We start from the raw sequence: 61,253 nt of genomic DNA on the forward strand, positions 1-61,253 counted from the left end.
GAGTAACAGGTCAGTGTAAACACAAGCTTCTGTCAATTATGGATCATTCAAACTATTTATATAAAAATATGTAATAAAGTTCTAAAACAAGTATTCGGTATATTCCTTGATAGCTTTTGGAGAAGGTTGTTTTTAAGTTTACTAAAATCTATCGTTTCAACTGTTTCACTTTATAAAAAGGGAACAGGTGAGTAGAGCATCATTGAGTTTCTTATTCTGTCAGTAAATTATCCAAATGAATGTTTTTCATTATTTTAGTCAACCCTAAACAAATTGATTGTACCTACCTTTTAATGATGACCTTACATGGTCGGCAAAGTTAAATTAACTTCAGAAAATCAAATCTGTTCTGAGAAAAAACTAATAAATGTTTAAAGATAGGAACTTGCCATCCCACTGAAAAACAGTCCGTAGAGAATTAAAGGCGTAGTTGTAGTTCAGTCCAACGTTTCATTTGGATTCATTTGACAACAGTCAACTATTTTCATAAAGAATATATATATTTTTCAAAGTCAACTTTATTGTCAATCTTACTCAGTTTGAGAGATCAAAAAGACGTTTAAATAAAATAATACAATTTACAGATATGTATACGAATATATATATCCTATATACACCATCATGTATAATGATGGTGTATGATGTAGAAGGAAGTGTGGTAGATAACAAGTAAATATAGAGTTACATACAGATCCATGTTACAGCAAAAGATGGAATAACTCAGAAGCACGCAGTATAATAATAATTACATGCAACAATTAAATAACTGCTCAGCATCTCCACCACAATCCCAATCTGCTGTGTCCCGTTTTCCTCCCCCCTTCATAACACCTGTTATGGAAATCTTTAGACCTAGTCAATACTGTGGAGATACACAAGTCAGAAATATCAAACAATAAATGGTGAAACAGACAGAGTTGTCTTTCGGGTTATTTATTTGAGGCCTCAAAGACACAGGTCTCACAGAACACAGAGTATCCTTAGAGAGTGCGCGCAGAGTAGAAAATGCATACAGGTTATATAGGATTTTGGTCAGTTCAACAACATCCCGTCACTCATTAGGAGGGGCCCTGGCAGGAGAGATAAGCTTTCCAAAGGAACTGAAACTGTCAATCACTAATAGATTGAACCAGGGGCCTGTTCAGCAAGAGGGAAGTGAGGAAACTTGTCAGCAACAGATGGAGGGCTAAGAAATGGGGAACTTGATTATAAGACAGGGAAACTAAACAGGAACTTGCCCATTGCCCTGCGCTTGGTACCCAGCCCCCTCATCAAGTTCAGACCTCAGGCGACCTTAAATGTCACTTTCCAGGGAGACAGAGGACATGAACTAAAACACATCACCCAGACCTTACTTCGACATTTTTAAAGGTCATGAGTGTCAATACATCATTACAGACACACTTGCAAAATGCTGACAGAGGTCCTAAGCAGAAATATATTATTATAGAAATTGCTGAAAGTGCTAGTAAAGGTTACAAGCAGAACACATCATTCTAGGAACTGCAGTGGATGTGTCCATGTATGGTCTTAGGGAAAGTCTGCACTATAAGAAACCTTAAACTACATATATACAAAGTTTGCCATTACATTCCCCCCTTTTGATCATACTTTGATCACTCAATAAAAATGATAGGATAGACTGATATAACACATCAATGAATACACCCCATTCCTGGTTTAAGTAAACACATCACAAACATATCATAGAAAACTGGCTGTTTTTGTGGAGGACAGACTCCGATATATTTTTAAGCATAAGAGGAGGGCACATTTTACTTCGCATGGATTATATTGTAGCCTCGTACTCGGACTCTTCTGATTCATTCTCATAGTCGGGAGTGTGACGGAAAGGAGTGCAAGGTATGAGATTCTCGTAGCTGTGGCGTGGATTCTCGTTTAGCGGGATTGCAGCATACTGAACAAAAGCTGAGGATATCATGCTGGACACGCATTCCTTCAGTACTGGGATAATCAAACAGGTACACATGATTATCAGGCCAAAAATGATCACCAGGGCAAATATGCAGAGGAACCGTTCTATGATTGTCCAGGCTCTCCAGTAGTATCCACATTGCTCACGGTTGCGTTGTCGTCTTTCCAGGCGAGTCCTCATCACGAGGTGGGGATGCTCTATCTGGTGTGTGTATGTATTCGCTCGGATTCTGTGACACGGACAAGTAGACCCCGCACACCGAAAGCACGACACACGAGGAACCAGGGGCATATGGAACCGCTCAGCTGGCACTCGCTTGTGGCACTTCGTGTGGGTCGTGTGAGGTTTGGTGTATGTAATGCAAGTGTGGTGCTGTTGGTGACTAGGACACGCCACTTGTTGCCGTCTGCTTCTACTCGTTGGTGACTAGGACACGCCACTTGTTGCTACTCGTTGGTGACTAGGACACGTCACTTTGTCGTCTCTTCCTACCGTCTCTCCTGGCCTGTGACTACGACCTTGCAGTGGCTGGCATGGACCCACGTAGCTCTCTCGGCGACCTTGACCGCTGTCTGGGTGACGAGAAGCACCTGGTAGGGACCTTGCCAACGATTGGATTTCCAGCTCTTTCTCCGGAAATCCTTGACCAGCACGAAGTCGCCGGGTTGGAGATGGTGAAGTGGACCAGTGGCAGGGGTAGGTAACGCTGCGGCTACTTGACGTCGGATATCTGCTAAAGTGGATGACAGGTTAACACAATATGACAACATAGCATCCTCACACAACGTTGTGGAGGGAAGAGGACATCCTGGAGCCTTGAGTCCTATCTGTGGAGGAGCACCTAAAAGGATTTCAAAAGGGCTGAGTTGGCTCCGTGTTCGTTTCCGCATCCGCATGTACATCAGCACAATGGGCAGAGCTTGTGTCCATGACAGACCTGTGTCTGCACAGCATTTTGCAAGTTTGTTTTTGATTGTGCCGTTCTCTCTTTCCACCGCACCCCGACTCTGTGGATGATAAGCACAATGCTTCCTGATGTCCATGCCTAGGTATTCTCCTATCTGTGTAATGGCCTCATTAGCAAAATGTGAACCGTTGTCGCTAGAAATTTTGTCTGGTAGTCCCCATCTAGGGATGATTTCCCTAAGTAGTGCTTTTGCCACAGCATTTGCTGTCTGTGCTTTTACTGGAAAAGCTTCAACCCATTTGGACCACATGTCAACCACCACCAGACAGTGCTTCTTACCCTCTGATGGCCTAAGCTCAATGAAGTCCAGCATTAGGTGCTCAAATGGCCTAGTGGGAGGTGGATGTGCTCCGGGTCCTGTAACCTTTACTGGTCTACCAGAATTCTGCGTAATGCAAATCAGGCATGCTCCACAGTGCTTCTGAGCTGTCACTGTGAACCCCCTTGTGAACCACTCTTGATTGATAGCTTCTAACATCCCTCCTTTTGACACATGGTCTAACCCATGTGTCAATTTAGCAAAATGAGGGAAGAAATGTCTTGGAAGACATGGATTGGAATTTGGACCAAACCAGATGCTGGCGGTTGGGTCAAATACAGCTCCAGCCGCCTTCCATTGAGCTTTCTCAGTCTTTTCAGCTAACTGCTGCATGGACGTCAGTGATGACATCTTGTCAGTGTAGGAGGTGACAGGGATTTTAACAAATGAGTGTGAGTGAGGTGTGAGAGGAATCAGAGCAGCTGCCTTTGTACTATACTGCTTGTGTGTGCGGCACATTTGCAGACTGCAACTTCAGATGGGAGTAGAATGGCATCTAATAAGCCTGCAACCAGTACATGGTTAAGCACTGGTTTGCCATCCGATTTCAGAAATTGTCTGCACTTCCAAATAGCCCCAAAATCGTATACTACCCCGAAAGCATATCGTGAGTCAGTGTAAATAGTCACGGTTTTGCCTTCTGCAAACGTGCAGGCTTCAGTTAGTGCGATGAGCTCTGCTGCCTGTGCCGACAGGTGACATGGGAGCGGGCCGGAACGGAGCACAGCTGAATCTGAAACAACAGAAAATCCCACCCGATTAGTGCCCCCCTGGTCGCGAGAGGCAGACCCATCAACATACAAAATTAGGTCAGAGTTGGTCAGAGGAACGTCTTTTAAGTCCGGTCTAGGTGTGCACACAATCAGAAGTTCGGCGACACAGTCGTGTTCGTCACCGTCCTCAGGTAAAGGCATAAGAGATGCTGGGTTGAGAGTGTTACATCACTTGACATAAACATTAGGCATGTCTAACAGACATGTGTGATACCTAAGGTATCGTGCAGCAGAGAGGTGTGATGTTCTTTGTTCACAGAGGATGAGAGAAACAACATGTGGCACTAACAGGGTCAAAGGTGCATATCCCACAATGTTACGTGAGGAGTTCAGCGCTTTCTCAGCTGCAGCCACTGCACGGAGACATTTAGGCAGACCAGCAGCTACTGAATCCAGTTTGGAGGAGAAATAGGCCACAGGCCTTTGTTTTCCCCCATGATCTTGAAGGAGAACTGAGGTCATACACCCATGTCGTTCATCCACTGCCTGAGTGAAAGGTTTAGTGTGATCAGGTAGGCCTAGCGTTGGTGGGGATTGAAGAGCCAGCTTCATATTAATGAAGGCTTCATCGGCCTCAGTTGTCCATGTGAGGTGATCTGTAGGTCTCAACCCACTGACATGCGTAATTGTACGCAGTGGCAACTCAATAGGAGAATAGTTTGGAATGAAAGACCTGCAGTATGAGCACATTCCCAAAAATGACATCATCTGTCGCTTAGTGACAGGTTTTGGCAGAGCTGCCAATGACGCAATACGCTTATCTGAAAGCGTTTTCCCCTCTCCTGAAATGACATGACCCAAAAATGTAACTGTTCTTTTTACATATTGGAGTTTCAACAAACTTGCCTTGTGGCCTTCGGCTGCGAGATGCATTAACAATGCAATAGTATCTGCCTCACACTGCTCTTCTGTGGGGGCGCAAATCATAAGATCATCAACATACTGTATGAGTGCAGTGCCTTTAGATACTTGGAGAGAGGCTAAACTTGTACACAATGCCTGGTTGTACACGGTAGGTGATTCACAATAGCCTTGGCACAAACGCGTAAATGTATATGGTTTACCATCATATTCAAACGCAAACCAGAATTGACTATCTTTGTGTACCGGAACACTGAAAAATGCATTTGAGAGGTCGATGACAGTAAAAAAATGCTGCAGATGCTGGAACTTGGGAAAGAATCAGATAAGGATTTGGCACCAGCGGCGCACGAGCGTGCACTGCAGCATTCACAGCTCGTAAATCCTGGACAAATCTCCATTCGTCAGGAGGTTTGTCTCTGATCTTTTTGACAGGAAACACTGGAGTGCGCACCGGGGAATCATTACACGGAATAATGACCCCTTGTTTAAGCAGAGAGGTAAACACTGGCCGAATGCCATCAACAGCTTCACGTTTCAATGGGTACGGGGGTTGATTTGGACGGAACGTGGACATTAAACCTACGTCATATCTGTGAGCTGCCCAGAGTGAGTATGGCACATCTGAAAGCGCGGCAGGAAGCTCAGAGATATGGGAATTACCTCATCATCCTCAACCAACAGCAATGTGCGCAGAACGGCTACGTTCGTGCACATTTCCATTTGATACACGTCACGTGACATAGAGTACATGACATATTCTGTGTGTGTAGGTGCCCAATCAGTGACTGACTCCCAATCTTTAACGATTGGACCCAAATCCCTCTATCTATCAGTGGGGCCCCTGGCTAGTGAAATGTGTGGACCGCCCCTGGGATTTGACACAGTTTGTGTTGTGTGGGTGTGAGTGCAACAGGAACCAGCGCTGCGCAGCAAACTCCAATAGTTTTAAGCATGAGCTCATCATTCACACATTCTATCAGAAAACTCTCATCATAATATTTACACGGATCATCAATAACGTTAGCAGTACAATGCAAATGAGAAGCCTCCATGAACACAGCAGGTGGAAAAACACGTCGATCAGTCAAACGCAACAATTCCTGAGAATCAGGACATGTCAGCAGCCATTTGATACACATTCACCAGTTCTTTATCATCAAATGCCAGTTTTTTAACCATCGTAGGAGATGGCTGCTGGACTTTTAAAACCCTCATTTGTGGAGCAATGAGGTCTAAGCCGAACTGGAGAATCAGATCTCTGCCCAGTAAATTTATTGGGCAGACAGATGATAAAAGGAAACTGTTTTTGACTGATGTGGCAAATGGATGACTATCATCACCGTTATTTTTACCCTGAAGTGATACAAAAACTTCTCCTTTACAGTTACCCCAGCCGCTCCTATTGAGTGAATAAATCTACCACTAAATTTGCAATCAGGCAAATCTGCCCTTTTTACCACAGAATGTGTAGCCCCAGAATCAACCAAACAATTTTAACATCAACACCCATGACAGCCAAAGTCAGTGTGGGACATTTCTCAAATGCTGTTTCACTGTCATATTTCAAATATATATACCCTCTTTAACCACAGACATATCTTCTACATTTTCCAATTACTCAATAGCATGATGTGTTTGTGTGTGTGTCACTTCCCTGGTGCTGCTGGCTGAATTTCCGTCTCGCTCAATCGGGCCCCCCTCCTCCCCATCTGGTGTAGGTCAGTCTTTGTGAATGGTGGCCCCGTCCTTGTTGTCCCCCTCTACCTCCACCGCCAGTGTTCTGTGAGCAGTTCCATAATCCAATGTTCAACACTGCCACACTTGAAACATCTTTCGTCAAATGAAGGTCTTGCTTCTCGTCTTCTGCCTCGGAAAACCTCTTCTGCCTCTCCCTCGGTATTGTGAGCGGCCAGCATTCTGCGTAGCTTGCGCTGTGTCTGTGAGTCCGTTGAGAAAGGCATTATCTGAGGTGTGTCTCCCAAACACCTGCTTGGGCATCGGGTTTGTTTATCCCGCTGTTGTCCCCCTCTACTTGGGGCTGATGGGGGTGGCGAGCTTGGAGTTGACGGACTGCATGGCTGGGGCTTGTAGTGGAGGTGGTTGAGGTGGGCCAGCCGGAATGCCAGGGTTGTACCCCGGGGGAGGGAAAGGATACCCAGTCGAGGAGAGGTCATTCAGACCTGCAATGGAAGGACACAGAGATGTCTGGGGTTTACATGGTTTTGGAAATAATTTATTTTCCTTCTTTTCTTCACATTCATCTTCAACCTTAATATTTCTTTAATGCCCAAGGCCAACTGCCTTCTTTTACGGCATTCTGCTTCATCCTCCCAGTATTATAAACACTTTCTGTGAGTGTCCAGCTTCCTATAAGTCTTTTACTTTAACTTTATTTGTATCCTTCATTCCATCTTCATGTTCTTGTAATTTATTCTTTAGGTTCTTGATTTTTAATTTACTCAAAAAAAACCTCCCTTTGGAAATCCGAACATTTCCGTCCAGATATTTAATTTAGACAGACTGTTTCACCATGTTTTGCCCGCATGACATCTATAATCGGACCCTCGGGAGGGTGTACCAGCCCCCCACTCTGCTTTGATCCCATGGCAAAGCTACTTAAGTGTTTACTCTAAACACCCCGTGTTATAAAAACACTACTTTTTTCACCCGTCGGTGATTGTGATTTTCTTCTTCAGTGAATCACAAAAACTGATCGTAAACCCAGGCTACGACGGATAATCCCTGATATCCTTACTTTGAGCAATCCTTCTTATAAATGTCATGGGGTTTTTAATTTACGTTTTAACTTTAAACAATTTAGACACTGTACATCTCACAGAGTATTTGAAAGGCCGTCTGAGTTCGTTTGGATTTCGTGAAGTCAATCGGTTTCACCCCGGCGCTGGTCCTCTCGTCCCGTACGTTTTCTGTCGAGGTAGAGGAGAATCCGAGGATCCCGGTGCGACCACCAGCGACCGCAGGTGTCCCCAATCGACAAATCAGAAATCCTGTTCGTGACGCCAATTGTTATGGAAATCTTTAGACCTAGTCAATACTGTGGAGATACACAAGTCAGAAATATCAAACAATAAATGGTGAAACAGACAGAGTTGTCTTTCGGGTTATTTATTTGAGGCCTCAAAGACACAGGTCTCACAGAACACAGAGTATCCTTAGAGAGTGCGCGCAGAGTAGAAAATGCATACAGGTTATATAGGATTTTGGTCAGTTCAACAACATCCCGTCACTCATTAGGAGGGGCCCTGGCAGGAGAGATAAGCTTTCCAAAGGAACTGAAACTGTCAATCACTAATAGATTGAACCAGGGGCCTGTTCAGCAAGAGGGAAGTGAGGAAACTTGTCAGCAACAGATGGAGGGCTAAGAAATGGGGAACTTGATTATAAGACAGGGAAACTAAACAGGAACTTGCCCATTGCCCTGCGCTTGGTACCCAGCCCCCTCATCAAGTTCAGACCTCAGGCGACCTTAAATGTCACTTTCCAGGGAGACAGAGGACATGAACTAAAACACATCACCCAGACCTTACTTCGACATTTTTAAAGGTCATGAGTGTCAATACATCATTACAGACACACTTGCAAAATGCTGACAGAGGTCCTAAGCAGAAATATATTATTATAGAAATTGCTGAAAGTGCTAGTAAAGGTTACAAGCAGAACACATCATTCTAGGAACTGCAGTGGATGTGTCCATGTATGGTCTTAGGGAAAGTCTGCACTATAAGAAACCTTAAACTACATATATACAAAGTTTGCCATTACACACCCCATCACACATACGAAACACAACGCAGAGTCCGAGGGTGTTAAGAGTATGTTTATTGAAATGTCCTCCTCTCTACTGGCCAACACAGGGAGCATATGCTGGGTGTAGAATTTTTCCAGGAGGAGGAGATTTCCATGCCATGCAGGGTCTTTGGGGATGGGGATGATGATCGCCTCCTTCGTGGTCCACACAAAAAAGTAGCAGAGACTCCGGTCTGTGATATGCAGCTGCCCTTGGACTGGTGCCAGTATGGGTGATTCTCCTTGAGAATATATGACCCACCCTCCTCACGAAGACAGAAGGATGGTAACTGGACTGCCTCCGCGATGGTCATGTTCCTCTGGCTGTGTGGACACTTCACCTCCAGCAGGGCAGATGGCTGCAGAAGTCCATCGGGTGATGCTCCCAACACACCCGACTCACTCACAAAGAGACCAGACTCGAACACTGTCACCCGATAGGCCTGCACAAAAGCCTTCACCCCTTCGGCCTCGTTTACAACCCCCCAGTTGACAGTTGGCGATGTCTCTGGCCAGTGGGTTGTATGTCTCCTCTCGCTGTTGGTAAAGTTGAGACACCGGCTGGACTACTTTTTAAGTGCCAGGCTTCCTCCACTGGCACTCAACATCTGTGGAGCTGATCTGCCACATGGAAAATATTGCCAATGCTGCAGCGTGGCTGCATTTGTACATCTCCTGTGCACAATCACAGACAGCGCTCTGCATCGCGCCATCGTCTCCCATGCAGATCTGTAAAAATAAAGTAAGTACCATTTGTTAGCATGCTATAATAGATTGAATGAGCAATAATACAAGGATGGTCCGGATCTGGGGGTGGGAGGGTTTATTTTTCCATAGTTTTGTCCTCTTGTCTGTTGTTATTGTTTGTTTTTTCTGTATTTTTTGTAATTTGTGTTGTATTGGTTGTGATTGTACATTGTATTTTTCTAAATGTGTATGAATACATTTTTGAAAAACATTTGATCAACAATAAAAAAGGATTTGGTCAGGATCTAGACTCAGTGTGTAGTTTATTAATTAATCAATGCTCTCTACATTAGGAAAACACATACCGGTGTACCAGAGGGAGTCACACACAGCTGTGCCTAGATAACCAAAATCCTTGAATCTACACACAGCAAATAAACTCAAATGACACAACGAGAAAAAGGAGATCACACATACAGTATAGTCGATATACAACTGGCCGCTTCAATCTGAAGAGCAACTAAAACAAAACACGGGAGTGTACCTTGTTCTTGTGAACACTAATGTTATCCACAGCATACACAGAGACCACGAATTTCTTAAGGAGAAAACTAGTTACTAAAACAAAACACGTTAGTGTACCTTGTTAGCTAATGTTAGCTAGCTGACATTAACGTTACACATTGCACTCATATTACTCACCGAAACCTTGTAAAGCCGGTCCCGCTGCTCTTACAGAACCGACTAACTCCCCTTTCGTGTATGTACAGCTCTCAACATGCCCAGACTTGTAGTGATGTTCACCTTGTTTTATACTTTTCACCTCATTCTGAAAGAAACAGGTGAAATTTGCTAACGTGACGGCCGTCTTTGTGATGGTGACGCGTATTGTGCGAGACCAGAGACCTGTAGTTCACTGAGCGGTGTCACACAAAAAAATGTGTAACTTCACAGTTTTACGACACATTTTTATTTTTTTGACTTGCAAAATGTTCTTTTAAATTGACAAACATCATATGTGTCATTCGTGGCACAATTCAAACGGGATCAAAAGATAACCTTTCTCTCTCCATTGACTTCAATGTATAATTTTCCGCCTCCGGGGTCCCATGGAGGCTTTCGGAAGGGGAGGGACCTCGCCTCTCTAGGCGAAGTCACGCCCATCTACTTCCGGTCCATGGGACCCCGGAAGCGAAAAATTATACATTGAATTCAATGGAGAGAGAAAACGTATCTTTTGATCCCGTTTGAATTGTGCCACGAACTACACATATGATGTTTGTCAATCTTAAACAATCATTTCCATGTAAAAAAAGTCACATTTTGTCGTAAAACTGTTGAAATATAAGACTATGAAAAATACGCGACTACAAAGACTACAAATCCCAAATCCCATTCTGGGTCGCGTAAGTGATGTCACAGGCAATAATGCTCCAAGTGGTTGGTTCACTTTTACAAGATGCCTGTGTGCTTTGTACCAGGTTGTAATCACAAAAGTGATCATACCACTTGCTCGTTCTATCGATTCCTGTCTGATGAAAGGACCAGGAGTCGCTGGATCAGACATATCAGGTAATATCATAATATACATGTTGTGCATGGAACATAGTCAAGTTAGCTACCTAGCTAGTAGCGACGAGTAGCGAGCACGTTAGTTAGCATCACATTACTTAGCCTTGTCACTTTTAGTAGCCTTACCATGAAGTTATTATTTTATTACATGAAGTAAACCAAAATGTTAAACAGTAACCAAACATGATGGTAAGTATTTCGTGAAACTTTTGAAGAGTAGCCTACTGCGCCCTCCACCGGGTGCTAAGGAAGCAGTTCAGGGAGAGTCGAAGGCAGGCAGGGAGCTTTGCATGACATTCTTCTGGACGTGTTTCATTGTGATGACAATCTGTTTGTTGGAAAGACAGTCGTTGTGTGCTTATTGAGAGAAAATTGTTAGAAGAGATAATTATTCAAAGTGTTGTTACTTTCAAGTGTTGTTACTGACCTTTTTCTCTTTTATTTTCTTTACCTCACCTGTAACTGCTGAGATGTTGAGGAACATGCACACTGACCTGCTCTGGCAACCTGATTTCCACTGTACGTAATAGTATTTGGTTATGGTATATTATTTATATACATCAAAGGCACAATGCACCCCCCAGAGACACACATGTATTGAGTGTGATATGTTGCATAGGTCATGTGAAATCATCTTTACATACTAGAAAACTGTAGGAGCGGCAACTTGTTTTGAAATTGAATTTTTAATATCCGATAATAAAGTTGATCTGTTTTCGTTATTCTTCTCTCTTCCCAGCTCCATCCATCACCGTTCTCTGTTCCTGCAGGTCCTGCTTGCTAATCAATGCTCATATTTTTTTACACAATTACAAATAAAGTCATTGTATTGTATGACATGAAGTTGTGCTTCATTCGGAGTCAATAATAAATTCATTCTGCCTTCAACTGCGCAATGATTGTGGACTGCACCGACATCCATGTAGCTGCCCCCCAGTAAGATGAACCAAGCAAAGAGGGTCACCATCATGCCCAAGGACATCCAGCTGGCCCGCCGCATCCGCGGAGAGAGGGCTTAGACTGACCTGAGACCAGCACACCCAAACACACGGCTCTTTTAAGAGCCACCTACATTTTCAAAGAGTTGCAATCCTACGTTATTATAATGATTAAACTGGTTCATGTATCACTTAGTTTACTGAACCGTGATGAATGAAAGAAATTAGTGAGGTAGTGGTTTACTGAAGTTACAAAGACATTAATATATGAGTAACAGGTCAGTGTAAACACAAGCTTCTGTCAATTATGGATCATTCAAACTATTTATATAAAAATATGTAATAAAGTTCTAAAACAAGTATTCGGTATATTCCTTGATAGCTTTTGGAGAAGGTTGTTTTTAAGTTTACTAAAATCTATCGTTTCAACTGTTTAACTTTATAAAAAGGGAACAGGTGAGTAGAGCATCATTGAGTTTCTTATTCGGTCAGTAAATTATCCAAATGAATGTTTTTCATTATTTTAGTCAACCCTAAACAAATTGATTGTACCTACCTTTTAATGATGACCTTACATGGTCGGCAAAGTTAAATTAACTTCAGAAAATCAAATCTGTTCTGAGAAAAAACTAATAAATGTTTAAAGATAGGAACTTGCCATCCCACTGAAAAACAGTCCGTAGAGAATTAAAGGCGTAGTTGTAGTTCAGTCCAACGTTTCATTTGGATTCATTTGACAACAGTCAACTATTTTCATAAAGAATATATATATTTTTCAAAGTCAACTTTATTGTCAATCTTACTCAGTTTGAGAGATCAAAAAGACGTTTAAATAAAATTATACAATTTACAGATATGTATACGAATATATATATCCTATATACACCATCATGTATAATGATGGTGTATGATGTAGAAGGAAGTGTGGTAGATAACAAGTAAATATAGAGTTACATACAGATCCATGTTACAGCAAAAGATGGAATAACTCAGAAGCACGCAGTATAATAATAATTACATGCAACAATTAAATAACTGCTCAGCATCTCCACCACAATCCCAATCTGCTGTGTCCCGTTTTCCTCCCCCCTTCATAACACCCCATCACACATACGAAACACAACGCAGAGTCCGAGGGTGTTAAGAGTATGTTTATTGAAATGTCCTCCTCTCTACTGGCCAACACAGGGAGCATATGCTGGGTGTAGAATTTTTCCAGGAGGAGGAGATTTCCATGCCATGCAGGGTCTTTGGGGATGGGGATGATGATCGCCTCCTTCGTGGTCCACACAACAAAGTAGCAGAGACTCCGGTCTGTGATATGCAGCTGCCCTTGGACTGGTGCCAGTATGGGTGATTCTCCTTGAGAATATATGACCCACCCTCCTCACGAAGACAGAAGGATGGTAACTGGACTGCCTCCGCGATGGTCATGTTCCTCTGGCTGTGTGGACACTTCACCTCCAGCAGGGCAGATGGCTGCAGAAGTCCATCGGGTGATGCTCCCAACACACCCGACTCACTCACAAAGAGACCAGACTCGAACACTGTCACCCGATAGGCCTGCACAAAAGCCTTCACCCCTTCGGCCTCGTTTACAACCCCCCAGTTGACAGTTGGCGATGTCTCTGGCCAGTGGGTTGTATGTCTCCTCTCGCTGTTGGTAAAGTTGAGACACCGGCTGGACTACTTTTTAAGTGCCAGGCTTCCTCCACTGGCACTCAACATCTGTGGAGCTGATCTGCCACATGGAAAATATTGCCAATGCTGCAGCGTGGCTGCATTTGTACATCTCCTGTGCACAATCACAGACAGCGCTCTGCATCGCGCCATCGTCTCCCATGCAGATCTGTAAAAATAAAGTAAGTACCATTTGTTAGCATGCTATAATAGATTGAATGAGCAATAATACAAGGATGGTCCGGATCTGGGGGTGGGAGGGTTTATTTTTCCATAGTTTTGTCCTCTTGTCTGTTGTTATTGTTTGTTTTTTCTGTATTTTTTGTAATTTGTGTTGTATTGGTTGTGATTGTACATTGTATTTTTCTAAATGTGTATGAATACATTTTTGAAAAACATTTGATCAACAATAAAAAAGGATTTGGTCAGGATCTAGACTCAGTGTGTAGTTTATTAATTAATCAATGCTCTCTACATTAGGAAAACACATACCGGTGTACCAGAGGGAGTCACACACAGCTGTGCCTAGATAACCAAAATCCTTGAATCTACACACAGCAAATAAACTCAAATGACACAACGAGAAAAAGGAGATCACACATACAGTATAGTCGATATACAACTGGCCGCTTCAATCTGAAGAGCAACTAAAACAAAACACGGGAGTGTACCTTGTTCTTGTGAACACTAATGTTATCCACAGCATACACAGAGACCACGAATTTCTTAAGGAGAAAACTAGTTACTAAAACAAAACATGTTAGTGTACCTTGTTAGCTAATGTTAGCTAGCTGACATTAACGTTACACATTGCACTCATATTACTCACCGAAACCTTGTAAAGCCGGTCCCGCTGCTCTTACAGAACCGACTAACTCCCCTTTCGTGTATGTACAGCTCTCAACATGCCCAGACTTGTAGTGATGTTCACCTTGTTTTATACTTTTCACCTCATTCTGAAAGAAACAGGTGAAATTTGCTAACGTGACGGCCGTCTTTGTGATGGTGACGCGTATTGTGCGAGACCAGAGACCTGTAGTTCACTGAGCGGTGTCACACAAAAAAATGTGTAACTTCACAGTTTTACGACACATTTTTATTTTTTTGACTTGCAAAATGTTCTTTTAAATTGACAAACATCATATGTGTCATTCGTGGCACAATTCAAACGGGATCAAAAGATAACCTTTCTCTCTCCATTGACTTCAATGTATAATTTTCCGCTTCCGGGGTCCCATGGAGGCTTTCGGAAGGGGAGGGACCTCGCCTCTCTAGGCGAAGTCACGCCCATCTACTTCCGGTCCATGGGACCCCGGAAGCGAAAAATTATACATTGAATTCAATGGAGAGAGAAAACGTATCTTTTGATCCCGTTTGAATTGTGCCACGAACTACACATATGATGTTTGTCAATCTTAAACAATCATTTCCATGTAAAAAAAGTCACATTTTGTCGTAAAACTGTTGAAATATAAGACTATGAAAAATACGCGACTACAAAGACTACAAATCCCAAATCCCATTCTGGGTCGCGTAAGTGATGTCACAGGCAATAATGCTCCAAGTGGTTGGTTCACTTTTACAAGATGCCTGTGTGCTTTGTACCAGGTTGTAATCACAAAAGTGATCATACCACTTGCTCGTTCTATCGATTCCTGTCTGATGAAAGGACCAGGAGTCGCTGGATCAGACATATCAGGTAATATCATAATATACATGTTGTGCATGGAACATAGTCAAGTTAGCTACCTAGCTAGTAGCGACGAGTAGCGAGCACGTTAGTTAGCATCACATTACTTAGCCTTGTCACTTTTAGTAGCCTTACCATGAAGTTATTATTTTATTACATGAAGTAAACCAAAATGTTAAACAGTAACCAAACATGATGGTAAGTATTTCGTGAAACTTTTGAAGAGTAGCCTACTGCGCCCTCCACCGGGTGCTAAGGAAGCAGTTCAGGGAGAGTCGAAGGCAGGCAGGGAGCTTTGCATGACATTCTTCTGGACGTGTTTCATTGTGATGACAATCTGTTTGTTGGAAAGACAGTCGTTGTGTGCTTATTGAGAGAAAATTGTTAGAAGAGATAATTATTCAAAGTGTTGTTACTTTCAAGTGTTGTTACTGACCTTTTTCTCTTTTATTTTCTTTACCTCACCTGTAACTGCTGAGATGTTGAGGAACATGCACACTGACCTGCTCTGGCAACCTGATTTCCACTGTACGTAATAGTATTTGGTTATGGTATATTATTTATATACATCAAAGGCACAATGCACCCCCCAGAGACACACATGTATTGAGTGTGATATGTTGCATAGGTCATGTGAAATCATCTTTACATACTAGAAAACTGTAGGAGCGGCAACTTGTTTTGAAATTGAATTTTTAATATCCGATAATAAAGTTGATCTGTTTTCGTTATTCTTCTCTCTTCCCAGCTCCATCCATCACCGTTCTCTGTTCCTGCAGGTCCTGCTTGCTAATCAATGCTCATATTTTTTTACACAATTACAAATAAAGTCATTGTATTGTATGACATGAAGTTGTGCTTCATTCGGAGTCAATAATAAATTCATTCTGCCTTCAACTGCGCAATGATTGTGGACTGCACCGACATCCATGTAGCTGCCCCCCAGTAAGATGAACCAAGCAAAGAGGGTCACCATCATGCCCAAGGACATCCAGCTGGCCCGCCGCATCCGCGGAGAGAGGGCTTAGACTGACCTGAGACCAGCACACCCAAACACACGGCTCTTTTAAGAGCCACCTACATTTTCAAAGAGTTGCAATCCTACGTTATTATAATGATTAAACTGGTTCATGTATCACTTAGTTTACTGAACCGTGATGAATGAAAGAAATTAGTGAGGTAGTGGTTTACTGAAGTTACAAAGACATTAATATATGAGTAACAGGTCAGTGTAAACACAAGCTTCTGTCAATTATGGATCATTCAAACTATTTATATAAAAATATGTAATAAAGTTCTAAAACAAGTATTCGGTATATTCCTTGATAGCTTTTGGAGAAGGTTGTTTTTAAGTTTACTAAAATCTATCGTTTCAACTGTTTAACTTTATAAAAGGGAACAGGTGAGTAGAGCATCATTGAGTTTCTTATTCGGTCAGTAAATTATCCAAATGAATGTTTTTCATTATTTTAGTCAACCCTAAACAAATTGATTGTACCTACCTTTTAATGATGACCTTACATGGTCGGCAAAGTTAAATTAACTTCAGAAAATCAAATCTGTTCTGAGAAAAAACTAATAAATGTTTAAAGATAGGAACTTGCCATCCCACTGAAAAACAGTCCGTAGAGAATTAAAGGCGTAGTTGTAGTTCAGTCCAACGTTTCATTTGGATTCATTTGACAACAGTCAACTATTTTCATAAAGAATATATATATTTTTCAAAGTCAACTTTATTGTCAATCTTACTCAGTTTGAGAGATCAAAAAGACGTTTAAATAAAATTATACAATTTACAGATATGTATACGAATATATATATCCTATATACACCATCATGTATAATGATGGTGTATGATGTAGAAGGAAGTGTGGTAGATAACAAGTAAATATAGAGTTACATACAGATCCATGTTACAGCAAAAGATGGAATAACTCAGAAGCACGCAGTATAATAATAATTACATGCAACAATTAAATAACTGCTCAGCATCTCCACCACAATCCCAATCTGCTGTGTCCCGTTTTCCTCCCCCCTTCATAACACCCCATCACACATACGAAACACAACGCAGAGTCCGAGGGTGTTAAGAGTATGTTTATTGAAATGTCCTCCTCTCTACTGGCCAACACAGGGAGCATATGCTGGGTGTAGAATTTTTCCAGGAGGAGGAGATTTCCATGCCATGCAGGGTCTTTGGGGATGGGGATGATGATCGCCTCCTTCGTGGTCCACACAACAAAGTAGCAGAGACTCCGGTCTGTGATATGCAGCTGCCCTTGGACTGGTGCCAGTATGGGTGATTCTCCTTGAGAATATATGACCCACCCTCCTCACGAAGACAGAAGGATGGTAACTGGACTGCCTCCGCGATGGTCATGTTCCTCTGGCTGTGTGGACACTTCACCTCCAGCAGGGCAGATGGCTGCAGAAGTCCATCGGGTGATGCTCCCAACACACCCGACTCACTCACAAAGAGACCAGACTCGAACACTGTCACCCGATAGGCCTGCACAAAAGCCTTCACCCCTTCGGCCTCGTTTACAACCCCCCAGTTGACAGTTGGCGATGTCTCTGGCCAGTGGGTTGTATGTCTCCTCTCGCTGTTGGTAAAGTTGAGACACCGGCTGGACTACTTTTTAAGTGCCAGGCTTCCTCCACTGGCACTCAACATCTGTGGAGCTGATCTGCCACATGGAAAATATTGCCAATGCTGCAGCGTGGCTGCATTTGTACATCTCCTGTGCACAATCACAGACAGCGCTCTGCATCGCGCCATCGTCTCCCATGCAGATCTGTAAAAATAAAGTAAGTACCATTTGTTAGCATGCTATAATAGATTGAATGAGCAATAATACAAGGATGGTCCGGATCTGGGGGTGGGAGGGTTTATTTTTCCATAGTTTTTGTCCTCTTGTCTGTTGTTATTGTTTGTTTTTTCTGTATTTTTTGTAATTTGTGTTGTATTGGTTGTGATTGTACATTGTATTTTTCTAAATGTGTATGAATACATTTTTGAAAAACATTTGATCAACAATAAAAAAGGATTTGGTCAGGATCTAGACTCAGTGTGTAGTTTATTAATTAATCAATGCTCTCTACATTAGGAAAACACATACCGGTGTACCAGAGGGAGTCACACACAGCTGTGCCTAGATAACCAAAATCCTTGAATCTACACACAGCAAATAAACTCAAATGACACAACGAGAAAAAGGAGATCACACATACAGTATAGTCGATATACAACTGGCCGCTTCAATCTGAAGAGCAACTAAAACAAAACACGGGAGTGTACCTTGTTCTTGTGAACACTAATGTTATCCACAGCATACACAGAGACCACGAATTTCTTAAGGAGAAAACTAGTTACTAAAACAAAACACGTTAGTGTACCTTGTTAGCTAATGTTAGCTAGCTGACATTAACGTTACACATTGCACTCATATTACTCACCGAAACCTTGTAAAGCCGGTCCCGCTGCTCTTACAGAACCGACTAACTCCCCTTTCGTGTATGTACAGCTCTCAACATGCCCAGACTTGTAGTGATGTTCACCTTGTTTTATACTTTTCACCTCATTCTGAAAGAAACAGGTGAAATTTGCTAACGTGACGGCCGTCTTTGTGATGGTGACGCGTATTGTGCGAGACCAGAGACCTGTAGTTCACTGAGCGGTGTCACACAAAAAAATGTGTAACTTCACAGTTTTACGACACATTTTTATTTTTTTGACTTGCAAAATGTTCTTTTAAATTGACAAACATCATATGTGTCATTCGTGGCACAATTCAAACGGGATCAAAAGATAACCTTTCTCTCTCCATTGACTTCAATGTATAATTTTCCGCCTCCGGGGTCCCATGGAGGCTTTCGGAAGGGGAGGGACCTCGCCTCTCTAGGCGAAGTCACGCCCATCTACTTCCGGTCCATGGGACCCCGGAAGCGAAAAATTATACATTGAATTCAATGGAGAGAGAAAACGTATCTTTTGATCCCGTTTGAATTGTGCCACGAACTACACATATGATGTTTGTCAATCTTAAACAATCATTTCCATGTAAAAAAGTCACATTTTGTCGTAAAACTGTTGAAATATAAGACTATGAAAAATACGCGACTACAAAGACTACAAATCCCAAATCCCATTCTGGGTCGCGTAAGTGATGTCACAGGCAATAATGCTCCAAGTGGTTGGTTCACTTTTACAAGATGCCTGTGTGCTTTGTACCAGGTTGTAATCACAAAAGTGATCATACCACTTGCTCGTTCTATCGATTCCTGTCTGATGAAAGGACCAGGAGTCGCTGGATCAGACATATCAGGTAATATCATAATATACATGTTGTGCATGGAACATAGTCAAGTTAGCTACCTAGCTAGTAGCGACGAGTAGCGAGCACGTTAGTTAGCATCACATTACTTAGCCTTGTCACTTTTAGTAGCCTTACCATGAAGTTATTATTTTATTACATGAAGTAAACCAAAATGTTAAACAGTAACCAAACATGATGGTAAGTATTTCGTGAAACTTTTGAAGAGTAGCCTACTGCGCCCTCCACCGGGTGCTAAGGAAGCAGTTCAGGGAGAGTCGAAGGCAGGCAGGGAGCTTTGCATGACATTCTTCTGGACGTGTTTCATTGTGATGACAATCTGTTTTGTTGGAAAGACAGTCGTTGTGTGCTTATTGAGAGAAAATTGTTAGAAGAGATAATTATTCAAAGTGTTGTTACTTTCAAGTGTTGTTACTGACCTTTTTCTCTTTTATTTTCTTTACCTCACCTGTAACTGCTGAGATGTTGAGGAACATGCACACTGACCTGCTCTGGCAACCTGATTTCCACTGTACGTAATAGTATTTGGTTATGGTATATTATTTATATACATCAAAGGCACAATGCACCCCCCAGAGACACACATGTATTGAGTGTGATATGTTGCATAGGTCATGTGAAATCATCTTTACATACTAGAAAACTGTAGGAGCGGCAACTTGTTTTGAAATTGAATTTTTAATATCCGATAATAAAGTTGATCTGTTTTCGTTATTCTTCTCTCTTCCCAGCTCCATCCATCACCGTTCTCTGTTCCTGCAGGTCCTGCTTGCTAATCAATGCTCATATTTTTTTACACAATTACAAATAAAGTCATTGTATTGTATGACATGAAGTTGTGCTTCATTCGGAGTCAATAATAAATTCATTCTGCCTTCAACTGCGCAATGATTGTGGACTGCACCGACATCCATGTAGCTGCCCCCCAGTAAGATGAACCAAGCAAAGAGGGTCACCATCATGCCCAAGGACATCCAGCTGGCCCGCCGCATCCGCGGAGAGAGGGCTTAGACTGACCTGAGACCAGCACACCCAAACACACGGCTCTTTTAAGAGCCACCTACATTTTCAAAGAGTTGCAATCCTACGTTATTATAATGATTAAACTGGTTCATGTATCACTTAGTTTACTGAACCGTGATGAATGAAAGAAATTAGTGAGGTAGTGGTTTACTGAAGTTACAAAGACATTAATATATGAGTAACAGGTCAGTGTAAACACAAGCTTCTGTCAATTATGGATCATTCAAACTATTTATATAAAAATATGTAATAAAGTTCTAAAACAAGTATTCGGTATATTCCTTGATAGCTTTTGGAGAAGGTTGTTTTTAAGTTTACTAAAATCTATCGTTTCAACTGTTTAACTTTATAAAAAGGGAACAGGTGAGTAGAGCATCATTGAGTTTCTTATTCGGTCAGTAAATTATCCAAATGAATGTTTTTCATTATTTTAGTCAACCCTAAACAAATTGATTGTACCTACCTTTTAATGATGACCTTACATGGTCGGCAAAGTTAAATTAACTTCAGAAAATCAAATCTGTTCTGAGAAAAAACTAATAAATGTTTAAAGATAGGAACTTGCCATCCCACTGAAAAACAGTCCGTAGAGAATTAAAGGCGTAGTTGTAGTTCAGTCCAACGTTTCATTTGGATTCATTTGACAACAGTCAACTATTTTCATAAAGAATATATATATTTTTCAAAGTCAACTTTATTGTCAATCTTACTCAGTTTGAGAGATCAAAAAGACGTTTAAATAAAATTATACAATTTACAGATATGTATACGAATATATATATCCTATATACACCATCATGTATAATGATGGTGTATGATGTAGAAGGAAGTGTGGTAGATAACAAGTAAATATAGAGTTACATACAGATCCATGTTACAGCAAAAGATGGAATAACTCAGAAGCACGCAGTATAATAATAATTACATGCAACAATTAAATAACTGCTCAGCATCTCCACCACAATCCCAATCTGCTGTGTCCCGTTTTCCTCCCCCCTTCATAACACCCCATCACACATACGAAACACAACGCAGAGTCCGAGGGTGTTAAGAGTATGTTTATTGAAATGTCCTCCTCTCTACTGGCCAACACAGGGAGCATATGCTGGGTGTAGAATTTTTCCAGGAGGAGGAGATTTCCATGCCATGCAGGGTCTTTGGGGATGGGGATGATGATCGCCTCCTTCGTGGTCCACACAACAAAGTAGCAGAGACTCCGGTCTGTGATATGCAGCTGCCCTTGGACTGGTGCCAGTATGGGTGATTCTCCTTGAGAATATATGACCCACCCTCCTCACGAAGACAGAAGGATGGTAACTGGACTGCCTCCGCGATGGTCATGTTCCTCTGGCTGTGTGGACACTTCACCTCCAGCAGGGCAGATGGCTGCAGAAGTCCATCGGGTGATGCTCCCAACACACCCGACTCACTCACAAAGAGACCAGACTCGAACACTGTCACCCGATAGGCCTGCACAAAAGCCTTCACCCCTTCGGCCTCGTTTACAACCCCCCAGTTGACAGTTGGCGATGTCTCTGGCCAGTGGGTTGTATGTCTCCTCTCGCTGTTGGTAAAGTTGAGACACCGGCTGGACTACTTTTTAAGTGCCAGGCTTCCTCCACTGGCACTCAACATCTGTGGAGCTGATCTGCCACATGGAAAATATTGCCAATGCTGCAGCGTGGCTGCATTTGTACATCTCCTGTGCACAATCACAGACAGCGCTCTGCATCGCGCCATCGTCTCCCATGCAGATCTGTAAAAATAAAGTAAGTACCATTTGTTAGCATGCTATAATAGATTGAATGAGCAATAATACAAGGATGGTCCGGATCTGGGGGTGGGAGGGTTTATTTTTCCATAGTTTTGTCCTCTTGTCTGTTGTTATTGTTTGTTTTTTCTGTATTTTTTGTAATTTGTGTTGTATTGGTTGTGATTGTACATTGTATTTTTCTAAATGTGTATGAATACATTTTTGAAAAACATTTGATCAACAATAAAAAAGGATTTGGTCAGGATCTAGACTCGTGTGTAGTTTATTAATTAATCAATGCTCTCTACATTAGGAAAACACATACCGGTGTACCAGAGGGAGTCACACACAGCTGTGCCTAGATAACCAAAATCCTTGAATCTACACACAGCAAATAAACTCAAATGACACAACGAGAAAAAGGAGATCACACATACAGTATAGTCGATATACAACTGGCCGCTTCAATCTGAAGAGCAACTAAAACAAAACACGGGAGTGTACCTTGTTCTTGTGAACACTAATGTTATCCACAGCATACACAGAGACCACGAATTTCTTAAGGAGAAAACTAGTTACTAAAACAAATCACGTTAGTGTACCTTGTTAGCTAATGTTAGCTAGCTGACATTAACGTTACACATTGCACTCATATTACTCACCGAAACCTTGTAAAGCCGGTCCCGCTGCTCTTACAGAACCGACTAACTCCCCTTTCGTGTATGTACAGCTCTCAACATGCCCAGACTTGTAGTGATGTTCACCTTGTTTTATACTTTTCACCTCATTCTGAAAGAAACAGGTGAAATTTGCTAACGTGACGGCCGTCTTTGTGATGGTGACGCGTATTGTGCGAGACCAGAGACCTGTAGTTCACTGAGCGGTGTCACACAAAAAAATGTGTAACTTCACAGTTTTACGACACATTTTTATTTTTTTGACTTGCAAAATGTTCTTTTAAATTGACAAACATCATATGTGTCATTCGTGGCACAATTCAAACGGGATCAAAAGATAACCTTTCTCTCTCCATTGACTTCAATGTATAATTTTCCGCTTCCGGGGTCCCATGGAGGCTTTCGGAAAGGGAGGGACTTCGCCTCTCTATAAGGGCAAAGAGGCGGAGCCGAGGCGGGACCTCCTGCCACCGAGCTGGAAGTTCCAGAGCTAGCTGAAGCTACCAAGCTAAGCTAACATGCTCCCCATCTGCACGCTGACGTCGCATTTGACGTTTCTAAGGTAAGCGGACATGAAACTATTCAGCAAAACTATAAATAATAATCTAAGTTATTGAGTTTTTAGCATAATACTTCAGAATCTTAAAACCCCTTAACGTTTGTATGCAATTGTGCTAAATTCAACACTGGAATCAAGCAAATATTAATATGTTTGCATGACATTAGTTATTTATATTTTGTCACTATATTTTTATCACTTAACTATACATTTAATACATTTAAGTCAAGCTAAGGTACATGTGATGGTAGCTAGTTAGTGCTCTTACCTGTGAGGCCTCCTCCAAACAGCATAATAACCAGACTGTATCATTAAAACTAAGTACCAGTTCTAGATCCTTGACTTTAGACAAACAATTCAAAAGACAAAATGTATTTAAAGACCAATCTTTATTTGAATGTGCCTCTTAACCTGAGATATTAGTTATACAGTAATAGTATTGACAATCTAAAAAAACTGAGCAACTCAACAGTCAACTTTATGTTTCTTATTTTCTAAAGCATTTATTATTTTCATTTTCCCCCTCTCATATTCAGTGCGGACGGATTGAGACAGCATGGTGACCAGAGAGCTGCTGAGACTTCAGGGAGAAACCTCCGTGTGATGGACGTCCTGTCTGTTGGTGTGGAGAGGACTGAGGGTCTTTCCTCTGCGAGGAGGACCAGGGCTGATGAAGGAGCTCATGCTGGGCACAGCTGATACCAACTGCACAGGCCTAGTCTGTCACTTTATTTGACTAAATGTGTTGACTTATACATTTAATAGGTTTACACCTTCTGTCCATATGTGCTTTTTATTTAAAACATTTGATTAACTTTTGGTTCACATTTCAATAAATTGTATTTGTATTTGCTCTCCTTTCGTCCATCATTCTTACTGAAAATGTTAGATTACACATTCACATCTGACTGAAGATTGGCCCCATTTATTTGTGACGTTGCAAACTCTGCGGTACAAGGCACAAGTGATGTGAAGCTCATAAAGCGAGGCAAATAGAAATAATCAGCGGATGGAGTGTAGATGTGGAAATAGCTGCATTCGATCAGCTGACTGTTTTTACAATAAAAGTAGTTTCTTAGTGAATGTCCTGTACTGGTCTTAAAATCTCATAACATCAGCTTTTAATGTTCCTCTTGGATATTCTTCTTGACCCTCAGAGAAGGAGAAAATGTTGTGTCTTTCAGGCATGTCCTTTCCTAACAAAAATGACAGGAAACATAAAACATATTATTGCAGAACAAGTGTGTTATTTATGAAAGCGGTGTTCACAGCATGTGAGGTGCTGGAGAGAGCTCTCTGCCTGGGTGACAGCCTGCTGGTCCTCCTAGTCCCTTTTACCCAGCATTCACACACTAATTCCTGGGTAAGAAAGCCATGTGCATCACCCTGGATCTCTGCCTGTGAGTGTGGGACCCTGCGTTTGTGTGTTTAGGGACTGTAGATATAATTATTTTGTAATTGTAATGTTTTTTTTAAATGTTAACAGTGAGCTACAAAGACAATCAGATTATGAATGAACAGTATGAAGTTCATCAACATTGAAATATATGTTATTATCAAAATAATATGTGACTGTTATCAAAATGTAGTGCAACTGTAGAAGCTTGCTCTGTTGTCTCACTGAAAGAATAACTTTTACCACGTTTTTTACAGACAATATTGAGAGATAAATAGTAGCAGTTCTCACTATGTGTTAAATATCTTTGCCTTCAATACATTAAATTAGAAAGCTGACAAAGTCATATTGCTAAACATCTAAATGTAACTTTTTGCATGGAAAAAACCCTCAACTTAACTGATGTGTAGGTGATCTAGTATTTAGTATTGTTTAATGGAATGTATATCAGTGTATTCAAGTCAATACTTCATTCATTTAAACCAATATCTTTCTTGATTCTTTGTACAGTATGAAAAAAAGAGTCTTTGTACCGGTGCTGAAGTTCACTGCTGTGAGGAGTCCAGTTCTGTCTCTCACTCTCTGGTCCAGCCTGTCTGCATCACCTGGACACCTTAAACAAACAGATATATATATATCAGGGATGCACGATAATTATCGGTCCGATATTAGGAATTATGACGTCATCCCGATAAACCCGATACCAGTATTAATAGCCCCGATAATATACAATATATTTTTTGGGTAAAAAAAAAGAAAAAATACTGCGGTGTGGGTGGATTGGGATGAGGGGCACTTGTTTTTCACTCGGCTCCTCCCGTTTTGCCAGTACTGTGGTATTAGTGGTTTAGGAAGAGGGGAGTTTTTCACAAATCCAGCGCTCCCTAACTCATTCCTGGCTGTGACGTAAATAGTGTGCGGCCGTGAAGCCAGGACAGTAAACAAACATGTCGTCGGTGGTATGGGCGTTGGAGCTATGTGCAACTCAAGGCATATGCTCGAACCGGAGCTGCCTGGACGCTGCAATCATGTTGCGCACTATCCGTGCTGAGTGTGCTGACTTTTCGTACAATGTCCCACTGTCTGGCTTCCTGCATAAAGTCAAGTGCTCGGCGCAGTTGTGGCGAAATGTCGCTCCTCTGTTTTCATTTAAACAGCTCCGTATATCCGTTAGCGCAGCTAGCTAGCACCAGATGCTAACAACAACAATGCACGTAAGGTCTCTCTCTCGCTCGCTCGGGCCACACATACACACACCCTCCCGGTCCTCCAGATGGCCAGTCGGTGCCTGCCGGTGAGCGTGGAAGTGTGGTCTGCCACAAGCGGGCGACAGGAGCGGCTGTCAGCATCAGCTTGTAGATGGTATTTTAAACTTGATGCGCTCTGAAACTACGGGGCGGCCGAGGAAAAAAAATACACATGCGTTAATCGCGTTAAAATAATTAGTGGCGTACATTTTTTTTTATTATCGGTTATCGGTATCGGTCTTGAGAAGCAGGAAGTTATCGGTATCGGTTTAAAAAAAACAATATCGTGCATCCCTAATATATATATATATATGTAAAGTACCATGTGTACAAACAATATAACTGATTCTCTTCTGTTGAACATGTTGGATTGTGTATTGTCCGAGTCAGGGTCCTTTTTATTTTACTGTAACTTTGGAAGTTGTGTTACCAATGCTTACTGTTTATTTGATACCCATTTGGTAATGCAATTAATAAAAACAACAAGGTTTGGGTTCGTTCTTCAGATGACTGTGACGTTAACGTGTAAGCTTGATAATGAACTCCAGCTCAACCAACCATATTGTAATATCTAAGTAATCATCTTGAAATATGACATTAATAATTGTAATATATACACATCTTATTGTGAGGTTGATTTCACATACACTACTTCGACATTAGCTTGTCTACATACTTGAGCATAGCCAATTTAAATTAACCTTAGATCAGGGTTGCCAACTTTGGGTACCTGGCTGGAGTGAGATTTTGATATCATGGGTTTAATTACACATATGTGCACTAAATGACTGCTATCGTGTCAGCAGCGGGACCTTAGCCTATATATATGATATATATATATATACAATATATACAGTGTTTCCCCTACCATTGTCTTGGGGGGGCGCTGCGCCCTGCCAACGGAGCCCCACGCCCCCCCTGAAATTCAAGGTGTTAAAAAAAAAAAGAATTATAAAAAAAGATTATAATTTTTATAATATATATATAGCACCAAATTGCAACTAATCTATATCTACTGTCACTTTTCACATTGAACATGTGCTCTTTTATTAAATAAACTAAACGCTTTCATTTTAAGTTGTGAGTTTAGTGTTGTTGACCCTAAGAAACACTGATGCATTAATCAATGACAATAATCGACAGCTCCTCTCTCTATTAATTAACGCACTCTCATACTCTTTGACGCTATTTTGGCCTAGTAGAACAATAAGCAGCAGACTTTTACTTTTTATCATTTCTACTGGATCTTAGATCTGCACATGCGTAATACGGGTCGGGGATTGACCAACCGGCTCCCACTGCTCTGCTGTCTGCTAACGTTGTTAAGAGTGGTGGCGGCGGTGAGGGGGCGGATCGACAGCTTGAGCAGCTGTCAACTCAACATTGTAAATAACCAACCAAAAACGATCGCCAGTTCATCTTGTTTTTGGCGTGAGAATAGTTTGGGCAGCGTGAGAGCGTGACATTGAGAGTGAAAGCGTGTGTCACACGCCAGATGCGTGAGAGTTGGCAACCCTGCCTTAGATGCATACAGTTCCTACCTACATAATAAAATATCTCTAAGTTACAAGGATGTAACCTTATTTTATCAACCTCAAACAGAAGCCGTTTGTTCAACAGTATTATCCCACTTAACGCTTAACACTTGTCTATTTCGTTTTAACCTTTATATATACAGTCTATGATTTTAACTTGGAGGCTACGATTAGCATCGTTGGCACCGATGTAGCTACCACTAGCTTACATGCTAACCCAAGCCTTACCATTCATTACGTAGCTGATTAAAATCATTAACACATAAATAAAGCACTCAAATTTCACTTACCGCATTCATGCACCGTCTGTTTTAACCGCAGAGCGAGTCACAATAGTCCGATATATAAGCATGAAGAACAAACAACCACGGCCGGCTACAAGTTGTGTTTCCTGGATGAGCTGAGCAGGCAGAGTCCCTGTAGCTAGCTTCACGGAGCAGGTAGCAGAGAGACAAGAAGCTAACAGCGGCAGGCACTTGACAGAGCCGTCACTCAATGTGACCACGCCCTAATCTATGCACAAACTTTAAGACCTAATATAAATAAAAGGGTCGCGTTAGAAAACAATTCACTCACAGATCCATAATCATGAAAGTGGAATCTAACTATATCGATAATAAAAATGTATGGAGCCAGGGGTAGAAACATGTTTTTTCTGCTGTAAAATTGGGCATTTTAACATGGGGGTCTATGGAAATTGCTCCTTTCTGCAGCCATCGCCTATCGGCCAATATATGAACTGCTGTGTGTGGCACTTCCGTATTGGCTTCCCGGCTCTACCCCACAGTTTGCCGCTTGAGTACATCTCTACAGTATATACATCGATACAACATTACGTGTTGATAGAAATTAACACGTAATGAAATAAGATAGGTGTGTGGGCTGTCTTTCATTTTGACACACAGAACAATGAGGGCTATCCACCCTTATCCACAATGTATTCACACAGCCTCTTCCCTCTTCTCTCTGTGAGGAGCAGCAGGTTCAGCTTTCAGAACAAAGTAACAACAAACTAAAATGGCATTCATTTTTTTTTAAATATGTCGTGTAGTAATAGATTTATTTATTTTTCTACTCAAGAGAGTACCAGAATGTGTATTTTATGTTTGTATTTCAAAAACTCTCCTGATGGAGAATCCCCCCAGACCCCCCTGCAGGGGTTGGGTTTTCAGCATGTCAACTCTTTCACTTGTGGGGAAATTGCAGGATTGGCTCCAAGTCGCCCTTTTTATTTACTACAAGACAAATGTGCCTTTTTATTTCGTACAGTTCAATTTGGATTGAGACAGGGAAATAATCTAAACCTCACGCGTGGCGTTTCACTGTCAAGGGGGGCAATATAGCGTGTATGTAATGACATTGCAAATACTGACTTGAGCCCCACCACTGTATGGGTTAGCCCTACCATAGATTACCCAACAAAAATACTCTGGCGCCGCCACTGTCTATGTATGATGCTTTCAGCTAAAAAATCATGTCATGCAGCTCTCCCCTATATGAAAGTACATAAGACGCTTTTCATTAAAAAAAGTATAGGTATCGGTATTGGCGATACTGGCCCTGAAATACTTGGTATCGGATCGAATCCAGATGTTGTATATCACCCACCCCTAAGAGATGTAGTTGATTGAGGGTTTCACACAAAAAAACGTGTTACTTCACAGTTTTAGGACACATTTTGATTTTTTTGTCTTGCAAAATTATCTTTTAAATTGACAAACATCATATGTGTAATTCGTGGCACAATTCAAACGGGATCGAAAGATAATCTTTCTCTCTCCATTGACTTCAATACATAATTTTTTTCGAAATAAGGTCCCATGGAGCTCCCCCGGAAGAGGAGGGACTTCGCCATGTCGGTGCCAGTCGGTGCGCAGTGCGTCACTCGGTGGGCGGTGCTAACGGATCACGTGACAAAGGTCGCAGCGGAAATGTGGCTGTACAAATCTACACTGTTGTTAGGTCTGTTAGGAAGCAGAGGAGTAGTGAGAAGCATGGTAAGTGTATAGATCACAATGAAATATGTCTATGTCTGTTCCTGCTATGTCTAAAAAACATGTATGTGTCCGCTTCTGCTTGTACGCTGAACGTAGGTCAGACGTATCGTTTCTATTTTTAAATGCGGAAAAATGGGTCCGATGTTGACGCAGCCACTAAAGATAGGGTCGTGAGGAAGCCTCAAGCTAATGTAAGGAATGGATTTGTCAGTAGGGTTTGTAACTAACGGTTTACTGCTACCGACACGGAGCAGCTGAATCGCCTCACATTTCTCGGTTTTTGTGTAATGAAAGCGTCACTGTTATCAGCTAGCTGGTTGTACTGCGTTCAATCAATACGGTGTAATAAAGCGTGAAAGGATAACGATGCTGTTCAAATTGCCAATAATCCGTGGCATAGTGGCAACAGTCTTGGTTGATCTTAATGTATGTGATCAGGAGAAGCATTATGTGCTAGTATGCTTTCATTCCCTCGATTTTAACAATTTTAGCAAAAGCATAATGGCTAATTAAATAACATTCAGTGGTGTTAAGTGTATACTCAAGTACTGCACCTAAGTACAATGGGACTTGGACTTTACTTGAGTATTTCTATATAATGCTACTTTGTACTTGTACGCCACTACAATTCAGACATAAATCGTGTACTTTTACTCCAATAGCCTACATGTATTGAATACCTTAAGTTACTTTGCAGATTTGCAGGTTAATGAAATATAAACAACACTTAAATAAGACTTTAGCTACAGCTGGAGTAAATTCACAAGCTACCCTGCAGTATACAAAGTAATTTCAACTAGCTGCACCTTTACCAGCTTTGATAACACTTTAATACATCAATAATTATAATCAAAACGTATGATAGCCTACGTATTTTTCTCAAACGGTCCGATCCGCATGAGTACTTGGACTTTTGTACTTTTACTTGAGTAACATTTTGATTGCAGGACTTCTAATTGTAACAAAGTATTCCATACACTCTAGTTCTTTTACTTAAGTTCAAGATCTGAGTACTTTTTTCACCTCTGATAACATTACTAGATCCTTTAATATTTATAATATGCTATGTTGGGTATGTTGCTAGACATGGGTGAAGGTCTCTTAATGTGGGTTAATCTGTACTGTGTTCAAGGATCGGAACATCAAATGTGTCACAATGTGCTAAATTAGTGCAACGTCCTTGCCTTTTTCTTGTCTTGACTTGCATTTGCTTGACTTGTCTTTCCTCAGAATTTGAGTCATCTTGTTGATTTCTTAGGCCTGAACTTAGTTTTGCCCTTTGGTTTACTTCAATGGACTTTAGCCCCAAACAACCCTACTATAAGATGTCTTGCTTAATCATACACTCTAACCTTATATAATCTCTATTCTTCCCCTCCATGCAGTGCGCTCAGCTGGGAGATTGGCAGTCTGCCAAGTCCATCTACGAATTCTCTGCCAATGATATTGATGGCAATGAGGAGTCTCTTGAAAAATACAGGTGAAATAAACATAATTGCATGTGTTCTTGTGGTTTAATAAAGGAAAGGAATTGATGACTTTAATCGAGTTTAAATTCACAGCAGTATGGTGTGGAACATTTGTCATGAACTAAATAAATAAAATCCTAAATTGGGATCAATAAATGATCTAACTATAGCAGTAGTTTGCAGAACATTTTTCTAATTTCAAACTTTATGTTTTGTTTTTTTCTGCTGTCAGAGGATACGTTTGCATCGTTGTAAATGTTGCCTCTAAATGAGGAAAGACCAAGGTAAACTACACTCAGCTAGCGGAAATGCACGTCCGCTACGCTGAGAAAGGTTTACGCATCATGGGCTTCCCCTGCAACCAGTTTGGAGGACAGGTAATTAAAACAACATTTGAAAAAGGGCTTCATATTTATAACTTGTATGTAAACCTTACTAACACATTTTCTTTTTGTTCAATCCAGGAGCCGGGGACTGACGCAGATATTAAAGAGTTTGCCAAAGGTTACAATGCCGAGTTTGACCTCTTCAGTAAGATTGAGGTGAATGGAGACAAGGCTCACCCTCTTTGGAAGTGGATGAAGGCACAGCCCAAAGGCAAGGGAACCCTGGGAAAGTGAGTTATTGTCTTTTCTTTTCTGTTTGCTTTAGAGATATGACCCATAATGCGGCTTTCACACCAGCGCTTTTCCCTTTCTAGCTCCGAGCTAGAGCTTTTCTGGTTCAGCTCCGTTTTCCCTTTTCTGCTACCGCTCTGTTCACACCGCCCAGAGCCCGACTGGGTGCTGCCGCTGCTGCGTCATGACGTCACCGTTTACATCGCTGATTTGCTCCCCCAACAGCGTTACGGCGCTCACAACAACAACAACTGCGTCGGGTCGATGATCGTGTTGCTTTTAATCACACGAAGCCAGATTAAATTAAATAACGACTTCTCCAACCTTATACTTTTCTCCAGAGTGCCGTGGTTCATTGTTTATTAATGTGTTTCTGCGGCATTTACCGACCACTGCAGTGTTGGCTGCTCTTCCACGGGAGTTTATTCTCCCGTTAGCTCCCGGTTAGCTCACACTGCAGCGGCCGCTCTAAAGTATTCACTGTCCAACTCACACAAGCAGCTGATACATATCCCCAGTTCCCCTGAATGTGTGTCAGTCTGAATTGACGCTGTTTGGCATCACAATGCTGTTATGAAAGTTTCTCTGGTATAAAATGGGTGATGTTAGCATAGCAACCGAAGCTAAACTGACTACTTGCTATTGCTATCTGTTGCGACCTGGCTCAAAAGGCCACAACAAAAAGGAGACACAACATGTCAACGGGTAGGTAAAGGTGTTTATTTGCACAACACTGGTCAATTCAACACATTGGTTATACTCATCAGAGCCGGGTGCCTGCAGGAAAACAGAGCGAGACCAGACAGGAGCAGAGAGGCTTTAAAATAGCTGCAGAGCACCAGACCCAGGTGCCCTGAGTTAATGCAATCACTGCAATCAATGCAGCCAAGACAGGACAGCCACACCCTCTCCACTGATGAACCCACAGGGGCATCACAGCCCCCCCCTTAAGACGGAGGCCCCAAAGGGATCCCCGAAACAACACCAAATATCCAGAGCCCACCAAGTCAATACAGTCCTCCATCCGTGGCAACGGGTAAGAATCTGTTTTTGTCACCTTATTAACCTTACGATAGTCGTTACAAAACCGCGGAGACCCATCTGATTTGCCAACCAGCAGACTAGGCGACGCCCAACTGGAGAACGACTGTACTGCAATCTGATTGTCCAACATGTACTGGACCTCAGCCTCCAGCACCCTACGCTTATCTGCAGGACAACGGTAAAATCGCTGCTTAATTGGAGGACTGTCCCCCACGTCGATATCATGCTCCACGAGAGTTGTGCGCGATGGCGTATCGCCGAACAGTACCACAAACTTCCCGATTAAAGCCGCCAATTCATCTCTCTGTGCTGCCGGTAAGTGACTCAACAAGCGATCCAATTGGCATAACGACTCCGAATTCCTCAGCCTACCAGACATAACAGGTTCATCTGGTGCCTTAACATCACACTCCTCAGCCAACCCTCGATCTGAAAGCACAGAATCAACCATCATTATGGGGCCCACACCCAACTTTTTAACCATGAAGCTATCCCCAACGGTATCACGAACATAGTACGGTTTCAGGAGGTTGACGTGACACAGTTGAGACAACTTCCTCCGATTTGGAGTAGCAATCAGGTAATTTTGATCTGACACTTTACTCTCAACAGTGTACGGGCTGGCAAACTTGGCTTTGAATGGTGAAACCTGCAGTGGCATCAAAGCCAACACCTGATCCCCTGGGCTGAATTCACGATACTCGGCTTTACGGTCATAGAGTCTCTTCATATTAGCCTGAGCACCAGCTAAATTTTTCCTTGCCATTTCCACCGCTACATACAGCCGATGACGAAAGCCCTGTATATAGTCCACTACATTTTTAGGTGGCTCACCCTCAACCAAACCATCCTGGAGAACAGATAACACCCCACGCACCTTATGCCCAAGACCAAATCATTAGGGCTGAACCCTGTACTTTCCTGAACGACTTCCCTGGACACCAACATGAGCCATGGAAGTCCCTCCTCCCAGTCCTTCCCCATTTCCATACAATAAGCACGCAGCATGGACTTCAATGTTTGATGAAAACCGCTCTAGCGCCCCCTGGCTTTGGGCATGGTAAGCCGACGCACGGTTATGCCTGACCCCCAGCTGCTGTAGAATCTGTTTGAACATATGGGAAGTAAAGTTGGTACCCTGGTCGCTTTGAATCACACGTGGGATCCCAAATGTGGAGATGAACTGGGTTAAAGCCCTAACTACTGGCTTCACTGAAATGGAGCGCAAGGGAAACGCTGCAGGATACCTTGTAGTCTGGCACATTATAGTAAGCATGTACGCACAACCGGACTTAGAAGGAGGCAACGGCCCCACACAATCTATGATCAAATGCTCAAAAGGTTGACCAAGGGCTGGAATGGGACTGAGGGGTGCAGGCTTCACCACCTGACTTGGTTTACCAGTGAACTGACATATGTGGCATGCTTTAATATAACTTGCAACATCGCGCTTTAACCGAGGCCAGAAAAAATAGCGTAGGACACGGTCATAGGTTTTTTTTTTTATCCCCAAATGTCCCCCACTATCATGCGCAGTTTGCAATATCACATCACGAAAGCTACTCGGCACCACCACCTGAAAAATTGCCTCCCCCACAGCATCACCAACACAGGGCACCCACTTACGCACCAGCAAGTCCCCCTGAACAAAGTAACCCTGGGCTATGTCTCTGACCTTCTCTGCCGGCAACACTTCAGTCCACAGAGCAGAAAGAGATGAATCGTCCCTCTGACTCCTGACCCAGTCCTCCTTTGACACCGACGAAGGGAGATCAGGCAGTGAGACCACATGTACCACATTACTTTTGCTACACTCCGAAACATGTGGGTCAGCAGACATTTTACGGCTCTGTGCACGTGTCACCGCACAAACTGGAAACACACTTGGAAACTGCAAACCACTCTCATCTGGCTCCCCAGATGCCACCGGCCTGGAAACCACCACAGGCGGTGGCACACCAGCCCACACAGCACTACCAGCGAGATTGTTGCCCAAAATCATATGTATCCCATCGAGTGGCAACGCGGGACGCACCCCGATAGACACAACTCCCCGCACCAGTTCGCAATCCAGCACTATTGTATGCCGTGGCACAGGGATCAAGCCCATCTCCATGCCCCTCATCAGCACAAAATCCCCCGTTTCTGTCTCTGACGAAAAAGGCAACACTGACTCAACAATGAATGAGTATCTAGCTGCTGTATCACGCAACACCTTAATCGGCACATATTTGTCACTACCGACTACTGATACTACCGCTTCAGTGATGAACGGCTCAAAACCAGAACCCGCATCCGGGTCGGCACAAACCGGCTTCTTATCAGGCACCATGCCCGAGCCTACACCCAACGGTTTTTTATCCACCACGGCAGAACAACACATGGCTGGAGCATGTGGTGACAAACGAGGCTTCCCCTTCGTTTCCAGCAATGGACACTGCTCCTTCCAATGACCCCCACCTTTGCAATAGTGACATTGGTCCACTTTGGCCCCCTCGGGTCGCCCTGTACCTGCAAATCTACGGGAGGAGCCTGGTGAAAACTTTGCACGGGCATCTCCATTGTCTTCTCCACGTTTCCAATCACCCCTAGAATATTTCTCCGCAAAACTGCCCTTATGTGTCAACACAAAATCGTCCGCTAATCAGCAGCTCTAAACGCGGTGGGAGGTTTCTGTTCATTCACATACGTGGCCACACGCTGAGGGAGAATGTTTTAAATTGTTCCAAGACAATGAGCTCACAAAGACCGTCAAAACTTGCAACCTTTGCTGCCGCGCACCACCGCTGAAAATGAGAAGTTAAATCACGGATAAACTCCACATGTGTCTGCTTATCTCCCTTGACCCCACTTCTGAACCTTTGACGATACGCTTCAGGAACCAGTTCGTAAGATTTCAACACCGCTGATTTTACTCTATCATAGTCCAAAGCATTTTCGCCACAAATAGCTGAATAGGCTTCCTGTGCTCGCCCAGTGAGTACACACTGAAGTAACAGCACTCTGTCCGAATCTGACCAGTTTCTTGCCTCTGCTATGTGTTCAAATAGAGTAAAAAAAATGTCCGGGTCACGCTCATTGAACTTTGGCACTAATCGCAAGTAAGAAATTATATCGCCACTGCCTGATGCTAACCAAGCACCACCATCCTCCCCTGGAGAAAACTTGCCCTCTCCCATCAGCCGTAATCTAGCATGTTCCACCTCACATTTCATCTTTTCCACCTCCAGCACCTTCTCCACCTCTAAATGCTTCTCTACCTCCTGCTGCTGACCCCTCATCTCCAACTGCAACTTCTCCTGCTCCAACTTCAACTCCAACTGCAATCTCTCCTGATTAAACTGCATGGCCAAAAGCTCCTTTTGCTGTTCGAATGTCAAACCAGCTGTCTGAACCACTACTGGCCCGACCCCTGCCACACCAGACTCACTCTTCTGTAACACTCCCCGCTCAAACAAAGATGACACGATGACAGCTTTAATGTCATGTTTCCGCTTGCTCCCTACAACAGCAATCTCATAATGCTCTGCTATTTCGATCAACTGCGCCTTCTGGCAACCATCCAAGAAAGATACTGAGGGCGCATCCACAAACGCTGACAAAGAAGCCATAATATATTGCCTATACCCAATCAGAAAGCAAAGTACTCAACTGTCAACACGCCTGGGCGAAAAGACAAAACCCAACAGAGAATTCCCCCCTAACTGCCTTACCAAAATCTTCCTAATCTCACCTAGTCTTCATGTGGCTTGCGGCGGGTAATTACGCACTGGAACCCGGCGGATTTATGGAGCGACCTGCACGCAGGTAACACCAAGAAATCATGCGGATGTGCCCCCGAGACAGCTGTCCGAAAACAGCTGACACCAACCACGTCGCCACAACACTATGAAAAAAACAAACAGACGGAACCCAAGGGGAAACGCCACTTAAGCCTAGCGGGGAAAATCTCTTTTACAAAAGCGTAACAAACAGCAATATCTTACCTTCTGATTGGCACACAAAACCTGATGCCATGTCAAACACTAAAGCATCCTGAAACCCAAAAGACATGATGTGTCCCCCAAATAGCAGCGCAGAGCCAGCACACAGCTGGACCACAACAATGAATCAGCTGCTCAATGAGCACTACACAAACTTTTTAAATAAATAACCCGTTGGACGAGCCCCCATTTGTTGCGACCTGGCTCAAAAGGCCACAACAAAAAGGAGACGCAACATGTCAACGGGTAGGTAAAGGTGTTTATTTGCACAACACTGGTCAATTCAACACATTGGTTATACTCATCAGAGCCGGGTGCCTGCAGGAAAACAGAGCGAGACCAGACAGGAGCAGAGAGGCTTTAAAATAGCTGCAGAGCACCAGACCCAGGTGCCCTGAGTTAATGCAATCACTGCAATCAATGCAGCCAAGACAGGACAGCCACACCCTCTCCACTGATGAACCCACAGGGGCATCACACTATCCTATTGTGGCATAAACCGTTTTCTACAGGCACATTTTACCGGCGTATTTTTATAATGATTCTACTTGTGATAGTCGGACACGACAACCTGTGCAGCCCATGTATTGATTCCATCCGATAGCTGCTACAATACAAAACAACACGTCTGCCTCTCTCCACAATGATCAATAACAGTGAACGGATGGTCAAAGTAAGGTACAAATAAACATAATCACACGAAGCCTGGTTAGTGTTGCCTGACTTTATAAAGTGTGTTTATAAGCACTACTGCTTGTAGGCAGGCATGACAGTCGACCCATGTTCAGGGGAGGTGAGTTTAGTTTCCTGCACGCCTCGACGTAAGAGAGACGTAAGCGACGCCACCTCTTAGCTCCGAAGCTCTTGCCTCTAGACCAGGGGTGGCCAACCCGCGGCTCTTTGCCTAGTTTCATGCGGCTCTTCAGTTCATATCGAATTTTATATGTGTGAGTTTGGGGGAGAGACACTGACTCCTGACTAGTGTTGCACGGTGTACCGATACTTGAAAGGTACCGCGATACCCTGCCGTTAAAAACGTTACGATTCCTCCGTTTCATTAGTATCGGTACTTTAAGAATGACGGGGGAAAGTACTCCGGTGAGAAAGCGCCGTTTTAATAAGAGCCGTGTGTGTTCAGCGCTCTGCTTCCACTCCCTGCACTGCAGCCGTGCCTGCAGTCCCGCCCCTCTCAAGCACGCTCTAAGTCCCTCCCTCTCAAGCACGCTCTAAGTGCCTCCCCTCTCTCGTGCACGCGCTAGCTGCCAGAGCATGTGAGAAAACGAGAAGCATGGCTGCAAGTGGGAGTGCAACTGCCGCTGCGCCTCGGCTTGTTGACAAAAAAGACGCCAGAAGCGAAATTTGGAAGTATTTTAGCTATATCTCTGACAGTGAGGGCAAGCCTACGGACACCACGAGGCCTGTCTGTAAGACATTTATTAATTTTATTTAATACGAATTCTTGTCATTTATTTTATTTATTGTTCTCATTGTTTAAAAGTTTGTGTTATGGTTCTGGTGTGAAATAAAGCACAATAATTACATTTAAGACCGTTTCCCTTTTTTTAAGAAAAGTATCGAAAAAGAATCGGAATCGCAATTCTTGACTTGGTATCAAAACCAAAATGTTGGTATCGTGACAACACTAGCTACTCCTGACAGTTAAACCTGATATTTAGTAGGTCTGTTAAGTATTGAATGCTGATAATTCTGACGTAATTTGGCTGGTCAAAGTTGTTTGGGCTCGGATAAAATCGCTCCGTTACTTTCGTCCCGTGTTATGTATGTTGTGTATGTGTGGTGTCAGTATGAGAGGATGACAGCGCGTATAATTTTGATGTGGCCCAAGAGCCAATCACAATAATACCTGCGATGCAGTGAACCAATCACCTTTGAGGGGGGGAAAACCTATCGTTGATTAAACATTATCCAGTGTTTCCCCTACCATTGTCTTGGAGGGGCGCTGCGCCCCGCCAACGGAGCCCCGCGCCCCCCCCTGAAATTCAAGGTGTTTAAAAAATATATATATATAATTTTATTTTTAAATATATATATAGCACCAAATTGCAAATAATCTATAACTACTGTCACTTTTCACATTGAACATGTGCTCTTTTATTAAATAAACTAAACGCTTTCATTTTAAGTTGTGAGTTTAGTGTTTTTGACCCTAAGAAACACTGATGCATTAATCAATAACAATAATCCACAGCTCCTCTCTCTGCTCCAGAGGATTTAAAAAATATATATCCCAATGCCACAAAAATGCATCAGTGACGTGGTTGAAATCTTGTCTCCAGAAAACAAAAAACGGAAACAAGCGGTATCAGTGACTGTGTGTTTGATGTGGCTCTTTGCAGTAACATAGAAAAAATGTGGCTCTTAACCTCTGACTGGTTGGCCACCCCTGCTCTAGACCAACAATTTTTTGGAGCTGGAAGTGAACCGGATTCCGGAGCTAAGAGCCGGCGCGCTGCGGTGTGAACAGGAAAAAACGGCGCTTTTCAGGCTCCAGCTCCGAACCGGAGCTGAAAAAGCACTGGTGTGAAAGGGGCATAAGTGAAATGTCTTAGAAGTGTGGCCACATGTTATCTCTAAAAGTTGGAGATGTATGGAGGTACAAGTGATATTTAGATACGTTTGATATCATTTGTAATTGTTTCATTGTAAGAATAAAGTTCTTCTCTTTTCACATGTACCCTTATTTCTTCATTGCACTACTCTGTTCTTCTTTGTTTCTCATTCGCTCTGGGGTTGTAAAGAGTTTTTCACAGCATCGAAGAGATTGTTCTATCATGGTCATCTCATTAAAAGACTAATTGTGCGCTTTTATTAAAAAGGGAATTTAACTACTCACTTGCTACAATATTTATATAATTTGTGTTATAAATAAAGTACCCTTATAATCTATATTCCATCCATGTAAGCTTAAAAAGTGGTGATTTGGCACAAAATCTACACATGCACCTGCTTGCTGACTGAACATAAAACAGTGCATTTCACCATATACTGGGAAAATACATATAACTTACTGAGCATATAAATGGTCTCGGGACAGCAACAAAGTAGAAAATGCTGCAGGAGTGGCTTGAGACGTTATCTGAATTAAATTAAGAACTATCGTCCCTTGAAACTAGTCACTCTTGTAATCCAGTTGAACCGACTTTGACTGAGGAATTGTTCTATTGGGGCTATAACGGTGTTGTAATACTTTTTCTCTCTCTCTTCACAGTAACATCAAATGGAATTTCTCAAAGGTAATTTGTTAATGCAGTTAGCACTATTTATTTTTAAAATGCATCTTCAATGATCCTCAACTACATTAAAAATACACGTGCTTATCCTTTGATATCTTACCCCTTAACAGTTTCTGATAAACAAAGAAGGACAAGTGGTGAAGAGATACGGGCCGACAGATGATCCCAGTGTAAGTGGCAGTCACTGCTTTTCAAAACGTTTGTATTTTAATGTAGTTTTAATATATTTCCAAAGGAACCATATAAACATTTGAATTTAAGGTTATTCAAATGTCGTCTTTTTTTTAAGAACTTGAATAAAGTTATTTATAGCTGCATGAGAAATATCCAAATAAAACACGGTTTAATCTAATGCAAAGTGTAACAGTGGGACCAATTTCTTGCATTTGCCATTCATTTGATTGATAGTTATTTGTATTTTAGATCTTACATATATGCTTGAAGAAGACTGGAAAAAGGATGGAAAAAGGGAATGTTATTTAGCATTTGAAGTGAATGTATATATTTCCATGGGGCCATTCCCCATTTGCCCTCTTGGTTATAGTAAAGGTCTACTTATTTCTCTTTGCAGGTGGTGGAGAAGGACCTGCCAACGTACCTGTAATACTACTGTCTCCTCTTTGTTTGTTTGTCTCCTGACCTCTCCCATGGTCTTTGGGGTATTGGTGTGTGTGTGTCTGGACCAGTGACGGCCTGTCTGTAAACCCAACATTGGGGAGGGCAGGCCTGATGATCAAAAGCGTGCAACTAACCCCCAGAACACACCCCCACCAGACCCAAAGGACCATATGAAAGGACATTCACTAGCTTTGTAAAGTAGAGACCCTTCACCTCTTGCTCCATATTCAGCCATTCCCTGTTCCAATGCAAACACCAACTAGTCCTTTGTCAATGTTAAGTTACAAGTATGTCAGTTTTATGTCAGGACAACAGACGCCATATATAGTGTTTTTACACAACTCTCTGGAGAGCTACTGATATTATTTACACTTAACTTGCCGAAGGGCCCATTATTGTATCTGTAACTCATGACTAATTATGTGATGAAGCTGGAAAATAAATGCTGTCCAGGACATTCATTTCTCAATTGAAAAATGAATGTTTACCTGCTTACCTACTGGATTTGTCAATGGTATGTTTATTATATAACTATGAATAGCTTTCATCTCATGTGACTCCAAATCAATGCAGCATCGTATTACTACAATGGACAAGTAGATTTGAATTTTTCTTCACCTTCTATTTCATGTGAAGATCTTAATTTTGTTTACATTTAATGTTCTTGGTTCTCTCTTCCTTATTGGACTTTATTCTACCTTTTTTGGATAAATATATATATTTATATTTCTTTATAATTGGGAGAATGTGTTATTTCCAAATGATGTGCCCTTAATAAGTATGGACACCTTTATTTTTGATTGGATTTGAGCTTCTTCCATTTTATATAAATATCTTTATGGACAAATCTGCAGGCTTTAATAGAAAGGTCTCAATTATTTGTAAAGTAGCTTCCATGTTATGTGACCTTATTACTCTAATTGCAGGATTGCATTGCTACATTGGACACACCTCATTGTATGAATATTGTTATGAAAGTTCTGCATTTTTAAAAAATAGTTTCCAAGTCATGGAAACCATTTATTTTCTCCAAATCATTGCAGCAATATACTGTGGGAAATATAAAAAAAGACTTAATTTTCATAGAAATAAATGGTAGAATCCCTAAAATCCAATAAAAGTAGGGGTGTTGGAGACCTGGAGACTGGAGATCAGTGTAGCAATATCACTGGGTGACACCTTATACAGTCTATGGGTGACACACATAGTACAGGAGATATTGAAAAAAAGGAAAGATTTCTATTCAAATATTTTTGTTTAATCAAAAAGGACGAATACATTGTTTTTTAACATCATTTTAACTAAGGGCGAAGTGGCATGTTAGCACCAAGGGATTGAAAACTACTTTCGTTTTGTGTCATTTGAATTTATTTATTGACGGTCCCTAAATTAAAGCCTGTGGTTAAGATTAAGAGCGAGGGCTTGGATATTAACCTACTAACGTCCTCTTACTGTTGACAGTTTGTGAAACTAAATAGGAAGCCCGGAGTGAATATATGTAAAATGTCCAACCTAATACCAACATCACGCGGTGGACTTTTTTAATGTTTTCATGACTGTTTTCGTCATGTTATTATCTCGAAGCGGAAATAAGATTCCTTCTGGAGACTGTCCCAATAACAATTACAATGAAATACATGTCGTCTTTTCCCCATAAGCATCACAATAGTCGACGTTAGATTATACCTCCACAATGATGGTTTGTTTTGGCAGCTTAGTAAAATGATGCTGTGGCGTATCAGCGTAAGAATGACGCACAGTGGCGATGATCAGCACCGCTGGTTCTGAACGCTGCGCGTCTATACACAGCGACAGATACACACGCGTAGAGTTATGTAATTATAGCGGTACATATCGAAGAAGGTGGAATGATAGAATATCTCCATTACTTCGAAGCGCAAACCGCCTCATCTTGTTCTCGTTGAGGAAGGATACGGCTGAGGGTCGTCGCCAGGAACCGTCCGGGAGATGGACGGGAGGACTGCGGAAACCGGGGATGACGGGAGGACGAGTGAGGAAGCGGCCGCTGGCCTCTGTCTGCAGCTTGACCTGGGGGACACCGGTATGAATGTTCATCCATGAGGAGTCTTTTATTGTCGATTAAATAATGCAGTAATCCCGGGGGTCCTATTCAAACCCAGCTACCCGCCGTGACAGAAATTGGTCATAAGTGGGTAGTAGCATCCCACCATTTAATATCTGGATGTAGCTAATATGGGTTTAACATGATAGAGAAACATATTTTTGTTACAAAAACAGATCACTGACATTTTATTTAGAGCAACATAAACTGTACATGAATAATAAAGTGCTTGCTTGGATAACAGTGTCAAGATTCAAGTCACTGCTGTTCTGATGCAAATGGCCCATAGTGTCAGTGGCTCACTGCAGCCTGGCACAAACACAAAGTGCTCATTAGAAATATCTACACCCAACTGCTAAACCTGAAGAAGACCATCTGAAATTTTACCTGAATGAGTATTGAGCTATTCACACACACACACACACACACACACACACACACACACACACACACACACACACACACACACACACACACACACACACATACATGCACAATAGTCATTAGTGCAGCATTAGCAGGAGATAGCTTTTTATGATACATGCACACAATGTCATATTGCTCTACTCAACCTCTGTCTGTCGTCATAATTCAGTCAATCCCTCACTTCCTCTTCCTAGCTACATCTGAAGAGTGCTTTAATCTGATATAGAATTATAACATAAACCACACACTAATCCCTTGTGGTATCAATTTGAAGCATCACTGTGCATGTAATGACTGCAAATACGACACAACATGCATTACAGTTTTATTTTTATTTTAGTATTTTTTGCAAATGTTAATGAAGGAAAATAGATGTGATCCTCATCAGTTTAGCAGGTCCAACAAGTTGTCTTTGCATGTGCCTCATGTATAACATTGGATGTTTGTGCACACATGATTATTATTAAATCCACCAGATTATACTTGTGTGCAGAGAGCCTCTGGGCAGAAAAATCTGTGTTGAGTGTCACATTAATGTTAAAGCAACTGGCCGCCACAGCTGATAAGGGAGATATCTAATCCTCTTTACAATGACACATGACACATGACACACACACACACACACACACACACACACACACACACACACACACACACACACACACACACACACACACACACACACACACACACACACACACACACACACACACACCACACACACACACACACACACACACTCACACACACACACATACTTCCCTGACACAAATGTTTCATTACAGGAATATCTAAATAAACTTTCAGTAATTCTGTTTTAACACCGGTCGTTCTAAAACACAGTCCTAAAGGAAGCCTGTGTCTCACATAGTAATCGAAGATGCTACAATGTGCTTGTCCTGTTTGTTGCTTGCGGCTCAGTGGCACATTACTCTGGCCTGACCCTAATCCCGCAGAGACTCTTTGTGTGCGCGCCTGTCCCTGGATACTCCTTCTCATTGTTCTGCCTGACAGGCTTTGTTTCAGCGTTAATCTGCAGGTTACAGGTGTAGTAACCAGCCGCATGAAAATAAGAGAAATAATTAAATCAGTAAAATATGGAGAGCCACTTTCTTTTGTAGGTAAAGTTGCACGCTGATATTTTTTTATTGTCGTGACTCTTGTCCACTTTTTCTGCAACCTCTTTTAAAGTTCCATGCCCAAAAACGAATGAAATGTAGTAAAACATTTACAGTGCGTAGACGATAAATTGAAATGACATCATTACGATCATTTCTCCCTCGATATTTCATCTAGCACCATCATTATCTCAAATGTGTTATGTGTCCAATGAAAACTAAGGACCCTCCCATCAGCCTCAGCTGCTCTTTGTCTTTAGCTCTAGTTAGTAACAGTAGCATGCTAACGTGCTAAAATATGACGGTGCACATGGTTAGCTGCTATCAGCATGTTAGCATTGAAATTGTTAAACATTTTTAGACGATTGCTATGTTTTCCATACATTACATGTCATTTGTTAGACGCTTTTATCCAAAGCGACTAACATACATTCAGTAGCCTACTGTGGACAATCCCCACAGGAGCAATCTGGGGTGAAGTGTCTTGCCCAGGGACACAACGACATGCTGACTTCAGTGGGACTCGAACTTGCTATCCCCTGATTCAAAGTACATCATACTATCCACTGAGCCACAGCCATAGTTATACTATTTAGTAGGTCAGAAAATACATTTAGTTTGTTAATGCAAAGCATGCCTTTTAAGTGTACGTAACTTAGTTTACATAAGTTTACATAACTTAAAAGGTTTGTGTCAGCTGTACTTCTCAAAATTAATTGAAGCACACTTAGAATACACAAGTTGTTCATACTCACCATTCTAAGTTAAAGTAACTTCCTTATTGTGAGGCAACGAGTTTGCATACTTTTTCTAAGTTACCACAATTTATTAAGTTTTACAGTGTAGTCAATTAAATGTGGGTTGCCAAAAATACCAGCATGTCCTACTGCATCTGTTCTCATTTGGCAGTTTGCAAGCCAGCATGTTTATTTTGTGGCTATTTTGACCCACATTAATATGCACAGGGGATATAAGCAACTAGGTCAATGTTCAAAATGCAATGTTATGACAAAGTATGCCCCAAATGTGCGTATACTTCATGCATTTGGGACATGCATATTTTAACATAAGTTACAAGATAGCTGCATGGAATACATAGTAATAGTAACATGAACAGGTGATTTGAAAACCTGCCTTAGTACTAATGCAGCTGTTATTGTAAGACACCCAGCAGCAACAAGATATTATTTTATTATGTATTATACTGTATATGATCTACGATTGTGTCCTGTCATGCCTTAGTGATGACAAACTGTGCCTCAGTGTTTGTGCAGTACTTCAACATGGCTTAAAGATTCATTATCCTTTCTCAGTCAGCTGCACTTCCTTAATCTTCACCCTCACACAACCTGAACCTAAGCACAATACTGTTAAACCAAGTACTTTGTAGCACTGTGATACTACAATTGTGAACTGTCTCTTTTCCCATTCAATCCCTTCCTTCCTGCCACTTAGTTTCTCATAACATGTCACACATACAGTCATGTCAGAGGGAAAGATTCTTCTTAATTCTAATGCGTGATAGGCTAGCGTCATGATCTGGAGACCTTGGCCAATGGCAGTGCACAGATTAGAGAGGAAGTCAATCCAATTGAGTTTTTACTTTCTTGTTGCAAATCTCACAGGTCCAGGAATAGCAAACAGTGAGGGCACTCTGCCGGGTTCTGACTACTGGATGTCAGGTTTTGGTTTGGCCAGGAATATAGCTGCATGTATTTCTGGATTAGAGAACCATTTGTAACCTGTAGGCACTGCACTTCACTGCTGGTGAGTTGACCACGGATTTATTATGGAGACATTTTGTATAAAGGATTCAAAACCAGCTTTAAGTCGTATCTGGTACAAAATTGTATCGTGGATTTTTCCAATTAAATAAACAATAAGAGAACATTTGCTGGGGGTTGTGGGTAAAATTACCTCACAAAATGTTTTCCTGCGTCATGGAATTATATATGTTCAAATGTTCCCTTTACTGGGCACTTGAAGATATTTGGATGATCATATACAGTACAGTATAGATACATTCAATGTAGTTGATTGCATATTATAAATGTATTAGGGTATTTACCTACAATTTCTACTGTTTGTCTTGATGTTGGAGGATATTCCTTTAAAGAGAACGGTCTAAGGTATGGGTTCAATCAATGTCAAGTTAATAAAAAACGTGTTAGGGGTGGATGTATGCCTTGAGTTAATTGTTCTGATTGTTGTGTAAGTCATTAAGTTCTTATGATGGCCTAGATGTGTCTGGCTAACAATCACCAAACCCAGTGTGAGTCTGATGCCAAAGTTGCCATTCCATTACAATGCTTTCACGCAATCACGCTAAATATTGTACCATTGAGACACACTCAACCAATTATTGCTTCTCTTTGTCTCTGTCCACAGATTCAGCCAAGAAGGCTCAGATATCAGAGGTGAGAGGCTTCTACACAATATGCACCTGTCTGTCTCACCTCTTGCTTTTTTCTACTTTTCTACTTCTTTCTTGTGTATTGTTTTGCTGCATGGTTCAATTCCACACATCCGAATGGACAATACAATAAATGAACTACCTAGGCTACAGTGTCACATTTCCATTTCCTTTCCTTGTGACAGATGCCATCCCCATTTGGAGTTGGCCCAGGCCATGAGAAAAAGATAGGCCACAGGAGGGTAGATGCTTCTGGAGAAACAACATACAAGAAGGTAGGCTTTCTCTCTTCATCAGTATTTGTTTTAATCTTTTGTCTGCGTGTAGGTTTGGCGTCACGATTTTTATCAACCACGTTCCACCCACATCTTACTCTGTTGTTCTTTTCTCTGTTCTCCGCCCCCAGACTACCTCCTCCGCCTTGCAAGGGTCCATCCAGCTGGGTATCGGATACACTGTAGGCAACCTCAGCTCCAAGCCTGAGAGAGATGTGCTGATGCAGGACTTTTATGTGGTGGAAAGCATCTTCTTCCCCAGGTGCGATAGAATGAGAGGTGTGTTTATGTGCATGTGTGTGGCAAGTATTCAATATAACCTTTTATCTTCTTTCACTCTTCCAATTTGGTTCCATCCTGCTTCATACAGAGAAGGCAGTAACCTCACTCCTGCTCACCACTACCCAGACTTCAGGTTTAAGAACTACGCCCCTGTGGCCTTCCGCTACTTCCGAGAGCTGTTCGGGATCCGGCCAGATGACTACCTGGTGAGATATTTATTTTCTCTAATGCATCGGCAGTATGTTAATGTATTAAAGGTGGGGTATGTACTTTATTTCAGAAACACTTTTTGTTATATTCCATGGAATGCTCTTAACATCCCGATAGCAATGAATATATGAAATGCTTTGACAATAAATACATAAAAAAATGTCATCTGTGGAAGCCGTAGCGCTGTAAAAAGCACGACCAATCATTTTAGCCGGCCCGGCTAAAATAACTGGATGCCTGTCAGCCTTCCATCTCGTGCCTTCATTGGTCATGTGTGCGTTTGTGTGTGTTGGAGGAGGGGCTCTGTAAGGAAGTCTGAAGGAAGAGGCAGATTTTTTCCAGTCGTTTACTTTCAAATTCTTGCGCACTCGAGCTGGTTTCTCCAAAATTACATACCCCACCTTTAAGTGTTGTGCACGGGAAATCTCTCCCATAGAGCATCAGTAGTGAAGTGAATGAGTGCATCGTTTTTAGCCTTTAGACACCTAAATAATGATCATATTAATTAAATACACCGCTGTTCATAATAATAATAATAATAATGATAGTACCCTATAGTAGGACTAGAGCCAAACTGAAACAGTGTTGGTGGCTATTATATATTTCCAACAGACATCTTTTTTAATTCCATTGTCTATTAACAAAAAAATTACAATATAGTTAAATGTTTTTATTTTTTGCGCATTTAAATATACAAGACAAATATGTACATTATACTGGAGTCAAATACACTGTTTAATTCCCAATTGTATGTAGCAAAGTCGTAATACAAATAACATTATAGCTGACCTAATATAGACTTATGAAGTTCTCTCCGAAAGCATTTTATTTATGTTGAGCGGAATAAGGAAAGATCACACAGCAGGGTGCTACCACTCAGAAAATTAACCACTCACTAAAAACCAATACGTGTCTACACCCACACACAAAATAACAAAATAAAGTGGCACATGCCTTCAAGTACAGTGTTTAGCAAATGAGGATGCACACACACAAACACACATGGGCTGCACGCCTAAGCTCACGTTCTACCTGTGCCAGAGGAAGATTAACAGACTAAAGCTTCTTTTTTTAAACTCCATGTAGTAGCTGCAGTCAGAGTCTGCGTGTGTTGGAGGAGTGGAGTATCAGCATAATTGCATTCTGTTGCCTAAGCTTTTAAAATGTTATAGCTTTGTCCAATTCATTTCTTACTTTGTGTTGATAATGTTTTTTACTATTATAGTCTTAATTGCTCCAAATGATTGTAAGGTGGTCAGCGTAAATGTAAAACCATTTATGCTATTGCAGCTACATATGCATTTTAAAAGGGGTTTCCCTCAATTCCCTCACGGCAGTGGCTCAGTCAGTAGGGGCTTGGACTGGGAGCTGTAGGGTCACCGGTTCAAGTCCCCGACCACACCTACAATATGGAGTGTGGACTTCTACTTGGAGAGGCCCCAGTTCACCTCCTGCTAATTTCACTGTGTGCTGTGTGCTCTGCATGTGTGACCATTACAGAGGGTGTCATCCCTCCCAATTCTATCCTTAACATAATAACTGATTGTGTTCATGGTATTCAGGAGCAGCCAGAAGTGAGTCACTGTAGCTTTTGGTTTGCTATTTTAAAAGCTCTATTGGATCCAACATTAAAACTACTCTGCAAACATGCAGTACCCATGGTGTGTTAAAGAGAGGATGAAATAACAAACTCTAAAAAAAAAATGTCAAGACCCTTATCAGATTGACCATCTGTTCTTTCAAACGTAAGAGTAAGCTTCTTAATTAATCAAGTCTGCTTTCATGGCTTTTGTATGTTGAAGCAGATTGTGGGTAAGATTGTCAGGCTTCGATATTTTCATTGATGTTTATATTTAATATGCATTTGTTCCTCTTTGTCTGTCTGTTGTCTAGTATTCTATATGTAATGAGCCACTGATCGAGTTGACCAACCCAGGAGCGAGTGGCTCCATATTCTACGTGACCCGCGATGACGAGTTCATCATCAAAACTGTTCAGCACAAAGAGGCAGAATTTCTACAGAAACTACTTCCTGGTTACTATATGGTAAGTCAGACCAACCCCTTCCTCCATCAGAGCGAACTGAATACCCTTATCCAAATTGTAAATCAATAGTTTTAACATGTGTGTTATATTTACATATTACGTTGTGTTGTACTATTCAGTTTGTAGTATTGACTTATTTGTATCACTAAACACTTGGCCTATTGAAACTTGTATGCTAATATTTAGTATAACAAATTCAACTAGCAAAAAAGATACTGGGAAATTGAAACCTTGCCAATGGTTTTGTAATTGTGTTTATATGTGTTTGGGTGTTTGTGTACACTGTGTATGTTCAGGAGCACACCTGAGACTAGTCATCTTTATCCTCTTTATCCTACCCCCATACGACAGCGTCAGAAGGTGACTTTGTAAAAGATGTAAGCTAAGAGGTTGTACCTGACAGAGACCTCGGCTTAGCACTCCTTAACGGTTTAAGCATGTAACCATTGGAGATAAAAAAAAAAACGGAAACGACTGTCTGGCATTTGCATGGTACTGGGACTGAAACGCACGACATGCATTATTCATTTAGTTTCCCCTGTCTCTTTTCCTCTGAATTCCCTCTCCAGAACTTGAACCAGAACCCCCGGACTTTGCTGCCAAAGTTTTTTGGCCTCTACTGCGTCCAGTGTGGGGGCAAGAACATCCGAGTTGTTGTCATGAACAATATTTTACCGCGCTCTGTACGCATGCACCTCAAGTTTGATTTGAAAGGCTCCACATACAAGAGGCGAGCATCCAAGAAGGAAAGAGAGAAGTCAAAACCCACTTTCAAAGACCTGGACTTTCTGAAGGACGTTCCTGAAGGCCTCACCATGGACCATGAAACATACAGCGCTCTGGTCAAAACTCTGCAGAGAGACTGCCTGGTGAGAAATAAGAGAGGAGGAAGGATGTAGAAGTGTTTTAAAAGTAGATTAACACCATGTATTTCTTTTAATTTAATATAAGCAGCACAACCAAACATATTTGGAATTAAGCTGAGTCTGGAATTTTTACTATGTTGCAAACCAATGTATTTAACAAAGGTCATCAATTACCTTGGTAGATGCTAAAAACTATTGAAATATCACATATAATAATAATAACACTTTATTTAAATAGCACTTTTCATACAACACATGCAGCTCAAAGTGCTTTACAAAATTACACATCACAAGTTAAAAATACACAACAAGAAATTCCCCTCAGATTATTTGTTAAGAACTTTACAGACCTGTACATGCAGCAAAATATAACATATTTCTCAGGTTAATAGACACAAGGAGGAATAAACAAATAAAATACACAATGGTTTCTCTCTGACAGATAAGACACAAGACAACTGAATCGATGCAACAATATAAAATATATAATGTGTTTTTTTTATCAGGTTCTGGAAAGTTTCAAGATTATGGACTACAGTTTACTGCTTGGGATCCACAACAAGACACAAGCAGAGCGAGAGCGTGAATCTCAGGGCTCGCCCACAGGGGGAGGGGACGAGAAGAGGCGGGCGGCTCAGAAGGCTCTGTACTCCACCGCCATGGAGTCCATCCAGGGGGGCTCCACATGCAGGGACACACTGGACCATGATGACACGTAAGCCACCATTCAATAATGTGTGCCCTTATCATGATATTACGTTTGGAAATTATAATAATGTTCTCCTCTCTGTCTGCAGTATGGGTGGTATTCCAGCTGTGGGTAGTAAAGGAGAGCGGCTCCTGCTGTTCATCGGAATCATTGACATCCTGCAGTCCTACAGGTAGGACAACTACAAAACCTTTAGAAAAGCAATACATCCAACTGCAATCAGTTAGGGCAGAGACATGGCCGGAATAAAACCACTAGACTCTGGGACAGTTTTATCCCACAGGCCATACAACTGCTAAACACCTGAGCTCTGTTAAGTGCCTCGATAAACATTCATCTGTTTGTCATCTTGCATTTTACTTATTATCTAAATAGTTATCACCACAATAAACCGTATTTAATGTTGTCTTAATGTAAATTGTTTAATTTCACATTCTGTTCTTGTATATATATCATATTCTATTTACATGTATATAGACTACTTGCACTTGTTTTTTATTTGTATTTGTATTGTTGTATTTTATTATATATGTTGATTTGTCATTTCAAACAGTTTTTCATCAAACTATTCTTAAATGACAACAAAAATTATCTGGCTTCAGGAAATGATTACCTCTAGGTTGGCAGGTTTATTTATGTGTCTGCAAGGAATATATAAAGATGGAGAGAGATCACAAGGAAAAGCAATCCCAGACTTGTCAAACCGTTTTTAATCAAACACTAAAATAGGACTTTCATAAAAGCTATTATCAGTACAAGTGTGAGTAATCCAGTCCCTTAAAACAGCTCCTAAAATTCACATAAACATTTCAAGTGGCACTGTAGCCTCTGATTCAGGGTTGCCAGGTAACTGCAGTAAGTCAGGGCATGAGTCTAACTAAATAATTCAATTGTCTTGTCTGACAGAGTGATCAAGAAACTGGAGCACTCTTGGAAGTCCCTCATCCATGACGGGGTGAGAAGCTTTTCACAACAGTGCACATTTTTTATTTTTGGTTCTTTTTGTCCCTTTTTTCTGTCACCTTTAATGGCGTTATGTATTAAAAGTGCAACATCCTTAAAGTTCCATCTGTTTTTCACAGGATACAGTGTCAGTTCACAGACCTAGCTTCTATGCTGAGAGGTTCTACAGATTCTGCAGCACCATCGTCTTCAAGAAGAGCAGCTGTGAGTTTTTAAACGTGCATGAGCCATGTTATGTCGGATGACAATGATACCAATGAGAGTACATGTATCCTATCCACTGCATTCACAGCATTGCGATCGTCTCCCTCGAAGAGAGGACGAGGGGCTTTCTCCATGTCCAAGTCCAGCGGGGGAACAGGTTCAACTGGGCAGCGTCCCTCACTGACCGATGAGAGGCAGGAAAACCTGGACAACTTGGAAAACCTGCGAGGGGCGCGCAGCTTCCCCATGCTGGAGGACAACGGTAGTTTCACTTATATTAATAGTCCACAATGATACGATACGATATAACATTAAAGGTGGGGTAGGTAATTTTGGAGAAACCAGCTCGAGTGAGCTAGAATTTGAAAATACACAGCCGGAAGAAATCTGCCACTTCCTTACAGAGCCCCTCCTCCAACACACATGAACGCGCACACGACCAATGAGGGCACGAGATAAGTTTGTGCACAGATGGAAGGCTGACAGGCAGGTAGGCCATCCAGTTATTTTAGCCGGGCCGGCTAAAATGATTGGTCGTGCTTTTTACAGCACTACGGCTTCCACAGATGACTTTTTTTAATGGATTTTTGTCAAAGCACTTAAGATATTCATTGCTATCGGGATGTTAAGAGCATTCCATGGAATATAACAAAGAGTGTATCTTGAGCCGGTTTCTGAAACTTACCTACCCCACCTTTAATGGTCAGATCAAGTCTGAAATTTGACTTGCATCACAGCAGCTCCATTTGTAACATCAACATGGACACATATCAAGACACAATACGTGAACAAAAAAAACAACATTTAACATAACATCACTATCACTGAGAGAAAACATTCTCAAAGACCCTTTAGTGTGCATTTGATCCGGGAATTAGCTACTGTACTGGTGCACAAATAAGTGCTTCAGACCTGACATGCTGCACACATGTTTATTAAAGACTTTTTATTCCAAGTAAAAATAGGATGCTTAATACCAAAGACTGAAACCTAGTATATAGACTATTTGACTATGTGGCAGTGCCTTGATGAGTGTTTATGGAGGCCTCATTTATCTGATCTCATCTCAATGCTGCTAGAGTAAAATACTGTGGTAGAAAATAAAGTGTGAACTTGTGAGTGTCAGTTATTCAGTATTACTAAGTCTTTCTGAACTTGGCACACCATTAGTTTCAATTGTTTGCATCTGAGTGCTCCATTTACTCTTTAAATGAACACAAGTGAGCCTTTATTGATCCATGTGGAGAAATTAAGTGAAGGAGCAGTATAGTTGCAATATTCAAAGAAAGTGAAACTTTTAACAAATCAATAGTACATTTGATTGAATAACTGATATCAAATACAGTGTTAGTGCAGTCCACTGTACAACAGTACAATAGGATTGTACTGAAATGAAGATGTAAAGAACTCTACTGTACAAGCACCCGCATATATTTAATGTAATGTTGTCTAATCTTGTTAGAGCAATTACACTCCATATTGTTTTTGTAGTATATTTTCCTCTCTCGCATATATTAAATTATGTCTATTTGTATTCCTTTGTTATTATGCACATCAGGGAGAGAGCCCCCCTGCACCCCCCCTTCCTTTGAAGATGCTACCACAGCCTCCATCGCCACCACGCTCTCCTCTAACAACTCCTTACCCACAACCCCCTTCGACACACCAGAGCACCCACGCTCCTGGAGACAACTGCATTCCCCAAGTGTGGCAAGGTGAGAACCATTTCATGAATATGCAAGTTTTAAAAATCGTATTTGAATATGGTTTACTGTGTGTCTTTATATTCTGATACACCGTACATCCTAGGTACGGTCTAACTGTTTTGTTTTCTTCTGAGTAAAATGATCTGTAATTATCTGAGTGGCAGCCATGATAAAAGCTGGTATTCTCTAAATGCTAAGGAACGGCGTTTTAATTCTTCCTTTCTTGTCTCCTTGGAGTAACGCACCATTTGGCTGCATTTAAATAGCCTGTCTGTGTTTAATTGTACATTACAGGTAAATGAAAAACCTTCTTCCTTTAAGAAGTGGTAATTATTTTGGACAGGAATCTATGCTTGAATTGCATTTCAGCTTTGAGTTTGTCAGCATACTCATTTAGTTTTGTCATTTTTGCAAAAATGTAAATACATCCGCCGTTGAATAATTACATAGCCTATTGAAAGTAAGATCCTATTTTCTACAATAAAACTTTTGAACAACTGAATTAAATGATTCTTTCTTCTAAGCCATCAACATGTATTTTAGAACCGATTCCAACTAAGCTGTTAAAATACGTTTTTATTATATAATATATTATATAATTAATATGTCTTTATTATCAGGCTATGTACCACACTCCTTTAAAGTAGCTGTGATAAAACCTCTACTTAAAAAGCACAACTTCGATCCAGAGGTTTTAGCAAACTATTTATAATCTTACATTCCTCTCAGAAAGCCTTGAGAAAGCAGTCGCAAAACAGTTGTGTGATTACCTGAAAAACAATTATCTATTTGAAGATTTTACCATAACCATGTATCTACCTGTGTACTTCCAGGGTGCAGAGAGAAGTAGTCGAGGTTCATGAAGAAAAGCAGGACACCATCACAGTGGCGGTGGAGCTCAGGTACACAATATATACAGTGGAGGAGATAAGTATTTGATCCCTTGCCGATTTTGTAAGGGGATCAGATACTTATTTCCCTCAGTTAAATGCAAATCAATTTGTATATTTTATATAATGTCAATTTCTGGATTTACCTTTTGATATTCTTACTCACACTGTTAAAATAAACCTACCATTACAATGATAGACTGTTAATTTATTTGTAAGGGGGCCAACTAATAAAATCTGCAAGGCATCAAATACTTATTTCCTCCGCTGTACAGCAACGTGATATTACTACATTGTCCATAGCTCCTTGCTGAGGAGTCTCTTAACACAGTTTCTTGTCTTCATACAGTAAAATCCCAAAGAGCACAGAGCTGACACAGATGACGGAAAAGTCCTCGCCCAGTGTGTCACCTGATCCTCAGCTCCACGCCATTACTCCCTCCACCACTCCCTCTATTACACCATCCTCCACCCTTCCTCCTCCCTGTGTGTCACCCTCCTCCTCCGCTGCTCAGTCAGAGGAGCAGTCATCCTCCACCCTCTCTTCCTCCATCTGTCCGTCCACCAAACCGCTCACCTCTCCCTCCGCCGCCGCTCAGCCTTCCTCCCTCTCTTCTCCAACTTCTCATCCGACGATGCAATCCACTCTCCTCACCTCGGCACCAGACACCTCCGCCCCCCCACCTGGCTCAGCCTTTACTCCCATCTGCCCCGAATCCTCCCACTCCCCCACAGAGAGCCCCCCCTCACCCGCTCCCCTCGACCCCCCCCCACCCACTCTCCTCGACCCCCCCTCACCCGCTCCCCTCCCACCCTCCGAGCCCCCAGGTGCCTCAGCAGGCGCCACTGCGTACACCGTCCAATCAGCTGTCTGTGTCCAGCAGCCACAACTCATTGGATGGGGAGTTGCAAGTGTCCGACATCTACTTTGTAAGTCCCCCTTTTCATGTGCGTTTTTTGTATTTTAAAACAAAAACAAAAAAAATGTGCTGGAACTGCCATTAGTCTTGAAAAGAGACAAAATAAGACATACAGCTATTTTGAAGAGGCTCGCTGTGCATGATGGAATACATAATTAACTGGCCATAGCATTTCATCAGTACACATTTTATTAACCGGTCATCACACTGGAGAAAACCCTTTCCGTTTTGTTTTGTCTGCTCTCTTCCGGAGAGTTAAGATCATTTTCCTTCTCCTGTTTTTCTACGATGTGCTGGGTCTCTCGCAGTGGCTCAGTCAGGACAGCGTGATAGAATTATGATGGTGAGGGGGGGGGGGGCTGTGTGTGTTACCCTGTGCACGTACTATGGAGTTGTTTACACTGTCAAAAATAATCGTATTTCTCTAAGCACGAGGCTGTCATAGTTCATGCTTTTGAATGTATCAGCAAAACACTGGGGTTGTCTTTACCGTACAGCATGATGTATTGATATCTGTCCATCTGCATTCAGAGTCATGAACAGCTCTCCATAATGCTCCATCTTTCCTTTCTGACATTATAGTATTCACTATTTTCAACTTTCATTACTTGATCATAAGTCCTTCTTTCATCTCTCATCTTTCTCTCTTGTTGTGTGATATCATTCATTCACTTCCCTTGATTTTCCTGTGCACACTTTTGTGTTTTCATCTGCGTTTGTGTCCATCCATCCACCCATCAGTATGCAGATGGCAGATATTGGGTGTACTCTCCAGTTCTTGGCCGTCGTAAGCTAAACTCTAGCTCAAGTTACAATGTAAGTCACCACCAAAGTAGTTCGAGTAATTTGTTCCATTGCATTGCTGCTTCCATTGGGACACAAGCACAGCTGCCTATGGATTTTCAGAAGGACTTTAAAGTAAAGCCACAGTGCATTTCACATTACTTATTTAGTGTTGAATCTGCAAAAAGGACGTAGCATTTTAATAACCTCGGCTTCTGAAGGGCCATCATCTGCATTTAAATGGAGCATGCATCTTTATGTAATGTTAAAGGCTATGTTTGAAGATCTTGCAAGACCTGCAGTAAATTTACTGTAGTTAGCTTGAATTCACATTCTAATTTAAGTGATTCCTCACACTCCTTCCCTGTAGCACTGAGATAGTAGGAGGTCCTGACATGATGATAAGTCCTTTCACTGCTTTGCTAGAATGTTTGGCAAATAAGATGCTGATTGAAAAAATATGATTTGGTGTTTTTTAAAGTGACTTTGCTCGAATATTAGCCAGAAGATCCAGATCAGATCATCCCTGATAATTGAGACCCTTTAGATTTTCCTCAGCAAAGTTCTAAAGAGAAGCAGACTGACCCAGAGCAAAAGTGTGCATGTTTGGTTACCCAAACATGCAAAATGGTACAGAATGTCTTTATAAATATATCTTTCTCCAGCTTCCTGCTAATTTTCTCTTCTTGTCTCCTCTCTGCTGTCCTCTGCTGGCTGTGTTGGATAGCAGCAGACTCAGGAGGACCGGGGCTGGGTGTACTCTCCTCTGCACTACGGCTCTGAGTCCAGGAGGGACTCAGAAGGGGAGAGTGAGACAGTAAGTGTGCAGCTAATTAATTATATACCATTAACCCCAGGAAAATAGATTAGTTAATGGGGTACCACTTTACAACAAGACCCTTATAAAGGATTCATAAAGGGTTTATAATTAGGTTATGAATTCTGTTGTAAACACTTTATTAATCATTAAGAACCATTTATAAACCAGTTCTAACATAGTTTTCATGCATCAACACAGGCTCACTATTGATGACTAAGCCTTATATTGGCTACTTAGCGAGAATCAACTCAGTGAGCAATAGAAACCAAGGATGCTGGCTGATGAAGAAGACGAAGTAAGCTAAGTATACAGCCAATATAAGGCTTAGCAGTACAGATACATGTGTGCTCACTATTTGGCAAGCAACCGGTCACAGTTGCCCTGTTTATCTCTTGTCTTATAAAAGCTTATTAATGATTTATAAAGTGTTCACAACCTAATTAATAAATGAATTACAAACATGATTACAAACTATTCGTAAACCCTTTATAAGGGTAGTCTTATTGTAAAGTGGTACCGTTAATGGTCACCTATTATGCAAAATGCACTTTTTGATATATTTTATACATACATATGTGTCTCGCACTCCAAGTGTCAGAAAACAAAACCCTCTCTTTTTTCCTCCGTACCCAAATCTCTAAAAACGGGGGTACAACGGAGCTGATCCAGATTTGCGTCCGATATGACGAAATATCGGAAATGTGGACCCACGGCCCTATCAGAAACGTTGTTATCAGAAACAATGCCCGACGTGTTTTGGACGTAATATGGTCTTTGTTTACATTAGCAAGCATCGCTAACACTCAGAGCTAACGTGTACTGGAGAGAGTAGGCCTATGTGTAAAAAAGCAGGAAATAAAAAAAGGAACTCACCTTGTGGTAAACCTGTGAGAGAAAAAGCATTTGAGCTCCATACTGTTTCAGAAATAATCCATGCAGTGGTTTGGAGCATGATATGGCATTTAAGCACGGCAGTATTTAGCTGAGTATCTCGTACAATTCTGAGCAGGCACAAGCTCCCCCTCCTCTTTTTTTGGGTTTTCAAGCTAAGGACCCCGAATCAGCAGTTCTCTAACAGGCCTGAAATAGAGGAATATGAGGGATGTCTAAAATGCATGATCTGTTTGGTATTTTGAGCAAAACACATCATAGACATATATCTGAGACCCATAATATATGCCTAAAAATAGCATAATAGGAGACCTTTATTATAAGTATTTTTTGTTTTCCTGTTAGGGCTTTTCTTATTCCTCGTCTGTTTCTTCATCTGTGTCTCTGTTCTTTCAGTAACTCGGTGGAGACAGCAGTGATGGGTGGAGCCAAAGCCTCCATATACTGAAGCTTTGAGCTTTTAATAACAAAGCCACCAGGACGCTATGGGAATGAATGCTGTTCGCCCCTACTGCATGTGGAGCTAGCCATGCCAACAGGGAATTCAAAAGAAAAACAATATAATAATCATGCTTACACTTGCATACATTTAAACAAACATAAAACAATAAATATATTATGCAAAAAAAATAAAACAATATAACTCCTGGACAATCTAGCTGTCATCAAGCAGAGAAATACAGTTGCGTCACAATCAGCTGAGTGCCGCTGTGAGAGGTGGCTGTTAATCAGGTGTTGCTCTGCTTCCTGCTGTGGACGCTTATAGCGTCTGTGAGTCACGCGGCACTGTGCCAGCTCTGGCTATGCAAAATGGGCATACTTGTTATTGATTTCTCCCTTAGACTGATGCATCAGAGTTTATTCATGCATTTATTTTTCACTAGGGTCATGTCAAAGCTGTATATACATTTTATTTGAGCACTTTATCAATATACACGTGGCTGAAATCGTTTTATGTTTCGTTTTTTTGTCATCAGTCATTGTTGCAACACTTAAACACAGTAAATGTTTTGTGTGCTGTGTGCACAGGGTTCTGTTCGTCCAGCGGTGCGTGTTGGTCACTTAAGAAACTCTGATCTGACAATTAATGGTTGTGCTCAAAATGCCTTATTGACAAACTCATTTTCATAACGTTTTTTTTATATTTCGGGCTCATGTAATTATTCAAAAACAACTTTCAAAATAAAAATATGCAAAGTTTTCATTTACACCTTTTTAAGGATTTGAAATCCATTGTTCAAGAAATACCACAAGAAAAGAAAATGTATCAAATTATATTTTATAAATTGTAGATAAACTTTGTGTGTGCTGAAGCACATGTATTAGAGTCTGTATGTGCCCTTATGTCTCTGTATGCATGTGTTTGCATGCATATTGATGTGTGATTGGGAGTTCTTTGTCCTGCCTATTTGTCAAAAAGTGTTAAAAGTTGTAACTTCCATTTGTTGTTATGGCCATGAATGTCGGAACCAGCTATATGCATGTTGGCTGTGTAAGATAATAAGATAATAGATAATAGAGAACAGATATAACCTCAGATGTATATACAGTTTGGTCATAAAATAAATCCATTGTTGCCACAGTCACTCTTCCATACATTAAGATTCAAGATTGACCAAAATGAAACTTCTGACTGGACGAGCACTGCTGTAACATATTACTGTGTTGTTAAGTCTGAAGTGTACCTGCCTGTATAGGCATCAGTGTTTGTAGCTGATCACTGTGTAAAAGAATAATAAAAAATGATATTGTGTAAAACATATGTAATTCGTTTTTGTTGGATTTTTATATTTTTGTGTATTATACAGACTCACAGCTGAAAATGAGAAAAATATTTAGCTCTGAAATGTAATATGTGTTATTGGTCCACTAGATGGCACCACATGTCTCAGACAAAAACAGCCTGTTGTGGTTTGAATTCCGACAGTTTTGTTCTTCTTGAAAATGCAATAGGCCTACTCTTTAAAAAGGGTTCTTACGCAGTAAGGAAATGTGCAGAATGGTTACGTTTTGGTAATTTCCTTGATTACTAAAAGACAAAAAAGGACAAGACTATGGAAAAATATGTGTGTTTCATGACTGTTGAATACTTTGAGTACTGTGTTAAAAGTTCAGAATGTATAACAAATATGAATCGTTTAATCAAGTTGACACACTGAAATGTGTTGTACTGTTCAAGCATTACAGCTTGAACAATTTGGCAACAAAATAGCATACATAGTCCAAGTAACACGTTTAGAGTTTGATTAAAACCATTTCAGTCAGACAACTCACGTGTTTCTTTAACATGTTTATTAGAAGCAGCATATAGTTGAGTTTGGCATCTAGGCTCGGGCATCATCACTCCATAGATATACATAGCACGATGAGTGATGATTAAATAACTAACCCCCGAGCCTACAGGTGGAAGCTGTGGAAGCTGTGGAAGCTGGGGTGGTGGTGGGGCAGGCAAGCAGTAGCGACGTAGAGGTAGCTGGAGCAATAGCAGCAGCAAGCAATGCATGGAGAGAGATCTGGCAGGTTCAATAGAGCGGCATATCAAGGAGACTCTGTTTGGTTGGTTGTAGAGTGGCAAGGGGGCGTTATGTATGAATGCAGCATAAGTGCTCGAGTTGACTGCCTGAACTAGCTCGCAGGCTTCGCCCCATTTATTTACTTACATCTAGCTATAAGTAAAGCATGGTTTGGTCTGAATAAAGAAGAATACAATGCATACAATGTATGGAATTTGTATGGCAATAAGTATGGAAAATGTGTACGAACCATGATCAATATACGCCCAAAGACACATTTCAAAATATCAGCTGTTTTTTGGTCACAATACTTGGTGACGTGTTCCTGATTGACCAAAGTATGGAAGCTCATATTTATAGTCTCATATCTCAACCTCCACATTACGCTGACATTTA

The 61,253-nt window shown here is 41.5% G+C and overlaps 2 protein-coding genes across 6 annotated transcripts; both read left to right on the top strand.

Annotated features, from left to right (window-relative positions):
* The first annotated feature begins 29,613 nt into the window (after window positions 1-29,613).
* Window positions 29,614-41,239, top strand: LOC117532617 (phospholipid hydroperoxide glutathione peroxidase-like). The gene is made up of 7 exons (XM_034195982.1): window positions 29,614-29,754; window positions 31,140-31,234; window positions 31,456-31,600; window positions 31,688-31,839; window positions 40,097-40,121; window positions 40,232-40,291; window positions 40,693-41,239. The coding sequence occupies exons 1-7, from the start codon at window positions 29,689-29,691 to the stop codon at window positions 40,723-40,725; spliced, it is 576 nt and encodes a 191-aa protein (XP_034051873.1). The 5' UTR covers window positions 29,614-29,688; the 3' UTR covers window positions 40,726-41,239.
* A 125-nt stretch (window positions 41,240-41,364) lies between these two features.
* On the top strand, window positions 41,365-60,106 carry LOC117532616 (phosphatidylinositol 4-phosphate 5-kinase type-1 gamma-like). Of its 5 annotated transcripts, none has more exons than XM_034195977.1 (18): window positions 41,365-42,801; window positions 46,755-46,783; window positions 46,965-47,054; window positions 47,186-47,316; window positions 47,425-47,542; window positions 49,440-49,592; window positions 50,162-50,461; window positions 50,965-51,173; window positions 51,256-51,339; window positions 52,074-52,122; window positions 52,250-52,334; window positions 52,423-52,596; window positions 53,893-54,049; window positions 54,874-54,942; window positions 55,280-55,860; window positions 56,111-56,193; window positions 57,361-57,450; window positions 58,741-60,106. In XM_034195977.1, exons 1-18 carry the CDS (start codon window positions 42,708-42,710, stop codon window positions 58,741-58,743), a joined length of 2,499 nt encoding a protein of 832 aa, XP_034051868.1. In that variant the 5' UTR covers window positions 41,365-42,707; the 3' UTR covers window positions 58,744-60,106. The 5 variants fall into 5 exon arrangements, with proteins under 5 accessions (XP_034051868.1, XP_034051869.1, XP_034051870.1 ...); XM_034195978.1 differs by having other exon boundaries at window positions 57,364-57,450; XM_034195979.1 differs by having other exon boundaries at window positions 56,159-56,193.
* Window positions 60,107-61,253: the final 1,147 nt, after the last annotated feature.

Source organism: Gymnodraco acuticeps, unplaced genomic scaffold (genome assembly GCF_902827175.1).
Source record: "Gymnodraco acuticeps unplaced genomic scaffold, fGymAcu1.1, whole genome shotgun sequence".
Classification (NCBI taxonomy): domain Eukaryota; kingdom Metazoa; phylum Chordata; class Actinopteri; order Perciformes; family Bathydraconidae; genus Gymnodraco; species Gymnodraco acuticeps.

Excerpts from the sequence above, each read along its gene's own strand:
- LOC117532616 (XM_034195977.1), top strand. The coding sequence starts at position 42,708 with ATGGACGGGAGGACTGCGGAAACCGGGGATGACGGGAGGACGAGTGAG. Across the intron at positions 52,335-52,422 it reads CGTCTTCAAGAAGAGCAGCT|CATTGCGATCGTCTCCCTCG; the intron begins GTGAGTTTTTAA and ends CTGCATTCACAG. Across the intron at positions 52,597-53,892 it reads CCCCATGCTGGAGGACAACG|GGAGAGAGCCCCCCTGCACC; the intron begins GTAGTTTCACTT and ends TATGCACATCAG.